General features: G+C 35.7%; 3 protein-coding genes across 4 annotated transcripts; 2 read left to right on the top strand and 1 right to left on the bottom strand.

Annotated features, from left to right (window-relative positions):
* The first annotated feature begins 22,945 nt into the window (after positions 1–22,945).
* On the top strand, positions 22,946–38,110 carry LOC149811678 (uncharacterized). 2 transcript variants are annotated; one of them, XM_089992666.1, is made up of 3 exons: positions 22,946–23,121; positions 30,537–30,603; positions 37,832–38,110. In XM_089992666.1, exons 1-2 carry the CDS (start codon positions 23,017–23,019, stop codon positions 30,558–30,560), a joined length of 129 nt encoding a protein of 42 aa, XP_089848792.1. In that variant the 5' UTR covers positions 22,946–23,016; the 3' UTR covers positions 30,561–30,603; positions 37,832–38,110. The 2 variants fall into 2 exon arrangements, with proteins under 2 accessions (XP_089848792.1, XP_089848791.1); XM_089992665.1 differs by lacking the exon at positions 30,537–30,603 and having other exon boundaries at positions 22,947–23,121.
* Positions 38,111–39,370: 1,260 nt separating this feature from the next.
* On the bottom strand, positions 39,371–46,272 carry EMB1006 (Pentatricopeptide repeat (PPR) superfamily protein). Its single transcript, XM_089992609.1, has 2 exons — positions 45,352–46,272; positions 39,371–41,344 (listed from the first exon to the last, which is right to left on the bottom strand). Exons 1-2 carry the CDS (start codon positions 46,251–46,253, stop codon positions 40,036–40,038), a joined length of 2,211 nt encoding a protein of 736 aa, XP_089848735.1. The 5' UTR covers positions 46,254–46,272; the 3' UTR covers positions 39,371–40,035.
* Positions 46,273–70,395: 24,123 nt separating this feature from the next.
* Positions 70,396–71,641, top strand: LOC149811680 (uncharacterized). The gene has a single exon (XM_089993534.1). It carries the CDS (start codon positions 70,486–70,488, stop codon positions 71,263–71,265), a length of 780 nt encoding a protein of 259 aa, XP_089849660.1. The 5' UTR covers positions 70,396–70,485; the 3' UTR covers positions 71,266–71,641.
* The last annotated feature ends 448 nt before the right edge of the window (positions 71,642–72,089 follow it).

Consider the following 72,089-nt stretch of genomic DNA (forward strand, 5'->3'; position numbering starts at 1 on the left):
TACATAACTCATTTCTATAACCTGCCGAGATTGTCTGACTTTTTAAAACCCAAGTTATATCCGTTGTGCTATTTCAAAAAAAAATTATGGCTAAAATTATACATTGTTAAGTTTAAAATTTTGGGGCGTTACAACATTGGTATCAGAGCAAGGTTAGAAAAAATGGTTCAAGGCTCGTCAAACATCAGCAATAGCACTGTGAGTATCACCAACTTTAAGTTATTTGCTTTATTTTATGTTAAATACACATATTTCATGTGTTTCGTTATTTCTACTTTAAAATAGCCATATTATGTGTTTATCACGTGAATTGCATAAAAAATACATATGCTGAGGCTTAGATGAAATTACATATTTTGGCACATGCTTCGAGGTTCAGCTTATGAATGTGTAAATTGTAAATGCGATATTTCATATGGCCATGATGAAATATTAGATACATGTGATAATTCTCTTTTATGCGATGTGAAAATGCCACATGAATTGATTGATGCATGAAATGCATGTTGGAGCTTATAATGGAGTTATGGGTCATGAAACCTTATACAATATGGGATTATATAAATAAAATATTGTATGATGTGATGCATGTAATGATTGAATTGCATCATGATGAAAACAAAATGTGTGACAGTTTCTTTGAATATGTGATTTGTTGAATGTTTGAGCCCGGACAGGTGGCTCATGACCTTGTATACGGTCACCTGAATTATTATGTGTTGGTGCCCTAAAGTGGTGATTGATAATCTAGTGAGTGGCTAATTATAGTTGTGCATGCTTGTTCCCTAATTATGGCCTTTGACCCTGTGAGCGATTTACTGTGTTGATGCACATGTGACACCAGAATTCACTTGATGAATTTCCAAGATCAGGTAATCCATCAAGGAACGGTTTGCTATAGGAGAATCTCTATGAGAATAAGTCCAAGACCAGGTGATGCAGTTAGTCCAATATCTGTGAGGTTGTACATGTCTAAGATCAAGGGATGCGGTTAGTCTGACTGTGATCATTGCAAAATTTTTCCGCTTGTTCACTTTTTCTTCTTTCCTTCTCTTTTCATCTCTAGCCTCTATTCTCTTTTTGAAGGAGAATAAAAGAAGAGAGAAGAGAAAAGAGGAAAAAGCGAACAAGAGGAAAAATTTTGCAATGATCACAGAAGTGGCGACCGAGATGGGACTCGTCTTCGTCCGGTCGAATTTTTGCCTTTGCTTTGCTTTGATATTATCTAGGTCTTTATTCTTCAAATGTCAGCTTCATTCTCATGCAAACCTTAGGATCCTAGACTCTATCCCAACTGACATAAAGCATATATGATTTAAGTATGGTTTGGTATGACTATATTGAGGAGATTATGGCATGCTTACTTAGACTTAGGTCTGAAATACAACTCTCCTCAATTCTAGGGATTGAATGCAAACAATGTATGCAAGTATATGCTTCTTTATGATTTCAAAATCTATCTCTTTTAGGACTTGCATTAGAAACATCTGGTTTATTGCATGTTGAACATGTTTTCGAAAACATCCCTACCTATATTGTCCCGGTCATCACGTTGCTGGGTTGTCTCACCGAACCATAGTTAGGGAGAGAAGCTCATAACTGAACCACTTATTTGGGTTAACACCCCCTACCACGTACTTAAGGGCCATAGTTCGAAGTATATTAGTTGGTGCTCAAGGATGTTGGGAAGCCATTACCTTAGAACCGGAGAAACATTTCTATGTCATGTACTTCGAGCTTCAGCTTGAGTATATCTGCATATCTTGATTGAAATCAGATGATCTGAATCATAGAGTTAGGATTAAAGTCCTACAAGCCATTTCAAATATTGCATTTAAAGTCAGCTTTTACGGAGTGCTGTTTGTGCATCCTTGTTTGTACAACTGTGATTATGTGATGTTGATTTCTTTCTTATATTTCTCTATATTTTAACTTTTCTAAAAAATCCTGGGTATCTTATTCAAAATTTTCCATTTATTTTCAAAACCCAGGTTGTATATTTCTCTTTCTTTCTTTCTTCATAATTTTCTTAAACCCTGAACATTTTTTTTTAAGATTTCCCTATATTTCTCAAAATCTAGGTATATATTCATTTTCTTTATTTCTTCAGAATTATTTTCTAAAACCCTAGATATTTGTTTTGAGGTCTTCTTCTATTTTTTAAAAGTCCAGGTGTATTTTTCTTTTCTTCTTTTGATTTCTTCGATTCTTCCGATCTTGCTTGCAATTTTTTAGATTTCAAATCTTGCCATCTATTTTCAAAACTTTTTTTTTCTTCCTATCTTTCAGTGTATCTTCTAAATTCTATTCTTTGCCTTTTCGCAATAAAAATCTCTTTTGTCAAGTGATGTCCTTTTCAAAATAACATTTGTTCATATTCTAATTGTTTATTCCATCTCACAGAGAAAAAATGTGATTGTCGCAATTTTTTATGACGACCCAATCCCTAGTAATGGGGTATCTTTTTATGAACCTGATTCTTTCTTTTGTCAAAATTTCTTCCAAAATTCTTTTTTCTAAACATCCCATTTTTAAGTTCTCATATTTTCTCAAATAGGCTTCTTCAAATTTTATTCTTCCTTCCCTGTTATTCTGGGGCATTTATTTTTATTATTTTATGAAATCCATTTTTTCAGAAAAACTGTTTGCAGGCAAGATCAAACAAACTCTTTTTCCTCAATTTTTATCAATTTTCATTAATCTTTTGTCAATCTTTATCAATTTTATCAATTTTTATCCTTCTTTATTTATTTTTATTAATTTTTCATCAATTCTTTCAATTTTTGTCAATTCTTTTTATTCCAACCCCCCTTCAGGTTAAGGGATAAACCTAGACCTTGTCATTCGAGGTATCTCCTTCATTTTCCCGCTCAGGTTAAGGGATAAACCTGAACTTTCCTTTCAGGTTAAGGGATAAACCTGAACCTCGTTCGTCGAGATATTTCTTATTTTCCATTCAGGATAAGGGATAATCCTAAACCATTCATAGAAGCAACACAACCTTCTATAATGGTCCTTCAAATTCCAGTATTTACACTGGTCCTTCAAATTCCAGTTTTTACACTGGTCTTTCAAACTCCAATTTACACTGGTCCTTCAAATTCCAGTTTTTACACTAGTCCTTCAAATTCCAATTTCTCAAATTGGTCCTTCAAATTCCAGTTTCTACACTGGTCCTTCAAATTCCAGTTTTTACACTCGTCCTTCAAATTCCAATTTCTCAAATTGGTCCTTCAAATTCCAGTTTTTACACTGGTCGTTCAAATTCCAATTTCTCAAATTGGTCCCTAAAATTCCAGTTTTTACACTGATCCTTAAAATTCCAGTTTTTACACTGGTCCTTAAAATTCCAGTTTTTACACAGGTCCTTCAAATTCCAGTTTTTACACTGGTCCTTCAAATTCCAATTTCTCAAATTGGTCCTTCAAATTCCAGTTTTTACACTAGTCCTTCAAATTCCAGTTTTTATACTGGTCCTTCAAATTCCAATTTCTCAAATTGGTCCTTCAAGTTCTAGTTTTTACACTGGTCCTTCAAATTCCAATTTTTACATTGGTCCTTCAAATTCTAATTTCTCAAATTGGTCCTTCAAATTCCAGTTTCTACACTGGTCCTTCAAATTCTAGTTTTTAAAATGGTCCTTCAAATTCCAATTTTTCAAATTGGTCCTTCAAATTCCAGTTTTTACATTGGACCTTCAAATTTCAATTTCTCAAATTGGTCCTTCAAATTCCAGTTTTTACACTGGTCCTTCAAATTCTAGTTTTTACACTGGTCCTTCAAATTCGAGTTTTTACACTAGTCCTTCAAATTCCAATTGCTCAAATTGGTCCTTCAAAATTCCAGTTTCTACACTAGTCCTTCAAATTCTAGTTTTTACACTGGTCCTTCAAATTCCAATTTCTCAAATTGGTCCTTTAAATTCCAGTTTTTACACTGGTCTTTCAAATTCCAATTGCTCAAATTGGTCCTTCAAAATTCCAGTTTTTACACTGGTCCTTCAAATTCCTGTTTTTACACTGGTCCTTCAAATTCCAATTTCTCAAATTGGTCCTTCAAAATTTTAGTTTTTCAAAATTGGTCCTTCCAAACCCAGTTTAGCACTGGTCCTTTACCCAAATCCTTCCCAAACTCTAGTTTAATATTGGTCCTTTACCAAAATCCTTCTCAAACTTCAGTTTAACGTTGGTCCTTTACCAAATTCCTTTACCAAAGTCCTTTATCAAAATTATTTACCAAACCCAATTTCCAATTGATCCCATAAAATCCAGTTTTACTGATCGAGATTGCCAAAATCAAAATGTTCAACCCGTGGTCCTATCAAAATTTATATTTAGTGATTATTTCACAAAAGATTCTCGAAAACTTTACCAATTTGCTAAAAACATTTGTTGATTCCAATATTTTACTGCACAAAAGAATCACCTCAGATTACCTCTAGTATTCTTTTCAAAAGGGTGAAGCTTTTTGCAAAAAAGGATAAAATTCAAATCTTTTCTTTGTTGATAAACAAAAAAGACGTAAGAAATATCCTTGGTATGATTAGCGAAAGAAATATTCAATGATGTTGAAAAGCTAGAAGCGAATTCATATTGATCATAGTTATGACGCATGTTTATAGACAATTTTTTAGCAATCAGGCAGTGGAAATATCCTGGGCGATAAAAAGAATCCACTCAGTTCATATCTCCTCATTCATTTAAGCTGCAATTAAATATTTGCAAAAGGGATCTCTCAATCATCGTCAAGTTGAAGACTGGTGGATGAGTTAGATCCCCGGAGCCAAAGAAGATTTAGATCATCTCCGAGATAAAGGAGTTTATGATGGATCTTTCCAGGGAAAGTTCAGATCACCGCCAAGTTGAAGGCGAATGTGATGAACCTCCCGACAAACCCTAAAAGATATTTGATTTCTGCTATCAACAAGATATTTTTTTACCAATGAGCCAATATCATCAGTATAATTCTTGAGACAAAGAAGGATTGGAGCATCTCCAAGTTGAAGAAGTTTGTGACGTACCCTTCCCATAAAAAGAAAAGAAAAGTCAGGACATCTCCAAAATAAAGGATAATGCAATAAACTTCTCGCCAAAAACCCAAGAAAGCTCAATGTCATAAAAAGAGTGCAAAAAGATCATCATAGGAAAACCCCCATATATCAAACTACCGAAATTGCCAGAAATCATCTTTTCTTATGCAAAATTCTTTTATCAATATCTTTTCAATGCTTGCTTTTATGAAAGTAAGAATATTTCTTCTCTATTTATATCAAGGAAATGAATAGCTTCCTTGAAGAAACTCAACAAAATAAAAATTTGAATCTAACTCTGAAATCTGAGGAGTTAACCTCATTGGAGAAAATACTCTAGGTAAAAGAGGGAATATCTTTTGCACATACATGCACATTTTTAAGCATTTGAATCAACTACAATTTTATCTTATTGGCAAAATTTTCTGGTAATCCAAAAATGAAATAAATACTAAATGTCTATTTTGATGTAACCTAGCAAAATTTTTAAAAGAGTTGTCTCATTCTAATGAGGTATTTCTTTCAGTCCCATCATAATTTTCCCCATAAAAGAATCCATGCTTTGTATATCCATTCAGGAAAAGATTATACTTGAACCTCGTCTCACGAGGTATTTCTTAAAAATGTCTCATCCAGGTTAAGGGCTAAACCTGAGTCTTTTCAAAAATTCTTATTTTTTGTCTCAGCCATGAGACTTCTTTAAAACCTTTCCTTTTTGCCATCTCGATATCTTCATCCCAAAATCTCAATTTAATTTTCTCATTTTCTTCTGTTCAAATTGTTTTCTTCTTGAGGATTTCATTTTCTTTCCAAAGCCATTCAGGATAAGGTGCACAATCTGAGAATAAAGTTTTACAAAACAATTCTTTCACACCCAGTTCAAGTTTTCTGACTGAGGCATTTTTTAAAAAATTTGGTGTATTTTTCTTTGTCGCTAAGCTCGGCTTTCAACCAGCTTAGCAGCAAAGAGGGGCATCTGTGAACACCCCAAATTTTCCAAAAAATCTAAAAATTCCCTTTTTGCCCTTGGCCCCATCCTTTGAATAAATTGGGTTAATTTTTAATCAAAATTCCATTATTTCTCGGATTCACTGGAATCCGGATTCAATTTTCATATCTAACCCAATCTCAGGCCCAGATCGGATATCTGAATCCAATTTTGATCCTGGATCTTCTATTCTTTAAAAAATAAAAAAAAAATTCAATTCTTTGTATTTTCTCAAAGGTTTTATCTGGATTCAATCTCAATCTGAGATCCTAACTCCATATGTTCTCAAAATCTTGGATCTAGACCCATTTCTGAAACCCATTTCCAAAATTAACCCTACTTTTCTCAAAAACCTTATTTCAGAAAATCTTGAATATTTTAAAATAATAATTTTACAAAAACCTTTTAAAACCTCATTTGGGTCCCTCTTGTTAAAAGTCCTCATATTTTACTTACGCTTTCGGGGTTTTCTTTCAAAAATTCAAAAAAAATAGCTTGTTCCATTTTCTTAACCAAAAAAACCTTTTGAAAAACTCTTTTTCTGAAAACCTTTTTTTTGAAATTTCTGAAAAACGTAGGGGACCCCTATTGTAAAAACCATAACGGCTTGCCGTTATAAAAATGAGCCGAAGGCTCCTCTTCTCCTTCATCGCCTCTTTATCCCAGCACCCTTCTTCTTCTCCTCTGATCGCCTCTTCACCCCAGCACCCTTCTTCTTCTTCTCTAATCGTCTCTTCACCCCGACACCCTTCTTCTTCTTCTCTGATCGCCTCTTCACCCCAACACCCTTCTTCTTCTTCTTTGACCGCTTCTTCACCCCAGCACCCTTCTTCTTCTTCTCTGATCGCTTCTTCACCTCACCACCGACTCTAATCCTCTTCTTCATTCCCTCTTCCTCTTCTCCTTCTTATCTCCCTGGTGTCTCCCCTTAAGCGACAGAAGAAGCCCTGAGTCCCTCTTCCAAGTCAAGTAAGTATCCTTCTTCCCCTTTTGCTTCTCTAGTTTTTCTTTTGGATTTTTGTTTTGGGCTCCCAGTAATTCACCATGGATGGTGTTGAGTTGCCTATAGCAATCTCAACACATCCCTGTGCTACAGCAAATGAATGAATCATTCCAACAATTTTTTTTTTTATTCTCGAATTTCTGTTTTGATTGTTCATTTGCATTGATTGTCATATAGATCTTGATTTCCTGTTCATATTTCTGATTTCTTGCTTTCATCCCCTCATTTTACATTACAGCTGATCCTCTGTAGCAGTATTATCACGGATGTCAGTCTGATGCCATCTATCCGATTCATTTTTTACAAAATTAATTTTGTTTGCTCCCTTGATCTACCGTTGCTTTCTGTTGCATTCTTTTTCTTTGTTGCTTTGTCTGTTTTGAGAGGTAATCGCTACAACAAGAGTCACTTATTCTGATGGACACCCTCTTGTGACTGGCCTGTTATCATTTTATCAATGATCATATTATAGTATCATACAACATTAGTCCTTGTGTTTGGGGCATCGTATCGCCCAATCCCCATATAGCATCACCAATTGCTCAACATCAACGTCCAACATCTGCATCTACACTCTGGTTTCATCAATATCATTGATGTAATGCATGTAATGTATGTTTATTTTCTACATCCTTTTTTTTTTACTTACGCTATTCGTTTCCCTCTTTTCTCTTTTCATTGCATTTGTATCATGAATTTTCCTAATGTTTTGTTCGCTAATTATTTGACTGATCCATTCGTTGCTTGTTTAATTCAGTCATTCATCCATTATTGAAATAATGGATCAGTGAAATATACCAGAAAGCATTCTGCTATATTGTGACTTCGATCCTCATGAATGACTATCTAGGTATATTAGGATGCTTTTGTTATATCAGCAAGAATGGTTGTTGATGGAAAACCTGTTGCATGCCCCCCTTGAGAGATAAAGTGACAAATTCAGGGCAACCCAGATCCTGCTAATCCCCTATTACCTGGCGATCTGCATTTTACATGTCTTTTGTGCTAACTGTCGCAATTCACACTTTGAATGGCATAATCTTTATTTTTTTCTCTGATGTATGGTTGTTGTGTTATGATGTCAGTATCACATTCTGCAATAAAACCCCAAATTCAGATGAAAACTCTCTCTAAAACACCCAACCAATGAATTACTCTTAAGAGACCTATCCTTTTTAATGACCTCCTCTTTGCAGTTGGAAAGTTTACATACCAATTCATGATTGGCATGTTCCTGGGAAGTCCAGACAGATCAAGTGATAAAACAATTGAGCTGTAGTTCTCCATATGATGTCTTTGCGTCTGACATCATGTCATGACGTAATGTTCATGTGCACTTCATCAAACTACAATACTTTTACTTCGTGTATTTACATTCATGCACTGCATCAACCATTCAAGTTCTGACGTCCTTTGAGAAATTGTGTCCTGGACATCAGGAGGAGGGTATTAGAACTTGTCCTTCAAAAGATAAATTTTCTCAAAAAGATACTGTTACCGGAGGGTTTGCGAGTCTTGGGATATATGCTTCACCTATGGCATATGGTTTGGAATTAAAAGGATTGGTGGTTGGTGAGGTAACTCCTGCAAGTTGGTGTTATTCATATGGATGTCACGATTTTGATCTTCTCTGCTAAATCCAATCAGTTTCCTTTTAGTTACTTACTGCCATCTAGTATGACATCAGATTTGATTCTACTTTTCCTTGAAGATCATATTCATATAGCTACCTTCATGTCATTATTATGCATCATTGCAGTCACAACATGTTTAATAAGCTGTGGTAGCCTCGTTACACTCACAGCAGACACAGACTGCTATGGCTCCATCTGTCATCAGCATTCATCACCTCTCACAGTCCCCACTTACATATAGTACATCCTTTCATTTGCTTCCCACTCAACACACCATTTGCACCCTACTGTCACCATTTCACATCACATCACCTACAAAACACATTTTATGCTTTCATTTACAGCATTTATATATCCTTGTATTTCATTGCCACCTGTACCTTCATTGGGTTTTAACCTTGTACATACATCTCCACCCATTGCTACGTGTCTTCCTGCATTTTAATATATATTTTGCACCCTACCTGAATCTGTACATTAGCATCGCCTCTTTCACCCAATCCACCACTACACAACATCATTTCTACCCCAATCATTACCAGCCACCTAAGCCTTTACAACAATGCTTAGCATTGTTGTAGCACTCAAGCACTTACAGTAATGCTTTGCATTGCTGTAATACCTACAACAATGATTAGCATTGCTGCAACATTTGTTCACTTGCAGCAATGCTAAGCATTGTTGTAGGTATTATTTCCCATCATCCAGCACCTACAGTAACACGTCTACTGTCCAAGCATATTCCAGCTCCATCACACTTATCACACGCACCATTTCATTGCACCACTTACCTGTATCGATATACAACACCTGTGCATACTTCATTGCACCACTTTCACCCTCATCACTTATCTGGAATTTAGTTTCAAAATCGTTTCAACATTCCAATTTCAAAGTTCAATTCAACTTTGGAATTTCAAATTCATTTCCCAGTTCAAAATTCAAATTCGAAATCAACTCATCACCATTTCATTATCAGTTGAATTGAACTTTGAAAATTGATTTGAGTTGATTTCGAATTTAAATTTTGAACTTTGAAAATTCAAATTTGAAATTCCAAAGTTGAATTGAACATAGGCAATCAAATACATTCTGCAAGAAGATAATATAAACCCAACCCCAATCAGTTTTTCGAAGCACTGACCAGTTCCCGTATGGATAGTTTTCATATCGGGATAAACCCCACTAGGATGTTTTGGATGCATCCTTCTACTGCAATAGAGGGGTTGAATTCCTAGATTTTAAGGACAATCCGACCTCCTAACCTTTGAGTGATCGAAAAACCGCTTGAACTATTTAGTTCATAAGATAATGTATGTTACTCGAGGTGGTACCATCATCATCTACCTCGATGAGTGTAAAGTTCTGAAAGGGTTCAATGACATAATGTTTCTTATTAGAACGTCGAGTGCCACATAGGCAATCAAATGCATTCTGCAAGAAGGGAATATAAACCCAACCCCAATCAGTTTTTTGAAGCACCGACCGGTTTCCGTATGGACATGGACTACCTTTATGTTTTGTTTATATGCATGCAAACATCATTCTTGGTGTTTATGACCTTCACTAGCACTTCACCCCTTGCGGGTGGATAACCAACTCTGGCACAATGATGCTTACGAGTATTATTCTTGTACAATATTTTACAGAGGCATGCATAATCAAGGATCACTTTGGATCAACTGCTCGGTGTATTTAGTCGCAATGAGCACTGGCCTAACAAGGCGCAATGGCTACTCTAGCGCAGTGGCCCTTATGAGTATGGTGCCTATAGAAATGAAACGAGCCATCCATGTAGGGTTCCAACAATAATGATGCTGCCAAAATTTCTGACAAGGTATTCTTTGATCTAAAAAAGAACGTTGTGTTTTCCTCGTTAAATAGGAGAAATGCTGCCACAACGTTCTTTTTTAGATCAAAGAATACCTTGTCAGAAATTTTGGCAGCATCTTCCCTGTTTAACAGGAAAATTGCTACGCTCATTTTTGGATAGATGTATATTGTTGTGCATATGTTACATCTTTCATAGTTTATTGGAAACCTAGGTCTGAGTTAGGTCTTACACTGATGACTTAGATGTTTACATAAATGCAATTTTGTGCAAATCTGAAACATTTTCAATAGGGGCTTCTTTGCTAAACAATGTTTTGAACGAGGCAAGACATTTGGAATCGCTTTGGGCGATAGAGATCAGTCACCATTTGTATGTTTATTATAGCACAATTATATTTAGTAAAAGCAGAAGTCTGTACACATAACAACGCGACAACAAAGTAAAGTGTGTAAAGCAAGGCCCGATGAATGAAACCACGCATCGAGCTAAGTAAAGTGCATAAGCAGGGCCCATTGAATAAAACCATGAATCGGGCTAAGTAAGTTGCGTAAAGCAGAAGCCTATGCACATAACAACTTGATGGCAAAGTAAAGTGCATAAAGCAGGACCCAATGAATGAAACCACGCATCGGGCTAAGTAAAATGCGTAAAGCAACGTATATGTATATTTTTACATATATATAGTAAATAGAAAAGTAGTCACAAGGATACACACATAGACACTAAAGCAAGCTTATGGTGGCTTAGAGGGTGTAAACCAAAGACTAAGACCCTATGACACATAATTCACCATAAATATTAAGAGATAGTTGTAAGGGTATGCACGTGAATATCGAAGCAAGCTTGCGGTGCTCTAGATGGCATGAACTAAGGACTAGGATCATATATTGTTTTAAAAAGGTATATGGTAATCAAAATCCCAACGTACATGACAATTAAATAAATAACTTAAAAGAGAGAGAACGACATGAAAACCTACCAAAATTCGATAGCGGTGGCTCAACGCAACGAAGAGGCGCTCCTAGGTTGTAGCCGACATATCCTTACATCTGGTACCGTCACAATCAAGAGTGTCTCATGCAGAACTTGTCAGCACGGTGAAACGAAGAGGTATAGGCCAAAGAAAAGAATTGAACCTAGTTTAGGTCCAACTGGGTTCAAACCTACTTTAAGTGGGCTAGACTGGGTAAGATGGGTTGGACCCAGTCAAGAAAAAAAATAGAGGAGGTCAAGCTGTTAGGATCAAGGGGTCTTGACCCAACTAGGTTCAGTCTAAGTGAGGTAGGTCCAAGCTCACCTAAAGTGGGCTCAGTCTAGGTCAAGTGGGCTTAACCTAGGCTAAGACCAAAAACAAAGAAAGAGAGAGAAAATCTAACTAGTAGGTCAAGTGGACTTGACCCAGGTGGACTCAGGCTAGGTCAAACAAGTCCAAGCTCACCTCCAGTGGGCTTGGTCCAGGCTAGTATCAAGAGAGAGAAAGAGGAGAGAGGAGAGAGAGGCTAGAGAGAGAAAGTAAAGAAAGAGGGGAGACGATTTTCTAAGAGGGGGTCTCCTCTTATTTTAGCCAAGAGTTTGGATCTTGGGTATGGGTATGGACTGGATCTAATCCATTAAGACCATCGGATCTATATCCAAACTAAGTCTAAAGTAACATAATAACATACATATCCCTGTAGAGCCCACTAGATATTTTCATGGGATATTTATGTGGGACCCACACGATATTTTTGTGAGATATTTTATTTAGAGTCCACGAGATATTTTTATGGGGCTCATGTATTTTTGAGGTTTCATTGATATTTTTCGCAAAAAAAGTATGTCATTCTCTTCATCTCGACAAGATGAAGCAGATTGACTATGTGAAATTCTCTAATTTTGCCCAGTGAGTGAGATATGACTCCCTAACTGTTTGAGCATATATCCCTGAGGATATATACGTCCTAAGTATAATTGGCTTTGTAAAATTTCTTTGTTTCGCATTCAAAGTCAATATGATGAAATTACATAAAAATACCTCTTATTTTTATTCAAAAATTTACTAAAAAAAGTTGTGGATCTTACAGAGAGAGTCGGGTGCCCCCGTAAAGATATTTTTTTTGTTCCCCATGTCCTATTATTTTCATAATAGGGGGAGGGTGGAACGAAAATGATGCTTTTTTTTGGATGTGTGTCCAACGTTTAAGGCTTAGCTCATCAGGTTTTGAGCATAAACCAACTCAAAAATGACTTATCCCATTTAGTAGTGGGCCAGGTTTAGGCCCAGTTCTTAATAGGCTTGGGTTTTAAAAGAAACCCTTGGTCCAACCCATTCACTCAATAGGTGAGAATCCAGTGGGTCAATTCAATTTTGCCTAAATCCATTTACAAGTTATTTTTGAATTAAAATAATAAATTAATTCTGATAAGATAAAAAACATAATGAATTAAATAAAAAATTATAAAATCCAAATCAAAAGTTCATGACACCAGCTAATTATCTTTCTAGTTTTTTGTACAATTAATGCAACTAATTAGGTAAATGACAACTCAACAACTACTAACACTACAAGAAAATGGTGAAATAGTGACGAGCTACAGTTCATCGCTATTTGAGCTTTCCACTATAGTGACGGTCAAGACCATCATTAGAAATCCAACCTACCAAATAAAAGAAATGGAATGTTTAAGAACGAGATAGGAGGTAAGAAATATGGGTGAGATGAGTCAACTCTTGAGCACTCATTTTCTCTCACTCGGTGGAATGGGAATAAAACAACTGGAAGCCCTAATTCTCTCTCTCTCTCCTGCTATTATAACCAAGAAACAAAAACACTCAGCTAGCCCACATTATCTCTCGCTCTGAGGATGCAAGCAAGGCGATCATCCTCTTTTTCTTTTTCTTTTTTATGTGATCATCCTCTTTGTGATCGATCGTTCTCTCTAGGATCATCCTCTCTGCGATTGATCCTCAAGCAATCGATCGTTCTCTATTATTGATCCTCAAAGCATCTGATTGATCTGTACTTCGATCACCCTCAACTCATGTTGTCTCTGCGATCATCCTCAAGTAAGTTCTCCGATCATTGTCAACTCGTGTTCTCTTTAGGATCATCTTCAAGCAACCTAAACTTATCATTGTCGATCATCCTCAAGCACTTCCTTTTTTGCTTAAATTTTTTAATTATGATAAACTAGCTCAAATTTCTCCTTTTTGCCATGTTTATCTTTCTGCATCTCATAAAACCCTAGGCATGATGTATTTGTGTTTATTTTGTTGTAAACTAATTACATAGATTGTCCTCTATGGTAGATAGAAGTTGGATTCATGAAAAAAAGTATGTTGAACTATGAGTAATTTTTTTTAATATTAATCTTTATGCATATATTAATTCATATGACATTCTTATATTTTTCTTTTGATAGGTCGATCAATAAGTATCTACAAGGAGTAAAAGAATTTATTGATTTTGTCATCTCAAACAACACAATTGTTAAAGGAAAAATAAGATGTCCATGTGTGAAATGCAATAATTGCTTATATCTAATTGTGGATAATGCTATAGATTCTGTCCAAACTACACTTGATGGATCTTTCATAGAGAAACCATATCATCTACTCATGCTACTGACACTAATTCAATTGCATGTATTCTAGATTATATGCATGAATTACTAAATGATACGTTCAGAATCTCAAGTTTAGATGTTGAAGATGGTGAAGACATGGATGAATGTACAAATACATGTAATACAGAACCTGAGACATTTTTCAAGCTCTTACAAGATGTTAAACAAGAACTATAACCAGGGTGTACTAGGTTTTCAAATTTATATTTTCTCATTAGATTGTTTCATATAAAATGTCTTGGGGAATGGAGCAACAAATCATTCACCATGTTATTAGAATTGTTGAAAGAAACACTACTAGAGGTTGAAAAATTGCCAAATAAGTATTATGAAACAAGGACACTTATTGGAGACTTAGGCTTTAGTTATAACAAAATAGATGCATGCTCAAATGATTTTATGTTTGGAAGGAGTCTGATGATAAAAAATCATATGATGTTTGTAGTGCTTCTAGGTAAAAGTTTGATAAATATCAATCTAATCAAGGTGCAACAGATTGTTTAGAAGATATTCATAAAATTCTTGCTAAAATGCCACATCATTTTTCTTTGATACCAAGGCTTAAAAGGTTATTCATGTCATAAAAATTTGGAACCTACCTGAGATGGCATGGCAAGTTTTGCATCAAAGATAACAATATGAGGCATCCCACTGATTCGTGAGCTTGAAATTCATTTGATGAAAAAAATCCATCATTCGATTCTGATCCACACAATGTGAGACTTTGGGTTAGCATCAGATGGATTTAATCCTTTTAGAACAATGAGTACAACTCATAGCACATGGTCGGTCATCATTATTTTATATAACTTGCTACCATGGATATGTATGAAGCAGTACATAATCCTTTCATAGCTCATTCTTGATCCATCTAATCCTGGTAATGACATAGATATCTACTTGTAGTCCCTTATTGATGAGTTGAATAAATTGTAGAATCATGGAGTAGAGACATATGACACTTCAAGAAAAGATAGCTTTCAAATGTATGTAGCTCTATTATGGACCATCAGTAATTTTTCTACATATGCTAACTTATCAGGATGAAGCACAAGGGGTAAATTGGTTTGTTCCTCTTGTCATAAGAACACTTGTTTTTAATATTTAGGACATAGTAAAAAAATTTGTTACAAGGGATACCATTGATTTTTGCTAATGAATCATAAGTTTTGACAGAATAAGTATTCTTTTGATGAAAACACTGAAATACATTATGCTCCTCCCATGCTTTTTGGCAACGAGATATTGTCTGAGGTGAAGAATATCACAAATATATTTGAAAAAATTGTTAGCCGAGAAAAAATAAGACTTTGTTATACAATTGGAAGACAATGAGCATCTTCTTTGAGTTACCATATTGGCAATATAATTTATTACGACATAACCTAGATGTAATGCATAATGAGAAAAATGTGTGTGATAACATCCTCAACACATTATTGAACGTAGAAGGAAAAACAAAAGACTCAGTGAGAGCCAGATATGACTTGAAAGATATGAATATAAGGCACTCTCTTTATCCAATATTTGTTGATGATTCCAATAGAGTATATTTTTCAATGAGTAGAAATCAAAAGTACTTTTTGTAAGGTGTTAAAGTATATAAAATCTCCAAATGGTTATGCAACAAATATTTCAAGATGTTTGCATGAGATAGAACATAAAATTTCATGACTCAAGAGCCATGATTGCCACATATTAATGCATCAATTTCTACCACTAGCTATACATGGATCATTACCAAGGAATGTGAGTGCAATACTCATTCAACTATGCAGATTTTATAAAAAAATATGCTCAAAAGTTGGGTGAGAACAAGAGTTGAAACAACTAGAAGGACAAATGCATGTAGTGCTTTGTGAACTTGAAAGAATTTTTCCACCATCATTCTTTGATATTATGATACATTTGCCTGTTCACTTGGCCAATGAAGCTATGTTAGGAGGGCTTGTACAGTATCGTTGGATGTATCCTATTAAGTTATAAGTATTAATATATTTTATTAATTTTGCTATCATTTAATAGTTTTCAATTTTGTATGTAAATCTTCGTAGGTACCTTTTGACACTTAAATCCTACATGCGTAATAGAAGTCATTCAGAAGGTTCTATTGTTGAAGGATATATAGTTGAAGAATGCACAATATTTTGCTCAAGGTATTCAGAAGGTGAAACATGCTTCAATCGGTCTTCAAGAAATGAAGATGGTGTATATGAAGTTGATGAAGGAACATCTATGTTGCTGAGGAAGGACGTGTTTTAGGAAAATCTACGCCAATACCCTTAGATGATACCAAATCAAAGCAAACACATTGTTACGTGCTATTTAATTGTGACTCAATCATACCATATAGTGAGTAAGTTAATCATTTTTGTTAATTGATTGCTACTGCTTTATAATTGTAATTATATTAATGTTGTTATAGGCAACACTTTGTTTTATTAAGAATAAAATATCATCATAAAAGTCGACATGAACTTGAACGAATGCATTAAGAAGAATTTGAAGACTGATTCAGAAAGCATATAAGTTATTTATTGATTGCTTTCAATGAAATATTTATTAAAGAAAATATTGATTATTTGATATTTTATTTTCCTAATAGGTTTATCACCTGCATTCAATGGGTAGAAAAGCGACTGAAGAAATCAAATGGCTATCACAAGGTTCACAATCAACGACGAAGAAATGTAAAGGTTTTCTTATAAGTGGATTCAGGTTCCATGCCAAAGGTAGAGACAAAAAGAGAAATACACAAAATAGTGGTGTTGTAAGTGCAAGAACATTAAGTTATTCTGGTGCTAATGATAAAAACCCAATTGAGGGAGATGCATGTTTTGAAAGACATTGAAATAGAATATTATTGAGAGCTAAAGTTTGTCATATTCAAGTGCAAATGTTTTGATGTTCTTCGATCAAAAAATAAAAGCATTAAAAAGGATGAGTTTGGATTCACATTAGTCAATTCTAAATTTAGATCCAAGAAAGATGAACCTTTTATATTTGCATCTCAGACAAAGCAAGTGTTTTATGTGCAAGACCGTATTGGTCAAGATTGGCTAGAAGTTATCAACATAATGCCTATAGATTTGTATGCTATGATGCCACACTTGCCCATTGAGGATGAATTGATCCTAGAAAATGATGATATGTACCACAAAAGTACATTAGGTAATTCTAATCGATGATGTTTTAGATAATTGAGTTAGAATAGACATGCCTGAAACTGAATTTGACATGCCTATTGAAGAATGAAATCATGCCAATTAAATGATGATGAGGATGGTGGCAGTGGATGTTTTAAAACATGAAGGGTCTTGATGCATGTGATTGGTATGTTATAATTAGTTATTTTATTATTACTAGTGTTTTGAAATGCTATGTTGTAAATTCCAATTTTGTTCTTTATAATAGTTGTTGATTTCTTAAAATACTTGCTTAGTTTAGGTGAATTTGATGTTCTTCATTCTTAATATACTTGAACCTTGTATGATATGAACATATCCTAGCAATATGCAACTTTAAGTAAATTCATTTTGTAGCTTAAAATTTAGAAAATTTTAATAGTGAACTATATTCTAATCTATTTTATGTGCTTTCTTGTTTAATTTTTCTTTCGAAAAATAATCGTATTGTATGACAAATATGGCATGTTTTCCCAAATGCCCTAAAAATTTTGAAATCCATCTGCTGGCCAAAACTACAAATAGAAAACTTTTTAAGACATTTTTACCTCACATAAGAAAACTTCATAAAGTTCGTGTGATATATCATTTATTTTATCGACTAAGGCAAAACCTAACTTAAATGTATATTCACACATATTTTTCTGTGATCCCCAAGAAGCGAGCAAGAAATTATGTTATTTATGTGGTCTTCTTTGTTAATCATAAAATCACAAATACCTTATTAAAATTGCAGATTTTATACCAAAGTTGTGAAAAACTGTGAGAACCTCGTTTCTTTTTTCTTCTTTCTTTAACTATCACTTAAGTGTATGTTCGCATACATTTTTTTGCGATCTTCACAAAGCGCACAAAAACAAGTTTTGTGAACCTCCTTATGATTGTAACTTTGCAAATACCTTAGGAAAATCATATATTTTATACCAAAGTCATTGTATACCATGCAAACCTCCTTCTTCATTTTTTTAACTGTTACTTAAATGTATGTTCACATCTATTTTTTTGTGATCTTCACGAAGTGCGCAAAAACAAGTTTTGTGAACCTCCTTATGATTATAACTTTGCAAATACCTTAGTAAAATATATTTTATATAAAAGTCATTGTATAATGTGTGAACTTTTTTTGTAACTCTCACTTAAATGTATATTCGTACCTTATTTTTTTTTGTCTTCACAAAACACACAATAATAACTTATGTGAAACTCCTTTAATTGTAACTTCGCAAATAATAGAGTAAAATCACATCTTTTATAAGAAGATCACATATCTAATTGTGTGGATAGACATAAATATATTACTAACTATGAAGTAAAATTGCATATTTTATAAGAAAATCACATATTTTCTTATTATTTATTGCAGCATTCCAAAAAATCGCAACTTCTGGTTATTATTTGCAACAATTATTTATAGAGTTTCCTAAAATCGAAAATCCATAATTTTCTATTATAATTCACCTATTATAATTCAATGAACATTTTATAATTCAATAAACATTTTCTGTTATAATTTAACATACATTTACATTCAAATTTAAAATTATATACAATTCACCTGTAATATTCAAAACTACATACATTCATTCTCAGCATATACTTAAATTGTTATAGTCAAAGTTAAACTGTGAAATAAAAAATCAATTATAATTGCATTTAGAGACATTTACAAAATACTATTTACATAATTACAATGATTTATAATTACAAAACATTGTTTACTTTTGGAGATGCCCCAGATGTGCTCGTAGCTCTTCATTGACCTTAGTATAATTATCGATAAGCACAACTTGATTTTGTATAATGAACTCCTTTACAACAAGCATATCCTTCAACATGCAAATTTTGGCTTATGAAAGAGCCAACTCTACATTTGCTCCACTTGCGCTCCTTCTGTACTTTTGACTCATCAGCTTATATTCCTCCTCCTCTTCAATGACCCTCTTTTTGGAGGGACTGCTTGTAAAATACTAGGATTGATCTGTTATATCCTCATTTTCGTCAACAAGTACCATGGAGGGCAAGCCGACGTCTTCGTCATCATCATTCTAGTCTTCAAGTTCGAAAAAGAATATGATTAGATAATCTTTTGTCCTATCTTTTTATTGTCAGAAGAACAATTTTGCTAACTATGTCTCTAAAACTTAAAAAATACAGAAAAAATAAAAGGAAAAAATCAAACAAAAATAGGTTGACAATTTTTTGATCAGCCACTGGCCAGGTTGATGACTCCCGACCAGGAAAAAAGCAACCTGGCCATTTTTTGACCTGTGGCTGGTCTGAAAATGGCCAAAAATTAGAAAAATAAAAATTAAAAAAAATAGATTGACCATTTTTCGGCCAACCACCAACCAAATAATGGCCCAGCTGGCCGATCAACCAGGGCAACACTAGTCAGGCCATTTTTCAACTGATAGCTGGCCGAAAAAAAAAATAGGTTGTCCATACCAGCTAGACAATGTCCAATCTAGTTTCTCCTCACTAGGGTGGTGCCTGCCAGGCCATTTTTTGGTCAGTGGCTAGTCAGGAAATGGTCGGAAATGAAAAAAAAAGAAAGAAAAAATTTAAAAGAAAATAAACTTGCCATTTTTCGGCCATCCACCAGCGGAAAAAGCCGAAAAATGGTTGGGTTAGTGTTGCTTTTGCCAGAAAACGGCTCAAAAATGCCAAAAACTTAAAAATATGCAAAAGATTGAAAAAAGATAAATAAAATAGACTGGCCATTTCCCAACCAAGCTACTAGACAGGATGGTGCTGCCCTGGTCGGGAAGCACTAGCCTGTTCATTTCTTGGCCAGTGGCTGGTCAAAAAATGGTCAGGCAAAAAAAGAAAAATGGCCAGCTATTTCTTGGCCATCCACTGGCCAGGATGGTGCCGTCCATGCCAGCAGTCACCATCCCCGCCATTTTTCATCCAATGGCTAGCCAGCCAGTAAAACACAAAAAAGAAAAAGAAAATGAAAAAGAAAAAACTCCAGCAAAACTAAAAATAAAAATAGCTGCCATTTTTAGGCCAATCACCTGTCGGGACAGCGATGCTCGGCCATTTCCTGGCCTGTGGCTGGCCAGAAAATGGAAGGACAACCATTAGAAACTAAAAAAAAAATGTACGTTTTACTACCTATTAATTCAAACTACTTATCCCAATTACTTAAGAAACTTGCACCACCTTTGGTAGAGACTCCTTTCTAGTTTATACTACATTATAAATGATTACCAACCTTTGGAGTTAGGCAGACCCCCACCGGTTATACAAGCATACCGTTGGGATTTGAACTTAAAACGTCCCAAACACAAGGTGATGTGCACTCACTGCTCCTACCAACCTTGTTTCCATCAACAGCTCTGCATACAAACAACAATATTTTTTAGGAAGGCTTTTAAATATTATGCCATAAAGAAATTATAATGCAATAATGATTGATTACATGACATTTTTAAATTGCAGGTATCTTATTTTTAGATAGTCAAGCTGGGGTTTGGCAAACCCTACCTGTTCATTGAACGACTATTAGCTGTTATTTATACACAAAAAATCACCTGTCTGTCAATGAGTAGCAGTCAGGGGTGATCTTTCCAGGTCTTGGTCATTCCTCCTTTCCTTAGCTCCAGAAAAATGGGCTTTACAGTAACTATATAGCTTATGTCAATCCTACCAAAACTGTACAAAGTATGTAACAAATATCTTTGTTAATATACAATTCATATCAATCTTTTAGAAGCCTGCAAACATTCTTTTAAAAATTGCATCAACATATTAGAAACATGTATCAAAAACTTTTGAAGCTGCATTAATATGAATTTCATGTAAAAGCATGCAACTTTTTAAACTTTCACGTACTAGTACCAATACCTTTTGTAGCTATTTATAGCTACTGTGGTTTGATTATTTAAACTTTGATGCTGAAGTCTTGTAAGCTTCTTTGCAGAATTCTCCAAACCAAGAAAAGAAGGATGTTTTGAAAAACAAGAAAAACCATTTTTCTACATTATTGATTCTTTAACAATAAGTTTAGTAAACCTAGGTATTGCTTATTCACATCTTAAAATGTAAACCATTTAATTATAATCCCCAAGGGGTTTGGCACAATGGAGGGGGGCCTTGGCCAACTAGGCAAGGGGTCAGTGTTCCATTCCCGCTAGCGTCAGCCCCTTGGATTAATGAGGGCAACTTGCTCAATCCAAGCTTGGTGACTCTTTAAGGGCAAGGGGTGAGGATGGAGAAATGAGAAAATATATTAGTTAAAAGAGGTCGGGGTAGGCCTAGGAAGACATGGATGGAGTTGATAAGAAAGGATATGAATGCTTTGAACCTCACCGAGGACATGACATTGGATAAAAATGAATGGAGGAGAAGGATTCATGTGGAAGACCCATAATGATTTTCTTTGTTGGTTCATATCGCCGACCCCAATTGTTTTGGAATGAAGGCGTAGTTGTTGTTGGTGTGCCACAAGTTTACACGTCGGGATAACGACCATGACAGACTTAGCCATCATGACTAGGTCTATGATCCCAAGGGTGGTTTACACATCTGTTGAAGGTTGGACTTGTTTGACACTCATACAGAGGCAGAGCCAGAAATCAGAATTAGGGTAAGCATAAATGTATTTGGGATGGGGGAGGCACATGATTCGGGTTAGGGTGGGCACTGTGCACCTTGACCTAAGCCCCCTCACTGGGGATTTCAGGGTCAGGGTCAGCATGCTCCGCCACTAAGCTCATATTGGGCCACGTGTTTAGGAGGCAACTTTACATTTCTTTTAGGGAGAAACCACTCCTAAGATCAGAGATGGGGATGACAGTGGACCGGTGGACAACGGGGCCCTGCCCCACCTCGTCCCGTTTGGACCGGGGATGAAGGGCATGAAATGGGGATGGAGGCGGGGATCAAAGTTAAAAATCTATCCTTGTGCAAGGATGGAGGCGGGGACGGACTTATGCTTTCTCCCGCCCCGTTCCCATCTCAATCCCCGCCCTGCCCTACCCCGCCCCGCCCTGCCCCATCCCCAATCCTTCAAGGGATAATTATAGACCGAGTAGAAACGGCCCCTGTCCCGCCTCGCCTCCTTTTGGACCGGGGATGGAGGACTTGAAACAGGAATGGAGGCAGGGGGACGAAGGTTCGGATTTTGAGATGGGGCAGGGGTGGAGACCTTGTCCCCCGCCCCGATCCACTGCCATCCCTAATCAGAGATCTAGTCGCGATGGATCTTTCTGCTCGCTGTGACATTTAACGAAGCGTGTTGTACATGATTCACATCATATGTTTTTATAAACAAAATATTAAAAATACCAGTGTCTTCAAGGACGTAAACAGTTCGGGTTCGGGTGGGATGTAACCAATACCAAAATATGATTAATTGGATATTGGTTAATCGGACTTGAATTCAGATTCAGATGGAAAAAAGCTAATACTGATTCAGGCAAAATACATGTAACCGGATTTTGATATCCATTAGAATTCGGCCATGAAATCCTTAAACCGAATCGAAAACTGATAACTAATACGATTCGCTTTGTTTAATTTTTTTTTTTAAATCAGGTTAATAGGGATTCGGAATCGGGTCGCCGTTGGCATATGTACGTGTCTTACGTATTCGTGTCATATTGACACGCAGACTCGTACATGAAAGTAAAAAGTAGGGACCGGTAACATTCCCAAAGGGAAGAGGGGGACAAGAAAGTCTGGTTGGGGTTGTGGAGAGAAGCGGGAAGCGAAGGCGAAGGCGAAGACGAAGATGGTGAAGGTTATCACGTTCTTCGGAATGACGCTGGGGGCTTTCATGTTCTGGCACACGATGGATCGTCTGCACGTCTGGATCGCCTTGCACCAAGACGAGAAGGTACTCTCTCTCTCTCTCTCTCTGATCTCCTGTTATTCAGTAGTTGCTGCTATCAGTTTCAATTTTCCTTCCTTCAGCCTGATCGATTCGGAAAAGGAGACCGCTTTGATTCGATCATCATCTTGTTTTCTGGTGATAATCGATTCGGATGGCACCGTGTTCGTTCGCGATCTTCGTCGTTTGGACGACAAAATGGCTGGGAAAAAACGTAGATTTTGTTACTATGATCGATGAATGCGCACCCGACAGGAGATTCGAGTCTTTCATGGTGGGTGGTGTAACTGATGGGCAGCTAGGTTTAGTTACGACTGCAGGTTGTAACTCGACCGTCGTCCGTCGATTTAGGAGTTGTGTCTCCGGCAGTAGATGGCAGCAAGGTAGCACACTCGTTTGCCCAAATCCTAACAGGTGGTTGATAATGGAACACTGTGATGGTGGTGTGTATGCTTTTGTGCTGGTTGTGTGTTCAAGGTGGTTCTTCTGTCGAATTTCGGATGGTCGAACTGGCTCGTTCCCCATGTGTGCAATGAGATCCTGTCTTCTCCTAACAGCCATGATGTTTGTTGCATTGAATTGTGTGAAACATTCTCCCTGTAGAAGTATCTTTCCATGAAAAGTACAGTTTAATGGGAGAAATGGTAATTGTTGTTAGGATGGATCATTATGTGACCGTCGAGCTGTCTGCCTGCCTTTAGATTATGAGAAGGGCGATGATTGGTGTGGTTATGGGGTTAATGCAAATAATCAAGTCAAATTGGGATAAAGAATTTCTTTGAGTGGAGTAAGATTATAGACTCACTTGTTCAAAGTTTACCTCTAACTAACTACCCCATGTTCTGAGGTGCTGGCTCAGGATGTCTTGATTGCTTCTTTTGATGCTCTAACTTTTTGGCTCTAATGGAGCCGGTGTAGCGGGACATTGGGTTTTGATATTAATTTGTGGTCCATTTATTATAGAGTAGTGAGTCGGGTCTATACAGGTCAAGATTCAAGTGTCATTTTCGGCACTTGTTATATTGGCCATACTGAAAGACGCTTTAGGATCCGTCCTCCAAATCCAAGACACCACCTCACACCCCATAGGGGCAATTTCAGCTGGTGTAGGGTCCATTGTGCTGATGTGGAAGCTTACGTGGCTGAATGTAGTGTGAATTACAGAGAGTTAAAATATATTTCCATCTCATAATATTAATATTGTAATATCAAAATTTTTATTATATATATATATTGTTGACCATTTTAATTATTTTTATAGTTAAAACATGATATATGTATGTAGATACCCCAATTTTATCCAGTGAATTTCCTAATTTCCCAATCCCAAACACCATAAGATAACACCCAAAACTACCCCCTAGTATTAGGCAAGGCAACCTAAAAACCTTGTGAGAAAAAAAAACATGATATATATATATATATATATATATATATATATATATATATATATATATATATATATATATATATATATATATATATATATATATATATAATGGGCTCGTTCTACCGGTTAGGCCCCTTCAAAAATCATAGTTTTTGGTATTTTTTTCTCGCATCTAACACTATAAATGTGATCTATAGGTTTTGTTTAGTGGGAACCAGCTTTCGAATCACCGGAATCTGACCTGTATACAGGTTTTTCTGGTGATCCAAAATCAATGGCTATGAAGGCATCAATTTTTTCTGGCTCATAAAAATACGTTTTTTCATCAAAAAACATGATCCAAGAGTCAGCTCCCACTAAATTGAGCATGCTAAACACATTTAAAGGTTCAGATCTATCATAAAACACTTCAAACTATGGGGCTTAATGGGGCAGAATGAGGAAAGAGGGCCTAATATGTTCAGTTCTCATATATATATATATATATATATATATATATATATATATATATATATATATATATATATATATATATATATATATATATATATATATATATATATATATATATATATATAGAGAGAGAGAGAGAGAGAGAGAGAGAGAGAGAGAGAGAGAGAGAGAGAGAGAGGGCGATACTGCATCACAGTGCGGTATCAAAGCATGATACTATGCTGCAGCACAATATCATGAGCATTACTGCACCACGGTGCAGTATGAATCTATGCAGCACCTTATTTAGAGTTTCTAGAAGGAGCGTCTCAATTAGGGAGAAGCTACTCCACTGAGGGAAATCCAAGAGGCCTGATTGATCAGGCAACCTAACAAGTTGGAGAAGGGGCTAAATAAGTTTTGCTTGTGGAGTAGCTTGTTTTGCTTGAATGATGTGATTTTTTCAGTCTGAGCAGGAGTGACACACCATTCCCATAATGAGAGGCAGTGGTCAGGAACAGAATGACATATCAACACCGCATTATTCTCGTCAAGATGGCCATGCTAGAATTTCAACCTCAATGAAGAATTGAGGGTTCACAAAATTTGGGATTAGAGGAACATGCTAAGAAAGCTGGTGGAAACTGTTCATTTCAGTCAATACTTGAGGGGATATAAAAAACCATTTACTGTACTTGGTCATCTGTTTCCCTCTAGGCATCATAACAAATAAATCTGGAACTCTTACAGTAGATGAAGTTCAAAGCATACCTAACGCATAAGGTCCTATATTTCCATTGCTTACTGTCATTACCAGAGGATGATGACACAAATTTATCAAGATGTATGATAATAATGGAGTACGTGAAAGCGTCAACTGGGAGCTGCACTTTACCTTGTTCCATGCCATGAAACTATATGCAGGTGTTCAAAGTTACCTCTCGGTGCCTGTTCAAGTCCTAGTCAACTGCTGAGCCCTATCTACTTTGACTACATAAACACACATTAGATGTCCACCTACTTGTTTTGTGTCACTTTCCACCCTTCAGTTAGAAAGCTGAATCTATGTCATACTTTCTTTTCCCCCCTCTTTTCTCTTTCTTTCTTTATTTTTCCTACTTTCTCTTTTTTTTGAGATTCCAAAATGAATTCAAAGGGAATGAGTGTACTTAACTGTCTATGTGCCACACACTGGTATATATCGATTGAGTCCCTATAAAATAAAGACAGGTATTGCAGCTAATTAGTTGGAGATAGGTCATTAGCTGAGCTAAGGTTGAGCCTAGGCTGTTTCAGCTCAAGCTCAAGCTCAAGCAGAGGTTGGGCATAAATGTTGAAGCTTTCCTTGGCTGAGCTCAAGACAAGCTTTGGAAACTTTATTGCTGTATTAATTTATTTTTCACTTTATTGTAAAGAAGATGCAAGGGGATTTGACACCTTTCACTTGTGAGAAAACATCCTCACTATTGCATTTCATTTACTTTCTTGACAAACCTATACCCTATGTCACACAGACACGCCATATGATCTAACGTACCCATGCCGACACGTCCGGACACAGGTGTGGGTACCAGGTGCGGCACAAGTACGTTTTGGGTATGTTCGGATCAGGTCCATCTAAGATCCAAACCCGATGCCAAGTTTTTTCTTTTTCTTTTAATGTAGTTTGACACTCGGTAGGAAGGAAGAAGAGGAAGGAAAAAGAGGAGGAGGAGAGGAAGAAGGAAAAAGAGGAGGAGAGGAGGAAGAAGGTAAAGAAAAAGAGGAAGAAGAAGGAAGAAGAAGAGGAGAAGAGGAAGAGGAAGAGGAAGAGGAAGAGGAAGAGGAAGAGGAAGAGGAAGAGAAGAAGAGTGCCAGAGAGAGAGGTGGGGGTTACGAAGAGAGGGAGAGAGAGGTGGTGGTGTGGGGTTACCTAGAGAGAGAGAGAGGCTGTGGGGTGGAGATTACAAGGGGAGAGAGAGGGTATATATATATATTATATCTTTTTTTTAATTGCATTTTAGCCCAAAAATGGGTCCGTGCTGAATCCATTTGGTCCTAAATCGCGTGCTAAATGGGTTTTTCAGCTTCTCTGGTGCTTTTTACGCAGTTCCGGCCCTATAAATGTGTTGGGCATGGTTGATTTACTAAGAATCCACACCTGGATCATGTGTTTTCGATGAAAAAATTGATGTTTGGAGCCTCAAAATTTTACAAAGATTTTGGACCATTGATTTTTCGAACTTTATAAAAACCCACCCATGTGTTGGAATCAAACGCTTCAAGAGTTGATCCCTATAAAATTAAGTACATATATCACATCTGTATGATCAGAATTTAAAAAAAAAATGAAAAAAGCCCGAAAAACCCATTTAGGACCAAATGGGTTTTGGCACCGACCCATTACTCTCTCTCTCTCTCTCTCTCTCTCTCTCTATATATATATATATATATATACATATATATATATATATATATATATATATATATATATATATATATATATATATATATATATATATATATATATACGTGTCCCCATACCCACATTTTTTGAAATTGCCTTGTCCTACCCTCCGTACCCGCACCCGCACCCGCATCGGCATACATACTCGTACCCATGTGACATAGCCTATACCATATAAAGAGATATTTTAACTTTTTACTTTAGGTTTTAAATGAGCTTTCTTGAGCACTTATTAATCTGAAGCATCAAACTCAGTTTTATTTGACAAAATAAGCCATTTGGTTATGCTTGGGCTTGGCTGTTTTGTTAAAAAATGAGTTCAAGCTGAGATTTTATTGAATGGAACTTGAGGGGGCTGTGCCTGTCCAAAACAAAAAGAGCCTATCCAACATGGTTAAAAATTATAAAACTGTTGAATATTGCATCATCACTATTTTGAACTACCAATTTATGATAAGGACATGGCTCTGTGTCAAATCTCTAGGAGGATCATGCTGCTGTTTTTTGTAATAATTACAATCTTGTAACTTCTTTCTTTTGTTGTTTCCTCTTCTCATTTCCTTTGTAAATTTGATTTAGGGTTTGAGAGCATGCTGCCATGGTGCTGATAATTCTAATGCATGCTCCTGATACATATTGAAATGATACTAGAATAACTGTTGACTTGTTCTTATTTGTTCATATTTCGTATAACCACTTTTTTCATTTGGTAGTTTTTGTTTATTACTTTGTTGTACATTTTCTTTCAAAACACTTTTTTAAACTTGATTCAAGTATTTAAATATGTATGTCTCCCTGTGTCTTGATTTTCATATGAATTCATCTTTGTGTCTTGTATCTGTACCCATGTGTCTACATGACATAGTGATTACCAGTCCAAAGTTTCGGACCAAGCAATTTTATCTAGAGACTGGTCAAATAAGATGATAAAGATTTATCAGCAACATATCAGGGTTCAATTCAGAGTACTTAAGATACAGAGTTACAACACTTTCATGCACACACACATGCACAACTACACACACAGAGTACAGAAGTAACACATACCTCTCAGGAAAAGAACCCTAAAAGTAGTGTTTGCACTTAAGACCCATTTTATAGCACAGAAAAGGCACCATTTTCGGAGGCCTCACAGTGTCCTGTTCAAAGGCAAACCCCTGTTTTAGTAATGGAGAGGCTCCTTGCATTGTTCCACGTGAGGCCCCTTTCTATGTGTTCTAGAACACACCCTTAAAGAATCCGTGTCCCTTAGAAAAGCCAAAAATTTCATTAAGATAGAACACGAAGAGAAAATTCTACTGGAAGAGCATATATTAAGCATTAGATCCTATCCTTCAATCCTCTATATGTGCATTTCACATCTATCTGTTATTTATAGCATTTACTAGATATAATGGGATACATCTTCCTCTAGATATTCTGGTACCCAGCAGTAGAGCCAGTCTCTAGTTCTTCAAATTCTTCTATTTTCCTCTATTCCATCACACATTGGGATCAGTTTGGGAGTACTGCCTTTTGATTTCTTGTCTTAGCAAAGCTCATCATATAATATCTAACTGTAGCAAACTGAAAGTTTGTCCAAGAGAAAGTGAAATCTGGGAGCAATCTTTTTTTTATAAAATACCCTTGAAACAATCTTTTTTCTAATTATTTTCTATTAAGATTTCCTACATTTTTTTGTCTCCTACCCACCAAGTTGGCTATTCAACTCCTAGCATTGCAATTGCCTATAGCAGGGAAGGACTCCATCCCCTTCCATCGTACTTACCATATTGCTATTCAAGGAAGAAATTTCTTTAAAACATGGTTGTGTTTTTAAATATTACTCAAAAAGTTTGGTTTTCTTCTAAAACGTTTTTATAGGTAAAATGGTAATTTTAACACATTTAATGGCTTCCTTAATGGAAGGAAACTCATGACCTTTTTAATTAACCATGAAAATACTTAGGTGTGTACCTTTTGTTTTTAACAATATTGAAACCTTATGTGTGTTTGATTATAGTCAAAACTTTAGGTGTGTTTTTTAAAATTTCCTTAAAAATATTTCCCTTTACTATGAAAAACAAAAATAGTCATCATTAGAAGGTTTAAAACACTCAATGGCTTAAACACATTAATGACTAGCACTTGAGAAAGGTGATATAACATGCCTAATCTCTCAAGAGCTTGACTTTTGGTTAGTGGGCCTATGCATACAAAGATGCCAACATATCATTTTCACCATAATAGTTGTGGGTGTCTTGAATTATTGGACCCACTGCGATCCATGACCTGACCTGAAAATATTTTGGTGACCATATAATGGAAATTTTCAATGACATTTGTGGCGGTAGGGGAGGGATCAGGCCATCAGGCCATCAGGCCATCAGGAATGGGCCTCTATGAGAGACATGCGCCTGTGTTGGGGTTACCTATTTGGAGCATAGTGTTACACACGGTGTGACCAAGTTGCCATATCCTATGGCTACTTTTTGCTTAAATTGACATTTAAACACAAAAAAGCAGAAAGGGTACACTTATTTATAGTATAGCAAAAATAGTGAATGTTAATATATTTCTGGCTGTTGTCTACTATATGCAATCTAGTTAGAAAATCATAGGTGGAAGTTGCATCCACTAAATCTAACCTCATAGATAAGTTTAGCATGGTTTGTTTGCTAGGGATCACATTTTGGATCATCTGTTTTGGATGTAAAACTATGCTTTTTTGAGTCATGAAATTTTGGTACATTGTGGGCTGTTGATTTTTGAAGCCTTGCAAAACCAACCTACATGTGGCAAAAACTTGATACAAATAGATAATATATTAGTGGTTGCTTAAAAGATATTGAAAGGTAGAAAACAAAAGCTTGTGGTTCCTGATTGCTGAAAAACAAAACAAGAAAAGAATTGGAGAAAGACTATTTTCATTAAAGATTTAATCAAAGGTAATTAAGTATGCTCCAAATTGTTGGTCTGTTGCTCTTGCTTTACTTCTCATCTTTGCCTTTTGATGGCTTCTGTTGTAAGATTTGCTCCTCTATGTTTTTGACATTAAACAAAATTTAGCTTATCATCACCACAAATTGTCGCATTTATTGAGGTTGCCGTAAGTTATGTTTTATTTTGTATATGTACGTCTTTCTATATCATATTTTTGCATGTAATTTTCAGTTTCCACAAGATTTCTGCCTTTGATAACTATAATTTTGAGGAATGCAATGAAGAAGAGCACAGAAAGGTAAGTTGTATTTGGTCATAACTTGATATATAAATTGCTCATAAGAATTATTTATGAGATTAATAAGGTTGAAAATTGTGTTATGGATTTGGTTTTCATATACTATTTGCAATGATTATTATTTATTTTATATATATATATATATATATATATATATATATATATATATATATATATATATATATAGAGAGAGAGAGAGAGAGAGAGAGAGAGAGAGAGAGAGAGTCACTAGAATATGTGAACTACCATGTGAACCGTGATTTTCATGGATTTTTTTTCTTTGCTCTTAAATCTAACCGTACTTATGCGATTTACATGCTTGGTTTTATAAGGACCAGCTCTTGAATCATCCAATTATGATGCATAAACAAGATTTCTTAAGGGTTCAAAATCAACGACTCAAAATCTTCATAAATATTCAAGGATCCAAAAATCGTATTTTTTCATCGAAAATACATGATCCAATAGACCGGATTATGAACCGAGATTTTTGTGTATTTTTTTTTGTTTTTCTTAAATCTCACGGTACGGGTGCAATCTTCATGTTCGGTTTTATGGGGATTGACTGATTATGACGCGTAAGTAGGATCTTGTAAGGCTTGAAAATCAATGGCTCAGAATTTTCGTGAATATTCGAGCATCCAAAAATCATATTTTTTCGTCGAAAATACACGATCCGACAGTCGATTCCTAGCAAATGAACCGTGTAGAATGCATCTGCAGGGCCAGATTCGCCAAAAGAAGTGTTGGAAAATATTAGTTCACTCTACTAAACATATTTCCAGTAAACATATTCTAGTGACTCTCTCTCTCTAAACTTTACGTCTTGAAATATATTGAGGTTTACCCCTTTTTATGCCTCATTGATAATTTTCAAGAAGACCTCATTAGTCCCCTTGCCTTTGAAAATCTTGATTGCAATAATCAGTAATTTTTAGGAGAATTTCTAAAGTGATTTTTCTTAAGAAAACCTGCAATTTAACAAATTAGAATTCAAAAAAAAATTGGAAAAATCAGTTTTGGAACTTTATTTCTTGGTAACGATTGATGTAATAATGTTGTTACAAGTTTATTTGAGTCATGATCAATTTTTTAAGTTTCAGTATCATTTTTGTTGTTAAAAAAGGCATTTGAACATATGAAAAATGCTTTTCCATTTTCTGTGGGGGTCGTGGTTTGGGTTTTATGATAGACATTGAGGACATTTTTGGCATGTTCTTGTGTTATTATAGGTTTGCCTATTAGTTTGAGGGGCTTCTTAAATCGAGTGCAATATTTTTAAATGCAAAAGTGTGAAAAACAAGATTTGGTACATTTTGCAAGAATAAAAAAAAATTATTCCAACGGTTAGAGTAATCTTGTTTGTGTTATACAACTGAAAACGTTTTCTGTTTTTGCTTGTAATTTTCCAAGTACTTATAAGTAAATATTTTTTGACCACCAATATATGGATATGTTTGATCTTTATGATTCTTGGAAAGCCTTAGATAATAGAATCTCATGTAGACTGATCGATCAGGAGATTATAGACTTCTTCATGAAGTTTGTTCAATTCAGACGTATTTGGTCCCCTAAAGAATGTAACCATGTGCCCGTTCATCTAAAAAAACTAAGGGTCCTGGGTAATGATCTGTGTTGGAAGGATAAACCACCAGATCGGTTTCCTTCAGTACGTTGATGTGAATCGATTATGCTCTTGTAACAGGTAGGGGTCTGTTAAAATGTAAACTGTAATATATATATATATATTATTTAATATTATTATATTTTCTTTTATTATTTTCTTTTATTATTTTTCTTTATTTTCTTTTTTAGCATCTAGTTCAATAGAAACTAGATATTTGATCCAGTCACAGGAACTTGACTCTGCAAATAGCTGTTGGACTGTAGTCCAACAGCTATAATAAATGATGTTGGACTATAGTCCAACAACTATAATAATAAATGATGTTGGACTGTAGTCCAACACCTATATTAAGAGACGTTGGAATCCAACGTCTCTTTTGGAGAGCTCAAAATGAGCTCTCCTCTCTCTTCCACTTTTTTGTATATATAGGGGTGAACCCCTTCAATGTAAAGTATAATGCTTCTTAAGCATTTTGTTCATGAATAAAGTATTATTTATTTTTCAAGTGTTCTTCCTTTTATACCCTTTCAAGGGTCATGCTTGTAGTGTCTCCAATAGACACTTTTTTGTGAGTTATTTGTGCATTTGTTGAAGACCACTATTTCATTACATGGTATCAGAGCTACGAAATGCTTAGATCTTGAAGTGCTTCCGCCTCGATTTCCGTGCCACATTTACAAAAGGTGTTTCATCACCTTGTTCTTGGCTCAAGAAGATTTGTTTGAAGAAAGGCGAACTTGTGCTATAAAAATTTTTTGGTTTTGTATCCTCTCTTATTCCTTTGTCTACTCTTTTTTTTTTCTTTTTATTTTTCTCTCTCTCTCTCCTCCTATTTATTCATCTCTTACCCTTGTAAAAGATGGATGACAATGATAAGATCACCATCATTCTTATGAAGCTAAATGATACTAACTATGTAATGTGGGCTTCGATTATGAAGCACCACATTTGGGGAAAAGGTTTATGGAGTATAGTGGATGGTTCCGATTTGGAACCTAAACTATCTCTTACCAAGAAAGAGGGTGATAAAGAGGTTCCTCTAACAGAAGAAGAGAAGAGTAAGGCGTTAGCCACTTATGAAAAGAAATGGAAAGAATGGAGGATAGGGCATTCAAAAATTATGTCATGGCTCATCAATAGCATAAACATTAAAAAATGCTCTAGTCTAGCTAAGTTTGAGCATGCCGATAAGGCTTGGGAATACCTCAAAACATGTATTCCCTTAAAGATATTGCACATGTATGCAATTTACAAGATAAAGTTCGGACAATGACTAAAAAAGATAAAACTATTCGAGAATATTATAATGAGTTGTCCGAACTTTGGGAAGAGTTGACTCTTCTTGAGCCCAAATGGCATTGTGCCGAAGACATCGAGCTTCGCCAAAAGCAACTCGATATGGAACATTTCTATCAATTTGTGAATGGTCTAAGGCCGAAGTTTGAATCCACCAAATCGGCCCTTTTACATCGTGGAAAAATTCTTTTTATTGTTGATACTATAGAAGAGCTCACTATGGAGGAAAATAGACTTAGAAAAAGTACTCCAAAAGTTGATGATGACTCCGTTTTAGCTGTATCTAGACCGGGGAATCATACTCGTACTTACAAGCCGCCTCATTTTGGAAGGCAAAACGACGACAGAAAAGTTATTTGTCATCATTGTCATGAACCGGGGCACTATAGGCCTCAATGTCCAAAGTTAAAAAGAAGAGAAGAAAAAAGAGTTGCATCTGTTGAATCTGAGTCAAAAGATCAAGATGCACCTGTGTCTATGGCTCAACTGATGGAAATCCTTCAACCTCTTCTCAAAGGGGTATCCTCCTCAACCGAAGCCTCAATTGGAGCGGTAGTTGCATCTTTCTCTGGTCCAGGTAACTTTCTTTGGCTTTTAGATTCTGGTGCTTCTTTTCATATGACCCCAAATGTTAATAGTCTATCCAAATGTCTTAAAAATAACTCAAGTGTGTCAAAGGTTTTTACAGTCGATGGCACATCTCTTGAAGTAAAAGGAATAGGATGTTTTGAAAATCTTCAAAAATCCAAAAGATTTTTTATCCCAGAAGTTAGATATATCCCTAAACTTAATTTGAATCTCTTATCTGTCTCGCAAATATCTGATTATGGATGTAATATCTCCTTCTCTTCTCATGGTTGTTGGGTACAGGATCGTCAGTCAGGGAAGCTGATTGGGGAAGGCCATAGAGAAGGAAAACTTTATTACATGGACTTTTTGGAATTACCCAAGAATGCATTTTGTTATAATATTCAGAAGTTAAAATTGGATTTATGGCACAAAAGGCTTGGCCATCCTCATATGTCTAAAATTCAATATTTTCCAAGTTTGGAAAAATTTTGTAATTCTGAAAATTTTTCTTGTAAAGACTGCATTCTTGGCAAAATGAAAAGGTTACCATTTCTTAGTAGAACTTTTGTTTCCTCACGACCACTTAGTTATTTCCAAAGGTGGTTATACATATTATGTCATTTTTGTTGATGACTTTTCTAGACATACTTGGATTTATTTTCTTAAACATAAATCTGATGTCTTTGCTAACTTCCAAATATTTCATAAAATGGTTAAAAATAAGTTTCAAAATGATATTTTTGTTTTTCGCACTGATTCAGGGGGAGAATTTATGTCCAACGAATTCAAAGACTATCTCAATTTACATGGTATTACACATCAAAGATCATGTCCACACACTCCACAACAGAATGGCCTAGCCGAACGCAAACATCGGCACATTATGGAAACTACTAGGACATTGCTAATTGCAAATCAAGTTCCAAAAAGTTTTTGGGCTGAAGTGGTCCTAACTGCCATCTACCTCATTAATAGGATGCCATCTTCCTCATTAAAGAATACAACTCCAATAGAAAAGCTTGTTAATTTAACTCCAGATTATTCTAGATTAAGAGTCTTTGGATGCAAATGTTTTGTTTTCACGAACAGAAATGACAAACTCTCTCCTCGTGCAATCCCATGTGCCTTTTTAGGATATGCTGATAATAAAAAAGGCTACAGGTGTTTCGATTTTCAAAATGACAAATTATGTGTCAAGAAATGTATCTTTTTTGGAAAAAGAAAGCTTCTTTGAATTTGAAAAATCCAAGGATGTCACTGAATACTCGTTTTTAATTGATCCAACTTCAAAATCCAATGAATGTGATGTTGGATGTGACCTTGACAATGATCAAAGTCCTATTGTTGTTGAAAATGATGATAATGAAGAGCAAATCCATAGGGATGTTAGTCTACAATATTCAAGACGTAGAGAGCAAAATCTTCCATGTGCATTACAAAAATACTCTGAAGTCTCACCTAGAAGAACGTCTAGAATCTATAAACCTCCAGAAAAATTTGTGTCTTATGAATCTTTTTCACCCACGTATAGGGCCGCCATTACATTACTACAATCATATGTTGAACCATCATCCTATTCTCAAGCAAAAAATCATATAGAATGGATAGAAGCCATGAAAATAGAATTGGATGCACTAGAAAAGGCCAATACTTGGACGATACAAGATATCCCTCCGGGTAAGAAACCTATAGGTTGTAGGTGGGTATACAAAGTCAAAACCAAAAGTGATGGGACCCTGGAAAGATATAAGGCCCGTTTAGTAGCAAAAGGATATGCCCAAGAGTATGTCATCGATCATGAAGAAACATTTGCTCCTGTGGCCCGTATGACTACTGTTAGAACTTTAATAACCTTGACCTCCATTAGAACATGGCCTATCTTTCAATTAGATGTCAAAAATACTTTCCTGAATGAAAATCTCGTTGAAGAAGTATACATGGAAGCCCCACCTAGTATTAGTATCCCTAAGGGTAAAACTCTTCGTCTAGAAAAAGCTCTTTATGGTCTTAAACAGGCTCCAAAAGTCTGGTATGACCGATTTAGTCATGTTATGCTTGATATTGGTTTTCAACCTTGTTTAACTGACACTGCTTTGTTTGTTAAGAAATCTGATGCAGGCATCATTATTCTTCTTCTCTATGTGGACGATATGATCATCACCGGAGGCGACAAACAGGGAGTTGCAAATATCAAATCTCTTCTTAAAACTCACTTTGAAATGACTGACTTAGGTTTATTAAGATATTTTTTAGGCATTGAAGTTGCTTATTCCCCTCGGGGGTATTTGATATCTCAATCTAAATTTGCTCTTGATATCGTTTCTAGGTCTGGAATTACAGATGATAAGAAAGTAGACACTCCATAAGTTGTCAATGTTAAAATGAAAATTGATGATGGAGAACTTCTTGATGATCTTACTCCTTATAGACAGCTTGTTGGAGCTCTTTCTTATCTTTCCATTACTAGGCCAGATATAACTCATGCGGTTCATACAGTCAGTCAGTTTTAGCATGCTCCCACCTCCGTGCACATGGGAGCGATTTTGCGTATTATTAGATACTTAAAATCCTTTCTTTCACGAGGACTCTTCTTGTCTGCTTCATCTTCATTAAATTTAATTGCATATACTGATGCTGACTTGGGAGGTGATCCCAATAATAGACACTCAACTACTGGTTTTTGTGTGTTCCTAGGTGAAACCTTAATTTCATGGAGGTGCAAGAAGCAGCAGAAAGTCTCTCTTTCCTCCACCGAAGCTGAATACAGAGCCATGACAACCACCACTATGGAGGTTGTTTGGCTCAGACGATTGCTAGCGGATATGAGAGCTAAAGCAACGCAAGCTTCAAAGATGTGTTGTGCCAACAAAAGTGCGATCTACATTGCAAGCAACCGGACATTTCATGAGCGCATTAAACACATTGAGATGGATTGTCACTATGTCAGAGATGAATACTTACATGGAACCATTGATCTGCCATATGTTACATCAGAATATCAATTAGCAGACTTCTTCACCAAGCCTCTCGCTGCTCCTAGATTTCACTTCCTCTTAGACAAACTTTCGCTCATTGTACCGTAAGTTTGAGGGGGTGTTAAAATGTAAACTGTAATATATATATATATATATATATATATATTATTTAATATTATTATATTTTCTTTTATTATTTTCTTTTTTTATTTTTCTTTATTTTCTTTTTTAGCATCTAGTTCAATAGAAACTAGATATTTGATCGTGCAAATAGCTGTTGGACTGTAGTCCAACAACTATAATAAATGCTGTTGGACTATATTCCAACAACTATAATAATAAATGCTGTTGGACTGTAGTCCAACAGCTATATTAAGAGACGTTGAAATCCAACGTCTCTTTTGGAGAGCTCAAAATGAGCTCTCCTCTCTCTTCCACTTTTTTGTATATATAGGGGTGAACCCCTTCAATGTAAAGTATAATGCTTCTTAAGCATTTTGTTTATGAATAAAGTATTATTTATTTTTCAAAGTGTTCTTCCTTTTATACCCTTTCAAGGGTCATGCTTGTAGTGTCTCCAATAGACACTTTTGTGTGAGTTATTTGTGCATTTGCTGAAGACCACCATTTCATTACAGGGTCTGCCTAACCCCAGCTTGCCTATCATTAAAAAGAGGTTTGATCTTTATGACTAAAGTTATTGCATGCTTATGTTTAGCATCAATAAACTAATGTATTTTCCTGTTTTACTTCATTATAGCAAGAGAGGCTGGAGAAGGAGATGGAGATAAAGCGAGTTCGAGAACTGTTGGTCAAGGCAAAACTGAAGGATCCTATTGCATGATCCTTTCCATTTCTAGTTCTGTTTGTGAACATTTTTTCTCTTTTTCGCACGGTACTTATCTGAAGCATACTTCTCAGAAGTCATAAGCATCAATTTTATTTTAATATGCTGTTCAAGCAATAAATGAGGTTGTTCGACTTTTCTGTAGCTAACATGAATCTGATGATTCTCTATGATGGATGATTGAATTGATTACGCCATCAGTTTCTTTCGACTTTAGAATATTTATCATTTTTAGTCATTTAGAGGCTCTGGCTGTTGCACCATCGGGGAATTTGCTACGGAGAATTGCACTATTTACCTAACTGCAAAGATGGTTAATTTTTTTGCTCTCTCTCTCTCTCTCTCTCTCTCACACACACACACACACACAGGAGTAGGCTTCTGGCCAGCCTGACTCAGGCTTTCTGGTCCAAGCCTGGTTGGGTCTAGGTGCAAGCCATGGCATGTTGGGTGCAACAGTTCCGATCTGCTGTTTTCTGGCTCTTTCTTATCGTTAAGGTGTTTGAAAATGCAGAGAGAGAGAGATCCTTATTGATCATCAGCTTGGTACTCTGGCTGTTATGGCAAATGGGTGATCAGACTTTCAGGAAAACTACATTTGAATAAAAGCTTAGCTTATTTTTGCTCCGGTTGCCATCACCATACAAATCCTACAAACGGGGTTTTGAAGTCTGTCTTTGTTTTATTAATCAGCTTGTTTTAAGACGCCATTCTTTCTGTTAGATCAGATGGTGTTTGTTGATTTAGTATTCTCGTCTACAAGAATGGGGTTGAGTTAATATTTGGTGGTACTATTAAAGGGACTAAACTATTGAGCTGGAAATCATAGGTTCAAGTTTATCAACTGAATCTGACCACATGGATATGTTCAATATGGATTGTTAGGATCAAACCTTGGATCGCGTTATTTCGGTCTAAAAATATGAATTCGAGTAATGAAATTTTAATGCATTGTGAGCCATTGATTTTTGAAGCTCTTAAAAAACCTGCTTACCTGTTACAATCACATGATTCAAAACTCATTTTCTACTAAACAAACTTTGTAGATCACATCTATAAAGTTCAATCAACAAAAAATCCTAATACATATGAAAAGCAGGTGATTTGTACTCAATAGCTCCGTGCCTTCAATAGCACCAAGTATTAATATATATCTGTGTGCGTGAAAACTTATACGAGCACTTTTACACCTAAGATCTTTAAGCTAACTTTCTTTTTTTTTTGAAAGGCAAGCTGCGGTTAGGCAGACCCCTACCAGATACCTGGGCCTTCAGCATGGCACAGGACCCCGCTTACCACATGGGATACCACCTCGGTGGCAGTCTAACATGGTAAGAATAAATATAGGAAGAAATATAGGAAGTATTAAGGAGCGGCAAAAAACCAGAATTAGCAACATGACAAAGATCAGGAAAACAGCAGCCCTCTAATGCTGGCAAACAAACTCAGAAGGACCTAATAAGAAAAAATGGACATTCAAAATTCATATTATAAATACATTTGAGGCCACAAATCAATCTTTGTTACTACTATGTGGCTAATTGCACATGCTATAGACCCATAAACACAAGGCCTGCATAAATACAAAACTTAGAAAATGGAGTCATCTTTCCTAAAATAAAGGCATGGCCTATATGCTATTTAATATCCACATCATTTGCAATAATTTCTTTTGCAAAACAGACACACCTCCTGCCAATATCAACCAATGAGCAGAGTCCATGTATCTAGTACCCATTTGGGTCAGGCCACAAGTTTCTGCCTATGTTGCATGAATACTCGATTTTGGCCCTCATATCGTGCCCCCCCCCCTACATACTAGTCATTTTGAAAACTTCATAAAAATGGCTGTATCCCCGTGTCTGCAGCCGTATCCATGTGCCATAGGTTTCAGCTGGCCAAAATCTTCATTCATGGCAAGTTTGTCTAGGCTGTTGATTTTGTCTTGTTTATCGTCATATTTCTTCAATGAGAACATGAACCCAAGCTTCTGCTGGCAAAAATCTTCATTCATGCTGACTTTGTCTAGGCTGTTGATTTTTTTCAAGTCTCTTCTTGAGTACGAACAATTTTAGAAAGGCTGAGCTACTGCATTGTGGTTAGAGACTAGAGAAACGCTAGGTCAAGGAATCTAGCTTGTTTGTCATGGATCTCTTTTTCTTGTTTTTCCACATCTCATCTTTTTTAGTCCTCCTAGACTTTAACAAGCCCATGCTACTATTAACTATACCTAGTACGGCACTCCTATCTCTTCTGTTTTTCACTGCAGTTTTCACATCAAGAATGGACCGGAGCTTCTGGTAGGATCTAGCATCAGGCATCTGTCTGCTCTTCACCATTTGCTTGTGATAGTAAAATGCCCTTCTGAAATCCCGAACACGAACATAAGCATAGATCATGGTTGAATAAGTGACAGAATCAGGCTTTAGATTCAATACTGCCATCTCTTTTAGAAGCTGAGGCAACTTGGAATGTTGACCTCCACGTGCATAAGCATTCATTAACATATTGTAAGTCATCACTGTTGGAGTTAGACCAAACTTTCCAAATTCATAGACCACATCTCTTGCTTCAGCATAGTGACCTTGTTTAGCAAAACCATCAAGTAGAATGTTGAAAGTCACTCTTGTGCCCTCAATTTTATCATCAATCATTTCCTTCCAGATCTCTAGCAAAGTCTTAGTGTCACCAGCTCGCCTGAATGCATCAAGTAGGGCAGTGTATGTTTCTATGGATGGCTTTATACCTTCACGTCTCATGTTATCAAATGCCTTGAATGCTTTCTCATGCCATCCATCAACAGAATATGCATGAATTAATGCAGTATAAGAATGAGAAGTAGGTGCAATCCCAGCCTTTGTCATTCTCAAGAAAGCATCTGCAGCAAGATCACTCATTTTCCTCTTCCTTCCATATGCACTTATCAAACATGTGAAGGATTTAACATCTGGCTTTAAGCCCAAATCTTGCATCTCCAACAGCAAATCTTCAACAATTTCAGGCTGCATTCTTCTGCTGTATGCATCCATCAGAATGTTATATGTAGCAGTTGTGGGCTTCAAGCCTTTTTCCTTCATCTCAAGGAAAAGGCCTTCAGCCTCCTCAATCTCGTTTGATTTGCTGTAAGCATCCATCAAGGTGTTATAAACTACAGCATTTGCATAGACCCCTTGCTTCTCCATTTCTGATTGTATGACGAGGGCTTCCTTCTTCAAACCTTCATCGCAGAAGGATTTTATAAGAGTACCTAAAACCTCTGGACTTGCTTTTACTCCCTTCCCAGTGATTGTCTCACAGAACTGCCAAACATCTCTTGCATTACAACCATCTTTCCTCATGACAGTAAGTAGAATTGAACAAGTCACATGATCTGGCTGGATGTTCTTCTTCTCCATCTCTTCATATATATCCCAAGCATCCTGGTATCTGATGCCCCAGAATGGTTAGCACATGTTAGACAACAAATAATGTTCAACAGCTAAGTAGGTGACATAGCATAAGCGTCAATTAAAATTCACCAGAATTTCAGAGGACCATGCACTTGGATAAGTAATAAATTACTGCTAAAGAAGTAATAAAAGCTATTGTTGCAGGATATAGTGTTGCAGGATACAGTAAGTCAAATAAAAGCTGAAAACAGTTGCACGCAAACAACCCTTGAGAGAATACTTTTCACAAAACCAGCCCTTGTGTGTGTGTGTGTGTGTTGGGGGGTGGGGTGGGGGATCTATATTTGTCTAGCTGGACCAGTTTAGGGAGGCTTCAAATGCAACTATCCTTATGCCCTAAAATAGCCAAAAGTTCCTCTCTCTCTCATCTCAAAACTTTACATGGTATCAATCTGTGAGACTCAAATTACTATACCCAAAATCTTTTTATAGAAGACCTTCAAGTTGCTGCCAGCCAAGTGACCAAGTGATTCTATTGGAATGGCCAACTACTCTTTAAAATGGGAGAAAAGCCTGTATCTTATTGGTGGCTTTTAGGAGAAGGCGGGAGATTGTTAGAAATTGTACTCTTGACAATCCAATAAGAAGCTATTTTATGATGTATTTGATGCAACTCTATTTCATTTGAGATCATTATGTTGATGGGTATATGAACTAAAATTGGGCATGGGATGGCCAATATGATATTCATAAGGATCCAAATATTACATTATACAACAGCTGGATGTTTGACTTTGGATCAACATGAAAGAACAAGTTTCTCCAGATCCTTGTACCTGAAGTAGTCACAACTATGGATGGGGATGGGCAACTCAATTATATACTTGTGTTTGTGATGTACTAGGTATTAAGTCATTGAAGTTGTAACTTTGCATCAATACATGGGTGCCTAATTGTATACTGACTGATTGCATGTGAGAAAATATCTTGAAAAACTAGTTACTGTCAACAGAAAGCCTTCTAAGTATAAAAAAAGTTCAGAGTATCTTTCTGCTAAGGAACACATTTATTACTAAGTAAATGATCTAATTGTTTTGACTACACCTAAATAAGTTACTAAACTTATCAATGGTGTAAGTTGGATAATTAGTAAAATACTAATGGTGAGCATCCAACAAAGGATCCAGAACCAAATTGCAAAATATCTAGCATTTAGAAAGAATACTAATTTGGATAAAAAAATAAACTTGGTGATTTAATAAATAAATTTTAAATGTTTTATTAAAAAATTGGAAAATTTTCATTTAGGGGCCAACCTTTTGCCCCTTATTCCAAATATGGGCCACACTTTTCTAGAATTCCAAATATGGGCCAAACTTTCTCTGCAAACAGTCAAACAGAGACCTCAAATCAACATCTATCATCTTGAAAAACGTGATTCCTTTTGGTTTCTTGTCCTTTGAAAATTGAAAAGTACTCATTCATCCTCATAAAAAGAGAAAAAGTAAATAGTTTGAACTCTTAATGATGAAGGTCACTGAGGGAAAGTTTGACCCATATTTGGAATTTCATAAATGTGAGATCCATATTTGGAATTAAGGGAAAAAGGTTGGCCCCTAAATGGAATTTTCCCTAAAAAAATTGATAAAATTTTATCAAATCTTTGATGGAAAAGTTTCATAAGATCTGATTAATGGTTTTGGATCCTCGATGGATAATAATACATAGGCTATCGGTTTGACAAGAATTTTATGATTTCTCAAGGGCCTATATGAGATATTGTATTTTCTAAGGGAGTAATGTAAAAATGTATTTGTAGGAAATGACTTTTAGAAATTATCCTTTTACTTGGGAGTTCAACTGTAATATGGTATCCTACATCATTTATGATCTGGTAAAAGGTAAAAAGATATCATATTGACTAAATTATAGGATAAACCAACAAAAAAGATAACGGAAAGCACATGCCTATTCTTCTTTTGAGCTAGGCTACATTTGGGGAAGTTTTAATTATACAAAGGTGACACAGGGAAGAATGACACTCTCTATGTAGCCATAATTCCCTATATAATCTAAGAGCCATATCATCTATTGTAATGTTTCTAAGTACAACATTTTTACCATTGAGTGCCAATGCAGTCCAATTCAACAAATAAAGAGAGATATTATCTGCATTATCCAATTTCTTCATACGTCCAACAACCTCTTAATCTGTGAAAAAATAAGACATAGCCTGCAGTCAGAGATTCATTTGTTTTACCAAATACACTTAATATTGAACCTAAAAAGTGGGTCCAAATGGGTCGAAAGAGCTTCACGAGCACTGGAATCACATCATCAAAGAATGCCCTGGGAAGAAAAAAAGCTATACAGACCAATCCATGTGAAACTTGAGAAGAAATATTTGTGGAGCTAAAGAGGGAGGGTGAATAAGACCCCATGAGAGGAAGATTCAACCAGAAGGGTTTCAAAGTAAATAGTATGCCATGACCTCTATTGTTGGATGCCTCCCATCTTACATGGTCTAGGTCACACTGAAATCACAAATGATCAATCCACCAAAACTAGAGGTTATATGCGGCCAAACACATTCTCCAACAGCTTGATCTCGCTAAATGTCTCAATTCAAGTCACTGAAACATGTACTTCACCGCCCCACAGAAAGTTCAGGATCAAAATGGACTCTAATCATTCGCACAGAATATGCACACCCAATAACATGTCTAAGTTTCCTCCTCACATGAAGCAATCAAATCAACAGAAGAAGCATAACAAGAAGGCAGGAAATGAGAAAATATCTTGCAATGGGATAAAAAGCATAAATTACAGGACAATATTTCTAACAGATAAAAAAACACAGACAAATCCCATTGCAACAGCACATAAAAGGCATAGAAGGAAGAAGGAAAAATAATGAAGAAAGAAAAGGATCATAATGGCGTCTTTGAATGAGCTAAACTGTCAACTCAATAATCAGAATTCGGCATTTGGAGTTACCAAACATTTGGAATTGGATTTCTAGCAAATTACAAAAGTCCCCAATTACTAATTATACTCTCATCTGAATTATGGAGACAGTATGGAGACAGACATTAGAAGCAAGAGGTTTTAAGTTGAGTAAGAGTAAGATAGAATACATGGAATGTCGGTTTAGTAAGCAACGAAGTAGTGATGGGAGTGTAGTGAAGCTTGGTGAACAAGAAATACTGGTGGATGATTGTTTCAAATATTTGGGATCTATCATTCAAAAGTATGGAGAAATTGATGGAGATGTAAATCATAGGATAAAGGTTGGGTGGATGAAATGGAAAAATGCAATTGGAGTGTTGTGCGATCGTAGAATGCCATTGCGGTTGAAGGAAAAGTTTTATAGGACGACTATTAGGCCCGCTTTACTATATGGTACAGAATGTTGGGCTGCCAAGAGACATCATATTAAAAAAATGAGTGTAGCTGAGATGCGTATGCTGAGATGGATGTGTGGAAATACAATAAAAGATAAGATTCATAACGAGGAGATACGTAAGAAAGTAGGCGTTGCACCCATTGAAAATAAGATGAGAGAGAATCATTTACAGTGGTTTGGACATATTCGGCGAAGGCCTAATGATGCTCCAGTTAGAAGGATGGAGAAATGGGAAAATATATTAGTTAAAAAAGGTCGGGGTAGGCCTAGGAAGACATGGATGGAGGTGATAGGAAAGGATATGAATGCTTTGAACCTCACCGAGGACATGGCATTGGATAGAAATGATTGGAGGAGAAGGATTCATGTGGAAGACCCAGAATGATTTTCTTTTTTGGTTCATATCGCCGACCCCAATTGTTTTGGGATGAAGGCGTAGTTGTTGTTTGTTTTGTACTCTCATCTGAATACACCGGAATTCAGATATTCTTCGAACACAGGAAAAGAACACTAGCACATCTACTCAATATCAGAGCTAATAATTAATGGCCAAGAAATTCCAACTCCAATGGGTTTTCTAAACAATGAAAAAACAGAGTATATCGTTCACAAGCAGATGAAATGAGAAGGATCAATACCTTCCGCAAGACGATAGCGCAGAAATGATGGAGTTGTAGAGATGAAGATCGCGAAATTGGCTCCCTCTGGGCATGTTTTCGAAGAGCATCATAATCCGGTCGCCCATTCCTGCCCTCCCCAATTTCGTAAAGAGGAGGGAGTAAGCCCTGGGTGTAACCAATCCTGGCTCCTGCAAACCCATCCATTCAAAAAAATACAGCGAGGGCATGATCATCCCTTCCTCCATAAGCGCCCGAAGCACCAAGACGCATCCTCGAGCATCGATTCGCCCTTCGTACGGGCTCAGATAGTCGCTCAGCGTCGCGTTCGGCGGCAAACCCTTCGTGATCCTCACGATTTCCCTCGGAAGACCTTCTTCCCGCTCTCCTCCTTCTTCTCCCTCTGCTTGGCCTTCTCCAGCTCTTCGACTACCCCCGCCCACCGAGGAACCATCTTCTCCGGCAATCACAGATAGGAGTTCATCGTCTTCAATCTCTTCGTCTCCGAAATCCTCAACGTGCCAAGCCAAGCGCCGGTTCTTCTTGAGACGGATTCTTCCTTCCCGAAGAGGGTCTCGCGTCGCGGCGCGAGATTTGAAGAACCGATGAATTGCATCCTTTGCATCCTCTCCTTCTTCCCCTACTTTGCCCCTATCTTCTTCTTCCTCTTCTTCTTCTTCTTCTTCTTGGGACTGAAGGAGGGGTAGGAAAATGCTGCCTAACGATTCGGAGGTGTGTGATGCAACCTGATGCAAAGAAGAAGAATAAGATCTTCTTGAGTGAAGAAGGGGTGCAGCAGGAGGCAGAGAGGAAAAAGAGAAGAAAGGAGAAGGGAGGAAGATGGTGGTAGGCTTGGAGCGATTGGAGAGGTGGGGAAGAGGAAGACGAAGAGGAGGGAAGGGCTTCAGTCTGAGTGCACTCATCGTGTGCACCCACAGCAAATCTCACAATACGGGCTGAGATTGGTGCTCATGTAGTCATGCAAGCAGAGCAGATAAGCACCTGCTTAACAATGCGTCACAATGATACGCGCATAATCGACACGCGACAAGAGTTGATACGTGAGTTCTGAATTTCTTTTCCGATTTTTTTTACAAAAAGTCGCCTGACTTTTGACTTATTTACAAAATAACTGCTAATGTTTCAGAAACTTACATTTAACTGTTGAACTTTGCAGCAGGTAATTCAAAAAACGGCCGCTCCACATTGCCACCGTGAGGTTAACTCTGGTTCAAACCGGGTTATTAAAAAGAAAAGGACAAAGATATCCCTAGAGTCAATGAAAATTTCATCCACCCACTCTCACATTTTCCCCAAATTTCCAAGGTTCAAGACATTTGGAACTCGCCGGCCGCTGCAACAGTTGTTCTCTCTCTCTCTCTCTCTCTCTCTCTCTCTCTCTCTCCAAAACCACCTGTTGCTCTCTCCCTTTGCTAAACCCAAATGAGATATCTGGTTGAGCATATTCTGACGATCGATGTGTACATTATCGTGAGTCGCACTTGGCTGGGTAGATTCCGGTGACTTCTGAGCATATTCCGGTCAGTCATCCCCAAGCTCTGGCTCAGCTGATTTGAGAGAGAAAGTCCACAATTGAGGGGCTTGTTTCTGGTCGCCCCTATCCTTGAGATTCGAGGTAAAAATGAACATTATTTTTCCTCTTTCTATTTCTTGTTTTATACCCATTGAGTGTGACCCTACTGTGGGGTTGTTGGGCAAAGCCATTTAATTGAAGAGGGGAATGTGGACAGGAACAATGGGAGGACGTTTTAGGTCTGTACAAAAGCATGTTGCAGCCATTAGAGATGGTAGTAATGATTGAATAGATGTTCTTTGTTGAATAGATGTTCTTTGTTGGAAGCCACTAAAGAGGGAAGAAGATCGGTAAGAATGGTGGGGAAGACATTTTAAGTCTATGCATAGGCATGTTCCCACCATTACATATGGTGGTAATGATTGATTAGAAGCTTTTGTTGGGATTGAGATTGGTTGCCCTTTGTGTTTTCAGTTTTGGAGGTTGATTGGAAGAACTGTGAGGCCCTAACTGTGACTGTTAATTGATTCAGATAGAGAGTTTTTTCATGTGTCGGTACGATTCAGTAAAAAGTATCATAAACGGTATTTCTAAAGCTTTTAAGGGTATAATGGTAATTTTGTGAAGCACATGACGGTTTCTTTCGTCGCCAGGGGTTGTTTGATATTAAGTTTGGTAACCCAGGCATTTAAATGTAAATTATGAAAGATCAGTCCTGTATTTGTAAATACATAAAAAAGTCAGGCGTGCTTTTGTAAATTTTTTTTTTTTTAAGTAAGATGTCAAGAGGGTTTTTTTTTAATATAAAAGACTTTTTTTTTTCTACAGACAAAGCTGGGATTGAGCAGACCCTTACCGGTTGGGTTCGAACTTGCAACGTCCCATTACAAAGTGAGGTGCACTAACTGAGCCCCCGCTCCCCCCCCCCCCTTAGTAATTTAGACAATATTTTTATGCAGCGCTGCTACTTCCACTGAGAGCCACCCATCTCAACATTTCTAGAGATGGAATGCCAAGATGGAGCTGGCTGTGTGGGCGATGCAAATGATGCAGTGCCGCTGCATATTATGTAAACACTTTAATTTATTAACATAAATTTAATTTTTGATACTTTAATATATAAAATGCATGTTTTACAAACATAATATAAAAAAATATTGAAAAATATTGAAAATATTAAAATGCATCACAATCATGGTTGCTTGTCTGACTCGTGTCATAAGTGATACGCACATGAAAGGACGTGGCGCATAGTCCTCAGTGATGCCTCTCTCTACAAGCTTTTTGATAATTGAGGAAAAATCATCTGACTAAGGGTACGAGTTTGGAGGAGAGAAAGATGTTAAAAAAGTGATGTAAAATGAAAAATCTGTAACGATTTACCGACCCTTTCAGACGAGAGACTTTTTCTCTAAGAGTTTTTTAAAAAAGTACATTTTTTATACCAAACATTCTTCCATGAAGAGGAGTGAAAGAATATTTCTTACCAATTTTTTTTATTGTATACTCCTCACCACCCATCTCACCATATTTCGCCGCCACCACCACCACTACCATCCATCTCATCACTACTCACCACCATCACCGCCACCCTCCTCCTCTCTCATTTTTTACATTTTCCCACTTTGTTTTTTTCATGCTACACAAATAAGCAAAAAACTTTCTTTTTTAAAACTTCTCATATCAAAAACTCTCATAGGCAAAACTTTTTTTTCTCATAAAAGTTTTTCTCTCTTCCAAACTTGTCCTAAGTTTTTTTTTTTTTATCATTAAGATGGGGAAAAGGCCCTCTACCCCTACCCTCAGGCAATTATTGCTGATGACCAGTATGGCCTTTCCATTGTACATGCTCCAACATAAAAGGACCTTACATGTTAAGGGCCTGGTTGCACAATATACTCTCTCTCTCTCTCTCTCTCTCTCTCTCTCTCTCTCTCTCTCTTTAAAAGAGAAACCTAGGTGCACTTACTGACCTATCAACAACTGACAAGACCTACTATGGTGCAATTACTGACCTATCGAACAACACCAATAAAGCTTTTTGCTTGTGTTTAATGGTGTAATTTTTGTGCCAATAAAATTGAAATTTCTTGTAGTGCTTTTTGGGATTCCAAAATATAGGCTAGGTTCAATGAACACAATTTTCAAGAAATTGGGATAGAAATATGAAGCTTATGGAGGCTTATCTCCCTTCTTTGCGTGATTTTGGACCAAATAGACCAAATGAGGTTATAACGACATATTAGAAAGTGCTAACAACACATGATGCTAACGATACATGGTGCTAATGACACTTCATAAAATTGCTAATAATTGAATTGTTGTTAGCAGTTACAACCCCTAGCTCCACCTAGCACAAAGCAAAGCAAGGCAAGGATGAGTGCAGCGCAGTTAGAGGCATCTATCTTCGCTTTGTCATTAACAACAAGCTGAAATAGGTCTCACTAGTAAACTTATTTTGACCATAACTACTTATTTGCATGTCAGATTGAGGTGGTTTTTTATGCATTGAAAAGCTAATATCTTCAACATTAATTTATGCTTTAAGTGTAAACCAAATTTGATTGTTCGAGTGGTAAAAAATACACTCAAAGTGGGACCAACCTAAAAAATATAGTATTTACTAAATAAGTCACCTTATTTTGATCATAACTTTCTACTCTGATATCGTATTGACTTGATTTTTTTGTTTGAAAGTTAATATTTTTTAGTTTAATTGATCATTTGGATAAAAGCCTTAAGGATGCCATTTTAGGGATAAAAAATAAAGTTGAAGTTAGAAGAACTCTATAATAGGTCAAAAACACTAAATTTTTGAGCGACTCTTAACATGAAATGATTTGGGCAAAATTCAGGTATTTATATATGCCCCTCTTTGTTGTTGAGCATGTAAAGCTTAGTCGATAACAAAGAAAGTAGACACTGATTTTGAGATAATAAAAAGATCGACTTTGACACTGATTTTGAGATAACAAAAAGATCGACTCTGACATGAAAAGACAAAGGCATAACGAGAAATTATGCATTCGATAGCTAGAGGCATGTACATAGATCAAGACAAGAGTCTCTTTGTAATGCCTGTCTAAATAGGTTGAGAGGTCTTGGCCAAACAACCTTGGATTGGAGAGTAAACTAGTACCTTGTTTCATATAAGGGATTTTCCTTAAACTATATCAGGAGAGTGGGAAGTCTCTGTCAAACGAGGTTAAACAACAAACGAAACAAGTGCCTTGTCACATAAGATTATAAAGAAGATGACTGACAAGTTTTTTAAAAGACAGACTTCTTGAAAAGATAGACAAAAGGACAAGCTTTGTGACAAAGACTTTTAAAATTGATAGAAGATATACATTTGGTCTAGATAACTTATAGATTGAAGTGGTTATGAGCTCATCAAATGGGCATCAAAATGTTACATAAATCCATAGGACAACCTATAGACCTAATGTCCAACTATCACCATGATGATCCTAAGATAAGATTATGTAGACTTTTTGTAATGAGATAACTAGGTTCTTAAGAACTATATTAGCTACAAGAAAATTGCTTAGCAAAATGCAAAAAATGCATATGACATGACATGCTCATGCATGATGAAATGCTTTGATTTGACATTTATTTATCAAGTTGATAAGAAAGTTCTTAAGATAAACTTTCTAATTCATAAAAGATCAACTTTTTGAGAAAACAATGCAAAAGATACTTATCTTATCTGGCTTGAAGTCAATATTGACATCTATGATGAAAAATGATTGTTGAAAAAATGCATTGCCAAATGTTCCTCTCTTCCTGACTTTGAAGTCAATATTGACATCTATGATGAAAAATGATTGTTGAAAAAATGCATTGCCAAATGTTCCTCTCTTCCTGACTTAATGATAAGTCATTCAAAGTGGGAGTGTAATACCCATAATTTTTTTGGGATTTTAATGAGAATTATTCAAATATTTTCTAGATAATTAATTGGTGATTAATTATCTATAATATCTCAACATTTAATTAAGATTATTTGATCGTTGATTTAATGAAAGTAAGTGAATTTCAAATATTTGGCAATTATGTCTATTTAAACATTTAATTAGGAAATTCAAGAGGTTTTGAATAAAGTATCAGGATCTTAGGTAAAATCCAGATTGATCAATCCAAGTGTTCAAGATTGGATCTAGCTAGTGGACCCAATTCAAAGTTGAATTATTAAGTTTGGATCCAGAAGAGGATTCAAACTCAAACAAATCCTTTGTGAGTTTGGAGATTCTGGATTTGCTTTGTATGGATCTCCATATGATTCAGATCAACCTAAATGAGTCTAGGTCAGGTTTAAACCCATGTCAGGGTTTAAACCAGTCACTAAAGGGATTTGGATCTATTTGAGACCCAAATGGATCCCCCCTAAAGTAGAAAGTGTTTTGGATCTATTTGGGTCTCTAAACACCTCAGATTTTCCAAGTTCATTTTCGGACACCCCCGTTTCATAAATGCCAACCCCTTTAGCACAATGTAGGAGTCTAACCCCTAAGACCATTCCGATTTAGGTATCATTTCACCCCATTTTACTAGAAAAATATCATTTTGCCCCTAGGTAACCCTAGATCCCTGTCAGTTAGACCCAACCAAACTCATTCTAAGCCTAGAAGAGCTATAATATCAATCATTTTAAGCTCCCCTGAACTCACAATGAGTAGACCATGTTCATTTCAGGTAAATTTGGTTCATTTCATGTGAAATGAGCTCGTTTCTAGCTCAAACTCAATCCAATTATCTCAAAATTAGTCAATTTCAGTTGATTTTATTCCCCTATGTTTAACTTGAGTTCATCAGGAGTTCAAGTCGTCCAATTTCAGTTCAAACCTTGTTTTTCAAGTGTCATTCTTCACTCCACCTTATGCCCCTGCTCAAGAGGACAAAATTGTCTATACTTATGGCTATTTTTCAATCAGAGGGGCAATTCAGTCAAGTTTTAAGCCAGGATAATTTTCAGTCTGGACTCAGATCAGTTCTTTTTCTAAGATTATATCTATATCCGAGATTCAACTCATGTTTCAATTTGGACATTAGATATCTGGTATGATCCAATGTTGGATCTAATGACCAGTATCCATTTTCTATTCTGGACTTGGATTTTTTATCCAATTTACTCTGTTATCTGTATCCAGGGTTCATTTTGTCCTCTTATCCAAATTTCTACATTAGATATCCAGGGTCTACCTATCACATTTACTATCTGGGATCCATTCTTTTATTTTTATTCAATATCCAGGATCCATCTCTACCATCTTATCTTGATTCGGGATCCGCTTCTACAGGCTCATCATTGATTCAAGATCCAGCTTATCCTCTTTACCTCATCCAGAATCCATTTTTAATGTCTTATCTTTGACCCAAGATCCGCCCACCATTTTTAGCATGGGTCATACTCATCATTCGAGATTCAGATCCATTTGTCATTTGAAACCTTGGATCCAGATCCGAATTCAAAATTTTCTTCTCATCCAATTTCAAACCTGGGTTCAAAGATTGATCTTTACATTTTAATGTGAACCTAGTGCTTTTAAATTTCAACATTTGGTATTTTGAAATACCTTTTTCAAAACAATGGGCACCAGACCTAGAGCCCAATTGGAATTTGATCTAGATTTTTTTTGTTAGGTTTGAATCTCAAAACGAATCTTAGATCCAATCCAAATTAGATGGGGCCCACCTAGGTGGCATCACTTCTAGATTATTCTCCTCATTTTGTTTTCTTGTTTTTGTTAATTAGTTGATTTAGGATTTGGTTTTGCTTTTATCTTTTAATTTTATTCTTTTTAACCTTTTTATTATTTTAGTTATTTTAAAATCCAAATGTGGACCCCACTTAGATGGTGCCATATATAGAGTCTTCTAGTTTTCTTAATTTTACTTTCTAGTGTTTTAATTCATGTTGAATTTTACTTGGGCTAAAAACAAAAAAAATCAAAATTGATCCAAATGTGGACCCCACTAAGGAGGTCGACTCCTCTAATCTCTTTTATTTTGCTTATTATTTGTTAATTAGTTTAGCAAATGTGGGACCCCCTAGAGTTTCTATCATCTTCCAACTCTCTCTATAAAAAGAGGCTCAAGGGAGGACGTCCAGGAGGAGGCCAAGCAAGCAAGGTCTCTCCCTCTCTTCTTGATTTCTTTTCTTCCTCTCCTTCTTCTTCCATAGGTGACGCCCCTCCCCTCTAGCTCTTCTTCTTTCTTCTTCGTTTTCTTTTTCTTCTTTTGTTGCAGCAAGGGAAGGCCATCCAAATCCAGGTAACCTCTCTTCTTTCTCCTTATTTTCTCATTTTATTCCATTATTATTTTTAATACAGTTGCTGCATTTTTTTTTAACAACCACAAGAGGGTCGAGATTCGGCTCTTTATAGGCTGAGTCCCTCCTTCTAATCGGCTACAACAAAATATGTTTCCATGCATTGGTTTTCCTTTTGATTCATGTGCATTATAGATCTAGATTTGCATCACTTTTGAATCCATATATAGAATCAAATATATTTAATCTTTCCTTTTTCTTTTTATGCATGGGTAGATTAGGTTTGATCGTGTTTAATAGTTGTGCTCTGAAATATTGATTTTGGCCTTCACGTTTACATCATCATTTCATGTATTTATTTTTATCTAAACTTTTTATGAGATATACATTCATATGCCTACATGAATCTTGGCAAGTTTCAATATTTTTCAATATCTTTTGACGTGTTTTAAAAAGAAAAATGAAACTTGTTTTCTGCACCATCAGGGCATTGTTCGTAATCAAGGTCATATTGTCAGAGTCATATCTCCCTAACCAGAGATGCTTTTTCAAATTCGTAAAAAATAACTTCTTTATCTGCATGTATAGTTTATTCCTGATGAATTTGGTAATTTTTCATGTCCGTTTGCTATTTTATTTTAGCAAAAAACCAGAACCTGTTTTCTTGTACCGTCAAGCCGTTGTTCATGATCAAGGTCAACTTGTCGGAGTCATACCTCCCTAATCGGAGATGATTTTTCAAATCCGTAAAAAGGTATTTCTTTATCATCATGTCTAGTTTATTTTTGAAAAGTTTTGTGATTTTTCATATCCATTTGCTATTTTGTTTTAGCCCAAAACCGTGATAGGTACAAAATATCTTGTTCTGTAGCCTGCTTCCACTTGTTAATTTAATATCTTTTTGTGAGTATTTATTAAATTTATTTTTTGATTGTATGTTGTCTTTAGGGTTGTTGGGAGTATTTATATCAATTTTCAAAATTTTAGGATGTCATTTGATATTTTATTTTGTTGTTTTTCAAAAACTGTTTTTTTTACAGAATTCTATTCTGGAGAAGATAGGGGCAGTGTTGACATTTTCTTGTTTATATTTTTCATTTTATAAATTGTTTTCATAGTTTTTAAATCTAATCATGTTCTTGATTATATCAGGGTTCATTCCACTCAATTTGGTGTAAATCTGAGCTTGTTTAGTTTTTGGATTAGGCATATTTCAAAACCCATTTTTAAAACCCTGGTATTTAAGAATATTTTAGCAATTAGTCTAAGGCTCTAGGGGTATTTTGGTCATTTTTCCTTCAATTATGAAATTTTATTTTATAATAAGTTTAGTTTTATAGTCTATTAAATTATGCATTTTCATTTAGATTATTTACGTATTTTGTTTTATGAATGCATGGGAAATGCTTATTTTGGGTAAACATCCTTCAATTTCTAGATATTGTCAGATAAATCTCTAAAGCCTACATCTTTCTATTTACATGTTTGCTGATTTTGCAGGACAGTTCAAGATTTTATTTTTCTCTTTTCTTTCTTTATTTTATTATGCAATTTCTCAATATAAATTATAATCAAAGAGCCGAAAATAGTGAAAATTTACTTTTATGTATAGTTAGGATTGCATAAACATATAGTTTATTTTCTTATTATTAATTGCTATTGTTTGTCATGCATATGCACTTTTCAAATTCCACAATGGTGAAACACGAATGACACGTGCACTTTCTTTTAAAAAGTTAATAAACTCAGTGGAATTTGTATTTGTAGTCATAGTCAAAATATGAATAAAATTCAAGTTTTATTAACCGCTTTTAAGTTATAAAAGCCTAAACACTTAGGTTATTTTTAAAAAATCATTGCATATTTTCAAAGATTTTTCAAAATACTTTCTAAAACCCTCCTTTTAGAATTTAATAAGAGGTATTTAAAACATACTCGTGGCCATAGTCATGAATATGTGGCAAATCCATCTTTATTGAATTCTATAAGGCACGAAAACCCTTTTTATCAAAAGAGTTTTATAAAATAAGGGGATTTGCCAATGAATTTTCTCAAATCTTTCTCAAAGAAATTTTTATAAATTGCATATGTGTATTATTTAGACTTAGGTTGCATCATGCATGAGCCTACAAGGCCACATGCCCAATCATTTGATCCTGTTAAAAATTCAATTTTAGAATATCTCAAAATATTTTTCTTTCAAAGTATTTTCAAGAATTTTAGGCATGCATCATGTTTTCAATAAATCTTTTTAAAAGGACATGTCATATGTGTGTTTGATTCTTTCTGAATAATCTCTTAGACATTTGAATAAACAAGGCATATTGTTCAATCATTTGTTCGATTACCCCTAGTTAAGGCACCAAGAACAGTTGAACCTCGTACCGACAGGCGGGTTCCCTCTCTCAAGTTTTTCCACATTTTTCAAAACGTAGGCAAGTTTTTTAAAAACCTTTTTCAAAAGGTCAATTAAAATGCAAAAGTAAAATTTTGCATGATAATAGAATCTCAAATAAATCCTACTAAGCATAATGAGATTTGAATGCATTTGGATGACCCAAATGGATCCCACTAAGAAAATAAAATATTGGATTTGCTTGGAGACCCAATTGAACCTTGCTAAATGAATAAGGTTTTTGGATCCATTTGAGACCCAAATAGATCTTAATACAGTAAAAAATTGTTTGGATCTACCTAGGACCCAAATGAATCCCACCAAAGTAAAAATAGTATGGATCCATTTGAGACCCAACTGGATCTCATTCAAGGTAAGTGGGATTGTGGATCCATTTGAGACTCAATTGGATCTCATTAATTTAAGTGAGGATTTGGATCCATTTGAGGCCCAAATGGATCCCACTAAAACTGAATAGGGAGTTGGATCTACTTGAAACCCAAATAGATCTCAATAAGATGATTTTGGTCCACTCAGAGTCCAAATAAATTATATTAAATACAATAATATATATATATATATATATATATATATATATATATATACATACATATATTAGAAATCGATGAAACCCAAATGGGTCACATCCCTTGACCCACATGGGTTAGGGTTGGGTCCAATTGGACCAAACCCATGGACCCATCCCCCTCACCTTATCACCGCACCTTTCACCTTAGCCCTCCTTTCTCCACATTTTCCTCACCCACCCCACTCACATCCCCTTAATTTCCTCCTTAAATCCCTTTCCTATCCTCTCATGATTCACGCATGAGGTGGGGTTATAAATACCCCCTTTCTCACTCATATATCCTTCCCTCTCCGATTATTGTCTCTCTCCTCTCTTTGCAACTTTCTCCCTTCCTCTTTATCCGACCTCCCTCAACCCTCTTGTCTCCCTCATGATTTGGAAGAGGGGTGGAGCATCGAGCTCAACTGCCCTCATCCGTGTTCAAGTGACACCACTCATTATGATATATAAATGCCATCCAATTGATAAGGTTAACTCCTTAGTTGTGAATGTAGTTACATATTTGTGGATGTGGGGACCTTCGCGTGTTATTTTCGTACAGATCTCGCAACTCTTGAAGATGGACAACCATAAATATATGACCATATTCGCAAATATGGTTTCAAGTTTGCATTTTCTGATATGCGAATGTCGTTCAATTGTTGTGAGGTTTGTATATTCTGATGTGTGAATGTCATCCAATTATGATGAGGTTCGTAACTCTAATGTATATTTACATTCATACATTCATTCAAAATGAACATGCTCATACATTATCCATTCATTCATTCATTCAAAAATGAACATGCACATACATACATTTATTTCATTGATTAAAAATGAACCTGCTCATACATATATTCATTGATTAAAAAATGAACAATGAACATGTTCATACATATATTCATTCAATTCATGAAAAATGAACATGCATAACTTTGTAATTAAAGTAAAATTATCATAAAGGTAACAATAAATAGTACCTGTGCATAACTTTGTAATCAAAGTAATTTACAAAGCACACATTGAAAACATTCAATTATAATGTTATCAACGATTCAAAAAAACTCTTGCTTTATGTCAACTTCCTCATTAAGGTTCTTTAGTGCTTCTTTCTCAGGTTTGCTTCCCTTGCAGGGGATGTTTTGTGTTGCAATCTCTTTTGCTTTGTTACCTCTTCTGATGCCTTCTTTTGGGCTGCCTCATTTTTGTTATTCTTTATTAATTTCTCGTAGTAATTGACTATATTCTTTTTGCACTTTGTTACATCAACTTGAAAAATGATTATTATTAAAGAACTAATTAGCTTACATTATAAGAACATTTCAACACAAAACATATAAATACGTACCACATGAAATGTTAGTTCATGTTTATGCTCAAGTATAGCATGTACATCAGGACAAATATACTATAATCTTTGTTGTAACAATCATATAAAAAGTCAATAACATGTACATGTATGTATTGATCTTAGACACTTGTGTAAAGTAATTACTCATTCTCTTGTTGAGGAATATCATTCATGGGACAAGCCATCCAATATAAGTAAGTATCATAGACAAAATACTCTGCAAAAAAATTAACTTACAACCCAATATTAATCCTACTTAATATGAGAGAAAATTAAAGATATTATTGAATAAGTAATAAGTTTATACTAGATTTTTTATGTTTGTATTTGCATTATATACAGACCCCATGAAATTGTAGAGCATGAACTCCTTTTCTTTCATGACCATCTCCTAAAGAACCCAGTGTTCATTGCCCCAGTTGAGAGAAATTAAGATCTGCAACATATATCGAGTTCAAGAAATAAATAATTTATCTATATGTAAATACAAATATAAGTATGCAATGTTGTTCAACAAATACTTTGTCACATTTCTGAAAAGGATACAACACATTTTGGTTCTCCAAGAAAGTACGGGCCCCCTTCTTTCATATTGGGACATTCAACCATTTGTTGTGAGTGATGTTAAGTATTTAGTTTATTTTATTCGGTAGAAAAAGAAGAGTACTATCACTTTGGAGACTCACCAAAAAATAAGAGGTAAGGTAAATAGTCTTTGTTTGTTTCTTTCCTGCTGTCATGTCCTGATTGTGATTCTAAATAAGTATTTCTATGAATTTGTACATATGCTATACAATCACCATATATGATATATTCATGTTAGATTCAAATAAGTTTATATATAAATGTAACAAACAAACATATAAACCTAACACTTGCATCACTAGATAACAAAGTGTCAATGTAGAAATCATGCTCAGGAAACTTTACAATCAAACTCTTTTTATATGACTGGTTGACATCAACTTTTTTTTCATAAAAAACTCTCATTAAATATATAAAAGCAAACAATTTTTAACAAATACACATATACACATAGAAAAACAAACACACACTTATTTCATAACAAGAGTTACTTAAATATACTTTTATGCATGCTTTCACCAATTTTGGCTAACCTCACCACATATACTGCACTTATATGGCACAACATCCTTTGTTGTTGTTATCCGTCTCTTCACTTTAGATCACTCAGGTTTATGCATCACCTTCGATGGATAAACTGAAATAAGAGTCAATGGAGCATTGTGTGAGACATTATCCGCCATAGGAAAAAATAAAAATATATGATATGCAGCTCGATACAATTCAACTTTAAAGTACTCATCACAGTAATCCTTCGATAGCATTCTCTCATACAAAATGCATGCAACCACATATTTGCATATAATCGTACTCACCTGCCGCTCTTCACAAGAGCACTGCATCTTCTCAAGATCAACATTGTAACCATAAGATCAATCGTGTGCCTCATACAGACGACAGTGGCAATGTACAATAACCAAAACTAGTTTTTGTGTCTTTCTCTTATGTGCCTCTACTTTTTCTTTTACCATAAGCATAACGCCTAACATTTTATGTCTGATATTCTTTTTTTTTCTCAAACAATATCATCAACATGAGATTAAATTTCTTCAAAAGAGGCACTAGGGGCTTGTCACATATAAGAAAAATCTAAGAATTGAAACACTCTGCTATATTAGACGTCAAACACTCATATGTTTTTTATGGAAAGTAAGATGTAGCCCAAAACTTCGGTTTCACGTCGGTGGTAATATAATCATATGCAGTTGTATCATGCTCTTGAGTTTTTTGAAGAAAATATGTGCATTGTGGTTTCATTGCTTCTCGAGTTGCACTCCATCAAAGTGCATTGAGTGGTGAATCAAATTTCTTAAAAAAGTATTTTGTTAAGTATTTTATGCAATATCCAACATGATATCTTAAAAATGTATGAGGGATGACATACAATAACCCTTAGTGCCTATATGACATAATACTCAATTTTGTTCATTATCTAAACTCATCGAAGTGTATGAATTTATGCTTAAGATGATTCAAAAACCACACCCATGAATCCTTCTACTCCTAATATATAGCTACAAATGTTACTAAAAATATCTCACCACAAGGATCAATACTATAAGCCAATAATAATATACCCATGTATGTTTTTTTTAAGAATGCGCCATCTACCATAAGAAACGAAGGTCAACCTTCTATAAAGTTATCGATGTATAGTGATGATGCATGAAATGTACATCATTTTTATATATAATTAATGCATTTTCATATAGTTTGAAGGATTATAACCCATGCATTGATGTAATTAGGTACAAAGAGGCCACAATTCGAATTTCACTCGAATCAAAGTTAAATTAAGAAAATCAATGCATTTTTAGGGTTTTGGATTGGTTTTCGAGGCAGAACAGATACAGATCCAACCCAAGAGCTCAAGTTTGGATCTTAGACTGAATCTATAACCTAAAGATCCACAAACCCATGTGCCCTAGTGTTGAACCTTTGATTATTTTCCGAAACCACCTATTCATAATGTATTTAGGTAGTTATATGCAAATAACAACTAGTTTAGCATTTAGTTAAAAACTAACTTTTTAATTAGGTAGTTTTTTAGCATTAGTCAATAGTTTAGAGTATAAATAGTTATTTTTTTTAGGGTTCAGCTATTTTTAGAGTTTTGAAAAACACGACCAACTCTCTCTCTCTCCTCTCTCACATGCCCCCCCTTTGTGCGTGTGTCTTCCCTTCTCTTTCTTTAATTCAATCCGTGTTTTTGTATTCTTCTACGTGTTGTGTTTTCTCTTTTGGAGGTGTTGCAGACTATGAGGAAGCTTACCTCGGTGGTATGCCATCTACACCAATGTGGTTGGTCGTGCCTCTCACCATACAACTCTCTTCCTCTCTTCTCTGATCTCCTCTCTAATTCAGCTTCCAAGTGGGTGCAGCAGTGCAACAAGGGATTGCAGCTCATTGAAGGATGTGCTGGTGTGCAGACCATCTCCATCAACCACTCTTCCTTTCCCTCCAATCATCGGACAACCCTAGAGGTTGGTCTTCCTTTTCACACACTTATTCTAGTTAGATTGAGTCACCCCTAGTCGAGTCATACCCATGTCAGTTTTTATTTTTTGATTTTTTTATAGCAAGTCAGTGTCTAAAATTTATGTTTCTTCATAGTTTTAAGATCGAGTTTTAATTGAGTTTAGTGTATTAAAGCATTGTGTGTATGGTACTTAGGCTATTTGTGAAAATCGGCTAGATATATCCTAGCCGATTTTTAGTGTTTTACAAAGTTTGTGCTATGATCAAGTTTAATGAGTGTTTTAGGGTAAATAAAAATAGTTAGTGGATGTATTTTATCGTTTTGTTAAAAACCATTTTTTTTGTTTCTTGTAGAATTCGATCTTCAAGGGCTGTCATCTTCCTCATAGGGGACGACAACCATTGATGGTCCAACAAGCTCAGTGTGAGTTTTAGTAAGTTTTAACTAGGTTAGTTGTTTCTTAATTTTGTCATTAAGGTAAGTAAGGTAATTAGACCAGGACATTTTTCTTGTTTCTTTTGTTTATTTTCTTATCCATTAAGTACTTAACATAGGTAATGATTTTAATAAATTAGCTTTTTTGAATTTTGTGGTACATTCCATTTTTATCCGTTCATCCATTCAGCTAGACATTGAATAAGATAGGTTGTGTTAGGAAACTAATGTTAGTAGTCTAGGTGCATTGTATGTTAATCATTAGGTTAGTCAATAGTTGGTTAATTTAGAACTTAGGTTTTAATTCTAACATTCATGATTTTTCCTTAGCATTCCTAGTCTACCCTTGTATTTACTAATTCAGACATTAGATAGATTAGCTTAGTTAGGATTTAGCTTAATTAGTTTTTCAATTTTCAAAATTATAGGAAGGGCATTTGTGGAATTCCAAAGAGTGGCGATTTTGGTCATTAAGTGGGGTTTCTAAAATCCGGGGATTTTGTTTTAGAAAGTCTGACTCCTTTTCAAAAACCCAGCCTAGAGTGATCTATTTTTGATCCATTTAAGTAAAGTGATTCAAAACTTTGAATCACCTTACTTAAATGTCAAAGATCTTGATTTAAGGAAGATTTCATCTATTAAATTGGCAGACTCTATTAAAAAATGTGTGGGCCCATAGGGGCTGACTAGTTTGACTTTAAAGCTTTCCATTTGCTCCCTAATGTAGGAATGCATGGGTCCCACTTGAATTTCAAATCAGCCGATTTATCTATTTATTCCCCTTCTATTAATTAGGTTAACTTAGGCATACTTGTTGCATGTTTGCATGATTAAGCTCAATTGAAATAAGTAACTTAGAATCTATGTTAACGTGTTAGTGTGTTAACCATTTCATTTAGTTCAATTTTTTTATGCGTTAATGTGTGAAGTAGATTCTATGTATGCGTCAATTGATATTAATATGCTTGCATGTTAAGGGTACTGTAATGACATAGCATTGGTCATATGAGTGCATGGTATTTAACTTGTTAGGTTAAGACAAAGTAAATTAACTCTCCGTTCTAGTTGAGTTGCAACTATGTTTTCACTATTCGTTATGGTAGTCTATTCATAAGTAGGGTGTCATTATATTGATTGTTAGATTATAGGTGTTCTTTAGCTTAATTAGTGTCTTACTTGTGTGAATGCAGTTTTAATTTAGAATTAATACGTGTTTCTTTCAATTAACTTAGGTTATTTTTAGGTTCAATTATTTAGTTAAGTTGAATGTTGTGTATTGCATTTTAGCTGAGTGGTTTGTCTATTAGGTCTGTTAGTTGCAGCTTCATAAAGCCAACAATGCATGGATTGCATGTTTTTATTTGAATAGTGAAATGAAATTTTAAACCAGATTTTATCGTTTGTGGCAATTGTCATTTTATGTAGATTTTTTTAGAGTTTTTCTTAAAAATTACTTTCATTCTCTTCATTGGTGTGTTGACTGTTTGCAGACCAAATTTCAACTTAATCGGAGCTGATTTGGTCACAGTTTTAAGTGTTCTTCAAAAACAGATTTTTTGGGATTTTAAATTTCATGATAGGCTAATTTCCAAAATTTTCTCGGTTTTGAAACGCTTATATCTGGAGCTTACAGATGATTTTTTTAGTTATGTAAAATCTGACAGATTCTTGTATGTGTCAGAAATAGAACAAAATAAATTTAATCAATTTTGGACTTTGTTTGCCTCTCCAAACTGTCTATTTTCAAAAACTTGTTAGAAAGTAGTTCATGCATCATAACGAGGGCAAAGCAGATAATTCATTAATTATTTAGTTTTCTGTTATTTTTCGCATTTTTCTGCCTAATAGTTTATGTAATTACATTAGTTAGATTTAATATAAATTTGTTAGTTTAATTAGCATTTATAATTTAGCTTGTTTTTATTTTAGTTATAATTTAGTTTTTTGAGTATTTTTTTTAGAATTAGTTTTAATGAAATTTTTGAATTAATTGTCGTAGTTTTATTTACCGACTTGCTATTTTATGTGTTTTAGGTTAACAAGCAACCTACAGGTTAAAGGTTAATTTTGTCAAGCACGAGAAAGCTTGAATTGGTGAAATGATAAAAATGCCCCTGTGATCTTAAGAAGGCTTGAGCAACTTAGTTTAGGATTTGCTTTTATTAATTTTTATTTTGTAACTTAATTGTAGTTGTTTTAATTCGGTGTAGACATTGTTATACTAATAAATTAAAATTTTTAGATTTAATTAGAATATTATTTTGTTGCCTGAGGATTCAACCTGTACTCGCCACGAAAGTAGAAAGTCGATTTTTATATTTTTGGTTGACTATTTTCCAAAGTTTTATTAAAAAATATATTTTAAAAATACCATTGCAAAAAGATCAATCACATGAACAAAAAGATAAGAATATATACTTAAATCAATATTTTCTAACAGTCATAATGAACTCTATGGTTCTTGGGTTTCTCTTTATTAAATGATTCAAATAGGCAGGAAGCTTGTTGAAGGAATCTTCATATAAACCATATACTTCTTCTTCCATGTGTTCAAGTTCTTATCATGCTTGTTTATAACTAATTTCCACACCTTCTTCGCGACTGATGTCATTGACAATTTTTCTTGGAGTCATCTTCGGGTTATCGTGTAGGCATTTATGAATAACACTTTCTCTTTATTAAATGATTCAAATAGGCAGGAAGCTTGTTGAAGGAATCTTCATATGAACCATATAGTTTTTCCTCCGTCTGTTCACATTCTTGTCATGATTGTTTATAACTAATCTCTACACCTTCCTCGCGACTGATGCCATTGATGATTTTTCTTAGAGTCATCTTCGGGTTATCGTGTAGGCTTTTACGATAACACTTGCAATCCATACGACACACTTTTTCTACTCGAAGGTTGCCCAATGATCCACCATATATATGGTCTCTTTCATACTTATTCACTTAAAAGAACATTGTTCCGCACATCTTTGTGCAATAGATCTTACAAGAAAAATCACCCATAGTCTGTGGGTTATTTCTCGTGCATACGATAATCACTCTATTAATGTCGATCCTCACAAATTTTGATTTATGGTTATTTCTTATCACATAATCTTTCAAAGAATCATGATAGTGCTTTAGATCATTAAACATTTGCTCGACAACAATGTCTTTATCATTTGAGCTTATTGTTAGCCATTGAAAAGAGTCTGAATCATTAATTTTTTTGTTACACAACTCGTTAATCAATTGAGATGTATCTGCTTCAATGATTTTCAATTTCTCTTCATTGTGTGAGAATCCATTGAACAAGAACCTATTCAACTATATCTCATTATTATAAAAACAAAAAAATAATTATACCAAGAATTTGACTTTCCAATTGCCATTTGTGTATAATTTGCATGCACCATTCATTGTCCTATGTAATTAGTGTCTTCGTTCTCTCTTATCTTTTCTGAGTTACCTTTATATGACATGGTATAGTCATCATTATCATTCAATTCTCCATTGTTAATGTGATCGCTGCTACAATTAATTAGCTATTTGAATGCATAAACTAAATTAAAAGTCATCATATTTATCACTTCATTTTCTTTCATTCATGAAACATTTATGAATTTCTAAATTTTATGATTAACCATAAAAATAACACATTCATCGTCACACTTATATCTCAAGCATAAATTAAAAAGTCTAACTTGCACCTAGTTATGTTATCTGCATTCGCTGATTATATACAACATCAATTATTTGTAGAAGTTATTCATTAGCTGCACATCAAACATCTATATCCCTAATTGGTTTAGGCAACTGCATGCCCTTCACGTGTATGTTAAGAACATTAATATCGCTCACTCTTTATGACAACTGTATGTTCACCAAAGGAATGTGCTCAATAAATGGTGCTTGAGATAGATGTACATTCTCTACAAAATTTTTATCATTCCCATCAACAACTGCTCATTATTTAACTTTGTCAACCTCTAAATAAATATCACCACTAAATAACATCAATTCTACATCATCATCATCCATATTTATTGGTTGTTTATGTTTAAAGAATAACTATACTAGAGGCTCAATAACGCTTCTTCATAACTGATTTTACAAAAAATTAAAGACACAAATTTCTTAAAACTACTATTTTTGGAGACCATTATAGATCTCCAATTAGGATAATCAAACTTACGGTAGTATACTTTAGCCCATTCAGACGCCATCACTAACTGCTTAAACCAACCACACAATATATCATTCATCTAATAAAAATAGCATGCGACAAAAATGTCATCCATATATCGTTCATACATTCAGTTAACAACAAAAACCCTAACCTCTATTGAATGGTTGTACACAATCAACCACAATTCCATCAAACTAATTGAATGCATGTGCACAGTCAACCCTAACCCCATTACCCCAAGAAAAAACTACCAAATATTAAATAAAAAAATAAATATAAATCATCTACAACACCAACAAATATATATAATCATCTACAACACTAACAAATATATATATCTATAAAAAAACTCTAAAAATAATAAGTCCTAAACAAAAAATCTGGTGCTAAATATTAAATAAAACACACGCAAACATACATAAATTTATGATAAATTTAAAACACAATGCATAGGATAAACATGCCTGCCTAAAAGTAAAAAAATATTTAGAAAGAGAATGTCAAAAATATATGCTTACCAGAAAAGAGAATGCCAAAATAACATAAACAAGTAAAATATGAAGCAATTTTTAGAGTTGTACATTTATCTATTCATTTAATAAGAAAAGCAAAATAACTGATTCATCTCAATGTTCAGTTAAAATAGCGTATTCATGATAAAAATTTCAAAAAAATAATTGTTTTAGCCATTAAAGATGTGCTTACTGGAATATCTCATCGCCAATGATGTTTCGAACGCTAAAAAAATCACGGATGAAGTGTTGTCGAAAATAGTCATCAAGTTTTTTTTTTTTAAACATGATGGGGCAAAAGGGGTTTAGGACCACAAACAAAGCCCTACGATAAAAAAAACCCTAAAATGTAAATCATCACTTTTTAAATATCGTAGTGTTGCATTTAATGCTATTATGAACATTCACAAAATAATAAGTAGATTCACATTTAGTCTTTAAAAAATTTGTGAATCTCATGTCTAATGTTCAAAAAATCCAAAAACGATGCACGAGATCCACATATACATGTATTTGCGAATACAAGAAGACATTTGCGGACCTCCTCGAGGAGTATTTACTTAAAAGAGGTTCATAAATTATATTTGTGAAGTTTGTCTGTAATTGCAAAGGCCATACTATATTTGTGAAGGTTTCATTAGAGTGTGAAAGTCAGGCACATTCACAACCTATATTTGTGATTTTCTACAAACATTTATGGATCTGCTCGATAAGTATTTACTTAAATGAGCTTTGTAGGTCATATTTGTGATGATCGTACTATATTTGCAAATGTCTCATTAGAGTGTGAAAGTCAGGAACATTTATAATTGATATTTGCGAATGTCGACAGACATTTGCGGATCTCCTTGAGAAATATTTACTTAAGTGAGGTTTGAAGGTTATATTCAAGAAGTTCGTGTTGTATTTGCGAATGTCGTACTGTATTTATAGATGTTTGCAAAATCTCTTTTTTATTGAAGGGTCATGAAAGCGTAACTATATATCACGCGAACCTCAACAGGTTCACATGTGCGAGGGGCAAAAGTATCATAAAAATGTCAGAAATCTATGATTTTGGATATGTAAGGATTTTGTCAAATTGCTAGGTATTTTGAAAAACATTTCAATTTAAGGATAGTATGATCATGTTTAAATATAACCGACCATCAGAGTTGACTCACACTATTTTCTAAATAAAATTACCAGCAGCACTTGAGGCCCAGCAAAGTTTGAGCCAGATACCAGAGGTACTCTCCTTGTCTGGTAGGAGCAGCTAGTTCCCGTCACCTTGTGTTGGAACGTTGCATGTTCAAAACCCAAAACCCCCAATGGTATAGTTGTATAACTGGTAAGGTCTGTCTAACCTCAGCTTGCCTGTAAAAAGTTTCAAGTCAGAGATGATGATGGACGTACCAAAATGTTTGCCAGTTGACCATTTGACAAGAAAGCTAAAAATATTGTATTGCAGTTTTTGGTGCTTCTTCCAGACCCACATCCATTGTTAGGTAGTGGGAGACAAAGCATTGCAACAAATCCATCCACCCAACTTTGAAGGTACTTTTAATTAAAAATTATCACTGCCATGTGCACCGTCGGACTTGTACACGTGGCTTTGCCAGCTGCCCACTTGCCCTACTCTTCGATACTTCTTTTTAGAAAGAGAAAGTTGGGGGTTAGGCAGACCCCTACCAATTATACAATCATACCATTTGGGATTCGAACTTGCAACCTCCCAACACAAGGTGACCTGCACTAGCTGCTCCTGCCAGACAAGCAAAGCCTTCCGTTGGTCCTAACTCTTCTATACTTCCATTATATATCTTTTCTTTGATTCCCCCCTTACGGTTTTATATTCACAAAGACGTTAACAATCATTGCATTTCACTTCTTTAGCCTTCTAAACCGGCCAATTCTTCCTGGATATCAACGGGTTAGGTTTGACCCCAGATCCAACCCGTACTTGCACGCAGTAACCATTCTTCAAACCACGTTTAACTCTGCAACTAAGACCTCACAAATCAAAAGGACAAAAAAAAAAAAAGAATGCTACAAACACAAACCATGTTAATAGCCTACCATTCTTTCAAATAAACTGGTGATTAAATCAAGGTATATCAATGAAATGGAGATGAAGTAAAGCTTCTAAATAGGTGAAATCATTCATTTTTACACCAACATCATCTACAAGGAGACTTTCTTGCATATATCAAAAACGCTAAAAAAACACATTGCTAACAACTAAAGAACATCTCACATTGTGCCAATATTCATTGATTTCATTCGATGCCCATAGACGCAAATCAGATTCACAGATCGGAGCACACATTTTCTTTAGGGAAATGAACTACAGACTGAAAACCAACAATGATGGGGAAAATTGATCCATCCCTCCAAAAAATTAGGGCAAAATTCTAAGACCGCCAACAAGAAAAAGGGGAAAACCAAGTTTCTTGCAAGAAGAAGTCCAGATTTTTAGACTAGCTGTCGCTATTGCTATCGCTGCGTTCATTAGAAAGAGAAGAATGAGAGAAAGGAGAGGTCGATCCATCTAGAGGGTTGAGTTGTCACGTGAAGCCTTGAAAGGAGGTTGAAAGGGTCTACCACGACGACCGAAAGAAAGAGAGAAAGGCGAACTGAAGAAGCCAAGAGGGTTGTTTTAAGCTTTAGGGTTAAAAATTTAGTATTAAGTCATAGTGATTCAATCATATATATATGTGTTCTAAGGTTGTCAAAAAACTTTCATAGTGATTCAATCATGCATATATACATTCCAATGTTGTAAATTTTTTTTATAGTGATTCAATTATGCAGATATGTGTTCGAAGGTTGTCAAAAAAAAATTATACTGATTTAATCATGCATATATGTGTTTTAATACTGTAAAAAAAAATTGTAGTGATTCAATCATGCATATATGTGTTCTAAGGCTGTTAATTTTTTTTTATAGTGATTCAATCATGCATATATGTGTTCTAAGGCTGTAAAAAACAATTATACAGATTCAATCATGCATATATGTATTCCAAGGCTATCCATAAAATTTTATAGTGATTCAATCATGCAGATATATGTTCTAAGGTTGTCAAAAAAAAATTATAGTGACTTAATCATGCATATATGAGTTCTAAGGCTGTCAAAAAGATTTTATAGTGATTCAATCATGCACATAGGAGTTATATATAATTTTATTAAATAACTAAAGACATTTTAGTTATTTTACTAAAGGAGATCAAGGATGAGGCAGGGAAAAGCATAAGTCCATCCCGTCTTCCATCCTCGCACAGGTTTTTATTTTCACCTCCATCCCCGATCTATTTTCCATTTCATGTCCTTCATCCTCGCCCCAAACGGGGCGGGTTCGGAAAGATCCCCGTTTTCCTATGGTCCATTGCCATCCCTAAATAAAATTCGAGTTGAATCCATAGGGTCCCATTAATATATGGAGTCAGCTATAGTTAGTGAAATTTCATATCAGACTGGGTGTTGACCCAAGTTCCCGTTATGATTCATAATTTTTCATTGTAAAAAATATAAAAATCATTATTTTATCGGGTATTATCTGGGTGTAGTTCATGCATCTTATAGGACCCATGTATGGCTGCTCTCATTGTGGGTTTTATTGAACCTAGTACGAGCACTTCAAGTCGGATCTGGGACTGGTACCCCTTGGGTTCAAGCCAGATCCAACCTGTGTGAAAGTGGCAAAAGGATGTTTTCTTATTAATGTGGCTAAAAAAGGTAATGTGATTAGATGCCAACTTGGTTAGGGAATGCAAGTGAGATCATATTCAGGCTGGGTTTAGGTGGTCCAGATCCAATCTTGAGCCTCTCTTAGGGGTGTTATGGGTTGAGTTTGGCCCTGACCCGGAGGGTTCGATTAGAATCTGGGTTGGACCCAAAAGGTCTGATTAATGTATGAAACCAGGTATGGTTTATTAAATTTCATACGAGATAGGAGTTCGACCTGAGTTCCGATTAAGATCAATGATTTTTCTATGTAAGAAAGATAAAAAGATATTGCTTTATTGAGTATAGACTGGGTCTGGTTCGTGTACTCCTTATAGGACTTGGGTATGTGTTTTCTTATGATGAACTGATTGGAACTTGCAAGTAAGGCTGATAAACGAGCAGAACCAAACATAGGGTGTTTAAGCTTGGCTCGTTTTGTGTGTGAAGCTGAGCCGAGCTTGAGCTCATGAAAAGCTTGAGCTCATGAAAAGCCTGAGCTAAACGAACCAACCATGAGCAAGCTCATTTACAAGAAAATAATATTTTCTAAAGGTTCAAAACAATAGAATTTGGAGCTTCAAGCTGGTTGGAACTTGCAAGTAAGGCTGATAAACGAGCAGAACCGAACAGATCTTGTGCTTAGTTGATATGAGTCTGTGATATTGACACGAACCTTAACATGATATGAGTTTACTAAACAAACCCCAATATATAAATGTTTTTTTGGACAAAATAAGATGTGAAAAGTATATTTGTTATTACAAACATTAAAAGTATTAAAAAGTAGTTAAATAATAAGACATTAATGGTGATTAAATGTATCGTGTCATAGTTCCGTGTCGTGTCTGTGTTAAGGGGGTTCGGAACCCGTGACTAAGGGGGACAACAAGGTCAGTTCAAGCATATGCAGCTTCTCTTGGTGTCACTAAAATTAGATTACAAATCAAAGAGCAAGGCATCCACGTAAATCACACGTCGCGCAAGCGTCGCAGACAAATCCAATAGCTCTCTCTCTCTCTCTCTCTATATATATATATATATAGAGAGAGAGAGAGAGAGAGAGAAACCTTAACCATAAGCAAGAGGAGGAGGAGAGCGACCCCGATTCCTTCCGTTACCCGCCGGAATCCGATGGTTTTCGCCTTCGCCGGGATGAGCCCCGAGAAGTTCTGCTCCCTCAAGAAGGCCAGCATCGTGAAGGCGTTCGTCGTCTGCATCCCGCTCTCCGTCCTCCTCCTGACCCTCAGCCTTACCGTCGATCGGCGGAGCGCGTCGCCGGCCGTCGCCGTGAAACCCCCCAGCGACCTCGAAATCCGCCGGAGCTACAAGTCCTACGACGAGTACGTCAACTGGCAGCTCAAGAAGACGCTCGACGCGAAGCTCCGGCGGATCTGGACGACCCGGGATTGGCGGCGGAAGGTGGACGTCTTCTCCCGGTTCTTCCGGCGACTCGGAGACGAGGGACTCCTGAGGAACGAATCGAGGTGCCTCTGTATCGGCGCACGAGTCGGGCAGGAGGTCCAGGCGCTGCGGGAGATCGGGGTGAACGACTCGGTAGGGATCGACCTCGTGCCGTACCCGCCGCTGGTGGTGAGGGGGGACTTCCACGCCCACCCCTTCGGGAACGAGACGTTCGACTTCGAGTTCTCGAACGTCTTCGACCACGCCCTCTACCCGAATCGGTTCGTCGGGGAGATCGAGCGCACGCTCAGGCCCGGCGGCGTCTGCGTTGTCCATGTTATCATCAGGAAGCGCGGCGATAAGTACTCCGCCAACGACCTCTTCAGTGTTCAGCCGTTGATCGATCTCTTCACGCGATCGGAGGTCGTCCACGTCCGGCAGGTCGACGGATTCGGCCTCGACACCGAGATCGCCTTCCGAAAAACCGGCGGACCGCCGTCGTCGTCTTGAAGACTCGTTTTCCGGAGAATCCAATGCGAATTCCAGCGATCGATTGCCGCAAAATCAGAATTCTTCTTCTCCGAATTCGTCGACGCCCGTGAGAACTCGATCCTTCTCTTCTTTTATTGGCAGGAAATTGGAGAATTTCATCTTGTTTCCGACGATGAACTTCTGGAAAAGGGAGAATTCTCTAAATTTTCCGGCCATTTGGTGCCGGAAAATTGGGGAAAACGGTGGTCCGTGCAGTTCTTGATGGGAGGGAGGGAGAGAACGCGGCGGAGCAAGGGATTCGGGGTTACTTGGGAAAGATTTTTGTTTCTAGAGGGTATTATTGTCATTCTTTCTATTTTTAAAATTGTTAATATTGAAGGAAATTCTTTGGGTATGTTTGTTATCAAAATGAATAGGGAAGCTGCTGTTTATATTTTTTGCCAAATTATTATTGGATGTATAAGTAGGTACTTATTTGCCTTCAAATGAAAAACAGAAAAAATGTGGTCTGACTACGCAATTTCAGGTTTGATTTGGTGGGCTGGCGAGAAAAGGACGTTTTTGTGCCATTTATTTTGGGGTGTTGGTGGTGCTGAGAAGGGACTTTTATTCTCTGGTACCTTTCGTTTGAATGGAAAGTAGGGAACAAACTTTTTTTATCGTCTCTTTCTCTCTCGATCCTTCTCCAAAACCATCAGGGAAAGAACTAAATCAAAATGAGGGGTTGGGAGAACCCGGGGCTCCGCCTCGCCCCGTTTGGACCGAGGATGAAGGGCATGAAATGGGGATGGAGGTGGAGATGAAGGTTAACATCTATCTCCGTGCCCCGTCCCCATCCTCAA

Source organism: Nuphar pumila, chromosome 17 (assembly GCF_984573655.1).
Source record: "Nuphar pumila chromosome 17, dmNupPumi1.hap1.1, whole genome shotgun sequence".
Taxonomy (NCBI): domain Eukaryota; kingdom Viridiplantae; phylum Streptophyta; class Magnoliopsida; order Nymphaeales; family Nymphaeaceae; genus Nuphar; species Nuphar pumila.

Bases quoted from the DNA above. Each gene is read 5' to 3' on its own strand.
- EMB1006 (XM_089992609.1), bottom strand. From the start codon at position 46,253: ATGAGTGCACTCAGACTGAAGCCCTTCCCTCCTCTTCGTCTTCCTCTT. The intron at 41,345-45,351 runs GTATTGATCCTT...CTGGGGCATCAG, and splicing joins GCGCTATCGTCTTGCGGAAG to ATACCAGGATGCTTGGGATA.
- LOC149811680 (XM_089993534.1), top strand. From the start codon at position 70,486: ATGGTTTTCGCCTTCGCCGGGATGAGCCCCGAGAAGTTCTGCTCCCTC.
- LOC149811678 (XM_089992665.1), top strand. From the start codon at position 23,017: ATGGTGAAGGTTATCACGTTCTTCGGAATGACGCTGGGGGCTTTCATG. The intron at 23,122-37,831 runs GTACTCTCTCTC...ACTTCATTATAG, and splicing joins CCTTGCACCAAGACGAGAAG to CAAGAGAGGCTGGAGAAGGA.